This window comes from Bufo bufo, chromosome 2 (genome assembly GCF_905171765.1).
Source record: "Bufo bufo chromosome 2, aBufBuf1.1, whole genome shotgun sequence".
Taxonomy (NCBI): Eukaryota; Metazoa; Chordata; class Amphibia; order Anura; family Bufonidae; genus Bufo; species Bufo bufo.
In genome coordinates this window covers 723,822,324-723,894,412 of record NC_053390.1, presented here as the reverse complement: position 1 = coordinate 723,894,412, position 72,089 = coordinate 723,822,324, and the positions used below count along the sequence as shown (strand labels likewise).

The following is a 72,089-nucleotide window of genomic DNA, read 5'->3' as shown; positions in this document are numbered from 1 at the left end:
TAAATTAAGATATCATCTAGGTATATGACAACAAACCTGCCGATGAGATGACTAAAAATATCATTAACGAAATGTTGGAAGACAGCGGGGGCATTGGTCAGACCGAAAGGCATAACTAGATTTTCATAATGCCCCTCAGGGGTGTTAAAAGCTGTCTTCCACTCATCCCCTTCCCTGATACGAATCAGATTGTAGGCCCCCCTAAGATCAAGTTTGGAGAACCACCTAGCACCCGCAATCTGATTAAAAAGGTCAGGAATGAGAGGAAGAGGGTATGGGTCTCGGATGGTTATCTGGTTTAGCTCACGGAAATCTAGGCAAGGACGCAGGCCCCCATCTTTCTTTTTAACAAAGAAAAACCCTGCAGCCACGGGTGAAGAAGAGGGTCTGATGTGTCCCTTAGCCAGACTCTCGGAGATATAATCTTTCATGGCTTGTCTCTCGGGACCCGAAAGATTATACAACCTGGTCTTGGGAAATTTTGCACCGGGAATCAGGTTAACCGGGCAATCATAAGGACGATGAGGTGGTAGCTTCTGACAACCCTTTTCAGAAAAAACGTCCTCAAAGTCCGAAATAAATGTAGGTAGGGAAGCTATGGAGGCGATTAAGCAATTGTTATTTAAGCAATTCTCTCTGCAATGCTCACTCCACTCCAATATCTCCCTGGCCTGCCAATCCACCACTGGATTGTGCGCTAAAAACCAGGGAAGACCCAATACCACAGGAGAGGGAAGGCCCTCCAGAACGTAACATGAAAGACACTCATTATGGTGGTCCCCTACCCGAAGGTGTAAATTATGAACAATGTGGGTGAGGTTTCTCTGAGACAGAGGAGCAGAATCTATAGCGAATACGGGAATAGGTCTCTGCAGCGTACAGAGGGACAAACCCATAGTGCGGGCAAAATGGGCATCTATCAAATTTACCCCTGCTCCACTGTCTAGAAAAAAAGAAATAGACTCCGTCTTAACACCAAAAACAATAACCGCTGGCAACACAAATTGAGATGTTCGTATGGAGGAAACGTATACCCCCCGGCTGACATCCTCCGCACAGCCTGGGGTTAGTAGTTTTCCGACGGTCTTTTGTTTTTGAGAAAGGAGGGACAGACTTTAATGAAATGACCCTTCCCCCCACAGAAAAAACAAGCCCCCCCCCTACGGCGAACCTCAGGAGGACGGACCTGACGAGAAGTTCCGCCTAGCTGCATAGGCTCATCTAAGTCAGTACAGACTAATTGTTGCTTGGGAGAGGTAACCAATTGCTCAGGAATTTTCGATCTCTCCCTAAGACGCCTATCTATTCTGATAGAGAGGGACATAACAGCATCAAGGGAAAGGGGGGTCTCATACAGCGCCAGTGCATCCTTAACCCTTTCAGATAACCCAGAGCAGAACTGACTCCTGAGAGCCGGGTCGTTCCACTGAGTATCCGTAGCCCACGGAACTCTGAGCAATATTCCTCTGCTGACCGATCTCCCTGTAGGAGTCTCCGTAACTTCGACTCAGCCAGGGCGACTCGGTCAGGGTCATCATATATGAGACCCAAAGCCCCAAAAAGTCCCTCCACTGACCGGAGAGCCTGGGAACCAGGGGGTAACGAGAACGCCCAGGATTGTGGGTCCCCCTGAAGCAGGGAAATGACAATCCCTACCCGCTGTTCTTCATTACCTGAGGAGTAAGGGCGCAACTTAAAGTATAATTTGCAGGCCTCACGGAACGTTGCAAATTTGTCCCTTCCCCCAGAAAATCTGTCAGGAAGAACAACCTTGGGTTCTGTAACAACCTGGTTACCCATAGCAACCGCTGGGGGTGCGGTCTGCTGCATTTGCTGCTGTTGTTGGAGGACAGACGCCTTCAATCCTGCCACCTCCAAAGACAGGCCTTGAAGCTGTTTTGCCAAGGCAGCAATAGGATCCATATTGGATTCTAAGTAGAGAAAAAAAACAACAAAAAGAAAAAAAAAATTATTTTTATTTTTCTCAAAAAGTAAAGGCCAGTTATAATATCACGGTCGGCGTGACTATCACATACGTGACACAGAGGGAGGGAACAAGGAAGGCCCTGCCCAAGTGAGAGGGAAGGTGGTGACCCCTGACTCACCTAGCGGCTGGCACCTGGCTGCCCTGACGTCCCTAGACGGGTTCCTCACCCGTACGCCGATCACGTGCCTAAAGCCCTGGCTTTCCCTAAGCTGAGCCCTAGATAGTGAACAGGGCGGTGGGAACACTAGTCCACACCACTAGCTCTAAAGGAAAACACCAAGGGAAGGACAGACAATACAAACTCAACATATAATCCCAGGTGGGCGACGACAGGAGACAACAAGAAGCCCAACAGGGATCCGGAGGGTAGCACTCTGGAACGACAACCAGGATTCACAACTCCAGTGGGTCAGTATAGATGTCCAGGCAGGAAGCTCTATAACTGGCAACTAGAGAAGTGTGAGGGGAGAATATAAGGAGGTTGGGAGTGGCAGACAAGAAACAGCTGAGGAGGAGAAGCTACGGATCCCTGAGAGAGACAAAAAGGATAGCAAGGCAAACACAGAAAACAATCACTAAGAAACAACGTGATCTTTAGATATAGAGCGCGCAGCCACCCGCTGCGACCTCCTGACCCCGAGTATAACGGAGTCAGACGTGGCTCTTGATACCCTCGTGACAAAGTGTGAAAGAGCCCTAATACATTCCTGTGGGGTAAAATGCCGGATCCGGCATTCAGGCAAGTCTTCAGTTTTTTTTGCCGGAGATAAAACCGTAGCATGCTACGGTTTTATCTTTTGCCTGTTCAGTCAAAAAGACTGAACTGAAGACATCCTGATGCATCCTGATCGGATTGCTCTCCATTCAGAATGCATGGGGATAAAACTGATCAGTTCTTTTCCAGTATAGAGCCCCTGTGACGGAACTCTATGCCGGAAAAGAAAAACACAAGTGTGAAAGTAGCCTAACCCTGCTGGGCAGAATAGGCTTGTTCATCTTGGAAAAAAAGACACCTTAGAGGTGATCTCCTTTCCATGTATAAATATGTGTTTTCAGTACAAAAACGGGCACAGGATTTATTAATTCCCAGGACTTTACAAAGGACCAGGGGACATTCTTTGCATGTGAAGTAAATTCAGACATCAATCCAGGAAAGGCTTCTTTACAGTCAGAGTTGTCAAACCATGGAATGCCCTTCCCCACAGGTAGTAATGACTATTTGAGGATGTAAGAAAGGGCTAGATTCTTATCTACGGTAATAGAAAATAGCATTGCGGGCTATAAATAACAATTAATGTTGTACGATCGGTCTAGAAAAGGTTGAACTTGATGGACCTACCGGTATGTCTATTTTAACCTGTGTAACTATACTGATCGCTATAAACCTCATAACGGCTATGAATGTATCAGATAAGTAGGACATTTCTCCTTGTGTCGTGGTGGTTTACTTCCTTTCTTATGCAAGCAACAAATGTGGTAACTCGGACTAAGGCCTAGTTCACACGAACGTTTTTTTTGCGGGTGTACGGGCCTTTTTTTGTGTTCCGTATACGGTCCGTATACGGAACCATTCATTTCAATGGTTCCGCAAAAAAAACGGAATGTGTTCCGTATGCATTCCGTTTCCGTATTTCCGTTTTCCCGTTCCGTTGAAAGATAGAACATGTCCTATATTTGGCCGCAAATCACGTTCCGTGGCTCCATTAAAGTCAATGGGTCCGCAAAAAAAACGGAACACATACGGAAATGCATCCGTATGTCTTCCGTATCTGTTCCGTTTTTGCTAAACCATCTATTGAAAATGTTATGCCCAGCCCAATTTTTTCTATGTAATTACTGTATACTGTATATGCCATACGGAAAAACGGAACGGAAATACAACGGAACTCAAAAACGGAACAACGGATTCGTGAAAAACGGACCGCAAAAAACTATAAAAGCCATATGTTCATGTGAACTAGGCCTAAATGTGTATCTTAGTGACAGCAAGAATGGCCATACACGACATACCTCTCAGCCAAGGCAGCTATCTATCCTGATCCCTACATGCACGCTCTGCTGTGCATGCATGTGTTCTGCTTGGGGAGAGTAGTGGCAGCCGCTTATCTTTCTGAGTACAAAATGATCAAACATGTTGAAATAGAACTGCCTGATCCTTTTCTGCTCTGAAGGGAGTCTGTCACCACTATATGATGTTTTACAGCGCTTACATGGCTCTGTAGCACACCTATACAGGATTGTAACGGTATTTTGTTCTTTTCTTTAGACTTGCACAAGCAGGAAAAACGCTGTTTAATCCATATGCAAATGAGCACTCGCAAGTGCCCAGGGGCGGCGTTCCCTACGTGAAGTGATGCCGTGCCCACAAGGGGCATCACAGTGCGCATGCCCCGGGTCGGCGGAGCAGTGCACAAGGGCGGGATCTCGGCCGGACCTACCGATGACGCAGTGACTTGTAGGGCGGGCAAAGGAAGAGGCCGGGGAGGAGTAAAGTAAGAAGAAGGCAGAGCAGCCTGGGCACCTACACACTGAACGCCGCCCCTGGGCACTTGCGAGTGCTCATTTGCATATGGATTAAACAGCGTTTTTCCTGCTTGTGCAAGTCTAAAGAAAAGAACAAAGGTACCGTTACAATCCTGTATAGGTGTGCTACAGAGCCATGTAAGCGCTGTATATGGCCATATGGAGGTGACAGACTCCCTTTAACTTCTGGCCAATAGCGGAGAGTTGGGAGGTCCCCATCCACATTGGATGGTCAGGCTACTTTCACATCTGCGTTTTCCTTCCCACCTTTGAGATCTGTCAGAGGATCTCAAAACCGGAGGAAAATGCTTCAGTTTTGTCCCCATTCAAAACTGGAACGGAGTGCACCAGTATGCATTCTGTTCCATTTTGTTGCGTTCCCACGCCGGACACAAAACTGCTGCAGGCAGCGTTTTTGTTTGCGCCATGGCATACTGAGCAAGACGAACACGAAAAAAAAACCATGCAGGGTTTTGAGAAGGAGAGAGATGGACGGCACTGCAAGATGTCACATATGTAACAGTTACCAGGTCCCCAGCACCTGTCACTTAGACACTGTCGGTGGTGCACAACCTCAATAGTGTAAGTATACAAATGTGGAAGATGATAGAACAGGCGGCACTCACCAGCGTTGATAGACGGTTCTTTATTCTTACAAAAGTTAAAAGAAAGGCACTTCGGGCTGGAGCGTGTGGTGCGGTAAGACACAGCCGAGGTCAGCGGCGACGGCCGTTTCGCACTAACTTGCGCATCATCAGGCCAGTGACTGGGTAGCGCTCACAGGCGCCTCTTATATTCGTCACTGCGTCTAGTCGTCAGAGCAACCGCGACGCCTAGACTTCTCTGCTACCGCCCATACGGTCGAGCCCAGCTGGATACAATTAACACATTCCCAGCGGTAAGACTGGAGATTTCAATGAACACACTCAGGTCATTCCTGTCATTGAGTCCCAGGGGACCCACGGTGTTGGCCTTTATAATCCAGGCGGATTCTTTCTGCAGGAGTGCCCGGTGCCTGTCCCCACCTCGGGACCTAATTGGCACCTGCTCTATCCCCGCAAAAGAGAGGCACTGTGGATTGCCTCCATGTTCATTACATACATGCTCAATGAGCCTGGTGCAACCTTTTCCTGTTTTGAGAGAATTTAGGTGTTCCCTAAACCTCTTAAATAGAGGACGGATAGTTTTGCCTATATAGAAGGCTCCGCATTGGCAAGTGACCAAGTAGACCACATAATTACTCCTGCAAGTAATGAATTGAGTGACGGGGTGTGAGACCCTCCTCCCCCCAAAAGACAAATACTTTTTTTTGACTGTTATAATTGCAGAAGGAGCAATTCCCACACTTGGGTCTCCTTGATGACAGCCAATTACTGGTTGCCTTATTCTTGAACCTACTCCTTACAATCTGGTCTTTTATTGTGTGACATTTTTTGAAGGCTATGAGTGGTCTATTATTTGCCACTATCTCCAAACCCTCTTCATTTTTCAAAATGTCCCAATTGTTGCAGATGGCCTGTTTTATGAGATTTGCTGCGGAGCTATATTTGAAAGTAAAAACAAATCTCTCCATCTCTTTATGGGTATGTTTCTTTTTATTATCTAAAAACTCTTGTTGGGTATGGGAGCCTGCTTTTTTTCTGGCTATATCTACATCTCTTTCCTTGTATCCCCTGTCTAGTAATCTTCCCCTTAGTTCTTCCGACTGTCTACTATATCCCTCCTCAGTGTTGTTTATTCGTTTCAGCCGCATGAACTGACCGTAGGGTATAGATTTTTTAACGTTAGTAGGGTGGAAACTCCTGTGATGCAAGAGGGAATTCATGGCAGTAGGCTTGTGGTAGCCGCTAATGTGAATGCCGTACTCCCCGGCCTCTATGAGCACATCCAAGAATTTAAGTGAATGGCACCCAAAATTCAGGGTAAGGCCTCTTGCACACGACCGTATGGCTTTATCAGTGTTTTGCAGGCCGTTTTTTTCTGGATCCGTTTTCTGTTTCCGTTGCATTTCCGTTTTGGTTCCGTTTTTCCGTATGGCATATACAGTATACAGTAATTACATAGAAAATATTGGGCTGGGCATAACATTTTCAATAGATGGTTCCGCAAAAACGGAACGGATACAGAAGACATACGGATGCATTTCCGTATGTGTTCCGTTTTTTTGCGGACCCATTGACTTGAATGGAGCCACAGAACGTGATTTGTGGGCAATAATAGGACATGTTCTATCTTTCAACGGAACGGAAAAACGGAAACGGAATGCATACGGAGTACATTCCGTTTTTTTTGCGGAACCATTGAAATGAATGGTTCCGTATACGGACCGTATACAGAACGCAAAAAACGGCCAGTAAACGGGAAAAAAACGGTCGTGTGCAGGAGGCCTAAACCTCATATTCATATTGTTGCTGTTATTTAGATAGGACACGAATTCCCTACATTGCATCTCAGTGCCTGAACATATCATAAATACGTCATCGACGTATCTTAAAAATGACTGTATGTATTGCAAATATGGATTTGCCGTGGTGAAGACATATCTATCCTCAAACACGGCTAAAAATAAATTAGCATAAGTGCATGATACAGGCGTACCCATGGCAGTTCCTACCCTCTCTCTGTACCATTGGTCATCAAACGTAAATACATTATTAGAGAGGATGAAACTGAGCGCCTCAGCTATGAACTGGCAGTATATTAACGTTTTTTCCATTTTTCCCAAGACCTGGTTGATAGCTTGGATCCCCACGTCATGCAGTATCCTTGTGTAAAGGCTCTCCACGTCCAGTGACACCAAAGCGAGCCCATCGCGCCAAACAAGTTGATGGCCTGAAGGAAATCGCCTGTGTCACTAAGATACGTGGGGGCCCTCAACAAAAGGGGTCTGAGCAACCAGTCCACGTATTGGGAAAGGGGTTCAGTAAGCGACCCTATACCTGCCACAATGGGGAGACCCGGTGGGGCTGTGATAGACTTGTGTATTTTAGGAACAAAATACCAGGCCGGCTTGTTGGGATATTGTGATATCAATTTCTCAAACATGCTAGATGGCAAAAAATCAGCAGCTATATATTTGGAGACTAATTCCTTTAGCTGAGACAGCAGGCCTATTAAGGGGTCCTTCCCTAATTTCTCATAGGTAATTGTGTCATCAAGCTGTCTATGTACCTCACTCATGTAATACTGCTTAATTAGTAAAACCACATTGCCCCCCTTGTCCGCTGGCTTGACTATGACTTCCTCCAAACTACCCAGCCACTTCAAAGCGGCTTTTTCCTGAGGAGTGATATTTTCATGTTTGGCAAGATAGATGAGACCCTTTACATCCCTCATCACACGCTTCTGGAAGATGTCGATGCCACAGCCAGCCGGCATGGGGGGGATAAAAGTGGACCCAACGCCTCCTGTGAATACATCTTTACCAACAACCCTGTCCTCTGTCTCCTGTAGGTTGATGCTGGTAAGTAGTTCTAGATAGCTAACTTCCTTTAATTTAAAGGGATCGGTGATATCAAACCCTAAATGGTTAGTGCGGGCTGGGATCTCTCCCTGTTTAGGGGGCCGCTGATGGAGTGGTGGATCTTTAAACATTTTCTTTAGATGGAGTTTACGCACTGCCTTGTGCAGGTCCACCTCAAAGCCCACCGGATCGAATTGTTCTACCAGACTGTATCCCAGCCCCAGATTGAGGGCTGAGATACAGTCCGGGGACAACTCGTAATCCGTGAGGTTGACAACAAGGTTCTGTTTTGGTCGTATATGTCCTTATTATTAGTAGATGGCTGGGCTAGCGTTTCCAAGAGACTTGTCTCCTCCTTCTGGTCGCTTTCATTTGTTCTTTTATTTCTCCTTCTTCCCCCTCTTCCGATTTTCTTCCTAAAGGGTCTGCTCCAGAGTTGTTATTTGCTGGACCCCCTTCTGAGGCACTGGAGTCAGAGTCAGTAGTCCAGAAGTCGCTCTTAGTTCTGCGTATAGGGCGTCTCTTGCGCTGCTTCCGTTTGTTCCATTCGAATACCCTTCCATTGTCATAGTCCCATTTGTCTCTCAGAAACTTATCCTTCTTTCTCTCTTTTATCTCTACTTGTGTTAGGATTAGCTTTTTATTAATTTTTTTCTCAAAGTTGAGATATTGTGCATCAGAAAGTCTCCCTTTGATTTCTTCTTTCATTTTAGTCAGGTCTTCATTAACAGCCGCATACTCTGTTTTATCTCGTTGAAGGACCATCTGTAGAATTTGCATGGAGAAATTCATGTGCATTTCTTTCCATTTGGCAACAAATGTTTCATTGTCCTCATATTGCATGAGTTCCTTGTAGATCCTCAGTCCTCTAGGGACTCTCTGACTTTCCTGATAAGGCTACTTTCACACTAGCGTTCGGGTGTCCGCTCGTGCGCACCGTTTGAAGGGGCTCACGAGCGGCCCCGAACGCATCCGTCTGGCCCCAATGCATTCTCAGTGGAGGCGGATCCACTGAGAATGCATCCGCCTGCCAGCGTTCAGCCTCCGCTCCGCTCAGTGAGCGGACACCTGAACGCTGCTTGCAGCGTTCGGGTGTCCGCCTGGCCGTGCTGGGGCGAGCGGATCCGTCCAGACTTACAATGTAAGTCAATGGGGACGGATCCGCTTGAAGATGACACTATATGGCTCAATCTTCAAGCGGATCCGTTCCCCATTGACTTTCAATGGAAAGTCTGAACGGATCCGCTCAGACAACTTTCACACTTAGAAAATTTTCTAAGTTTTAATGCAGACGCATCCGTTCTGAACGGATGCGAACGTCTGCATTATCGGAGCGGATCCGTCTGATGAAACATCAGATGGATCCGCTCCGAACGCTAGTGTGAAAGTAGCCTAAGATGTAAGTGAGTTTACTGTCCAAAAAAGGAGTACTTCTTTGTCTGCCAATTGTGTTATTCTGGCGGTTGCAATCTGTGAAAAACGCACCAGCTCCTTCTCTGCCCATGTTCAGACTAGGTGCAGGCTCGTCGGACGCCATGGGTAACAATTGTGTGTGAGTCAAAGACTGGTTAGCGTGCTCTGCCCGTAAAAAGTCCATAAGACATGCAGGGTTTTGAGAAGGAGAGAGATGGACGGCACTGCAAGATGTCACATATGTAAACAGTTACCCGGTCCCCAGCACCTGTCACTTAGACACTGTCGGTGGTGCACAACCTCAATAGTGTAAGTATACAAATGTGGAAGATGATAGAACAGGCGGCACTCACCAGCGTTGATAGACGGTTCTTTATTCTTACAAAAGTTAAAAGAAAGGCACTTCGGGCTGGAGCATACGAAAAAAAAAAACATATCCGGCCCCCATTGACTCACAGTGGTTTTAGTGCCGATCCGTCTTGTTCATATTGGAGATAATACAACGGATCCATTCTGAATGGAAGCAGACAGTTGTATTATTGAGCAGATGCATTTATGCTGATCCCCTGCCGGATCCAGCAAAAATGCTGATGTGAAAGTAGCCTTAGCTGAAATCAGCAGGTTTGGCCAATATACATGTAATGTCCATGGTCTGGTAAGATTAATAGCTTCATGCATTCCCCATGTAATAACAATTCTGGAGCATCTATTCTTATGTCTGTATGTTGTGCCATTTCTTTATTATTTCTACTAGAAGTTATGAATGAATTGCTAGCAGTCTGCAGTAAGGGTACAGAGGGGAGGTAACCAGCTGGGGGGTGTACCTGCACAGTCTGAAAATGGTATCACTGATTGGATAGAGTGAGTCAGTGCAGGTACCCCCCCCCCCCAACTGGTTACCTCCCCTCTGTACCCTTACGGCAGACTGCTAGCAATTCATTCATAACTTCTAGTGCAAATAATAAAGGAATGGCACAACATAGAGACATAAGAATAGATGTTCCAGAACTGTTATAACATGAGGAATGTATTAAGCCAGTGGTGCCCAACCATTTTTCGTCTGAGGGCCGCACTAGACTTGGTATAAATTTCGCGGGCTGGAACCAGGTAGCTTTGCCAGAAAGAAATGCAAACGCTGTGAGGGGGCATGTGTGAGAATTACTACTGTGAAGAGGGCACATATCTGGCATAACTACTGTGAGGGGGGACATATCTGGGCATAACTACTGTAAAGGGGGCACATATCAGGGCATAACTACTGTGAGGAGGGCATATATCAGGGCATAACTACTGTGAAGAGGGCACATATCTGGGCATAACTACTGTGAGGGGGCACATATCTGGGCATAACTACTGTGAGGGAGCATGTGCGAGCATTAAATCTGTGAAGAGGGCACATATCTTGGCATTATTACTGTGAGGGGGCACATATCTGGGCATAACTACCGTGAGGGGGCACATATCAGGGTATAACTACTGTAAGGAGGGCACGTATCAGGGCATAACTACTGCGAAGAGGGCACATATCAGGGCATAACTACTGTGAGGGGGCATGAGTGAGCATTACTACTGTGAAGAGGGCACATATCTTGGCATTATTACTGTGAGGGGGCACATATCTGGGCATAACTACTGTGAGGGGGCATGTGTGAGCATTACGTCTGTGAAGAGGGCACATATCTTGGCATTATTACTGTGAGGGGGCACATATCTGGGCATAACTACTGTGAGGGGGCATGTGTGAGCATTACTACTGTGAAGAGGGCACATATCTTGGCATTATTACTGTGAGGGGCATGTGATGTATACATGTGTGTAATGTATGTAGTGCAGTATGTGATGATAACACACTGCACTACATACATTACACACATGTATACATCACATACTGCGCTGTCATCTTCTTCTGCAGGTCTACCTTGATGTCTGGTCTTTAGGCTTCAGTCAGATCCTCCACTGCCATGCTTGCGCCGTGTGCCCGACACCACCAGGAGCTGGCCCCTCCTCCTTTCATCTCCCGCCGGCTTCTCCTACAGCAGGGCGCTCTATCGCTCCAGTGCCCGCCCAATCTTAACAATCAGAGGCGTAGCTAGAAATGACTGGGCCCCATAGCAAAAAAAATTATGGGCCCCCCCTTCCCGGATCTCCCACCCCCACATACCTATCAGACCTCCCACCCCTACATCCCCACACCCCTCCCTAGATCCCCCTCAGTGTCATCCACAGATCCCCCCTCAGTGTCATCCACAGATCCCCCCTCAGTGTCATCCACAGATCCCCCCCCTCAGTGTCATCCACAGATCCCCCCCTCAGTGTCATCCACAGATCCCCCCCTCAGTGTCATCCACAGATCCCCCCCCCTCAGTGTCACCCACAAATCCCCCCCCTCGGTGTCATCCACAGATCCCTCCTCAGTGTCATCCACAGATCCCCCCCCTCAGTGTCACCCACAGATCCCCCCCCCTCGGTGTCATCCACAGATCCCCCCCTCGGTGTCATCCACAGATCCCCCCCTCAGTGTCATACACAGATTACCCCCCTCAGTGTCATCCACAGATATCCCCCCTCAGTGTCATCCACAGATATCCCCCCTCAGTGTCATCCACAGATACCCCCCCTCAGTGTCATCCACAGATATCCCCCCTCAGTGTCATCCACAGATACACCCCCCCTCAGTGTCATCCACAGATACACCCCCCCTCAGTGTCATCCACAGATATCCCCCTCAGTGTTATTCACAGATATCCCCCTTCTCAGTGTCATCCACAGATACACCCCCCTCAGTGTCATCCACAGATACACCCCCCCTCAGTATCATCCACAGATACACCCCCCCTCAGTATCATCCACAGATACATCCCCCCTCAGTGTCATCCACAGATACACCCCCCTCAGTGTCATCCACAGATACACCAGCCCTCAGTGTCATCCACAGATCCCCCCCCCTCAGTGTCATCCACAGATCCCCCCCTCAGTGTCATCCACAGATTACCCCCCTCAGTGTCATCCACAGATATCCCCCCTCAGTGTCATCCACAGATACCCCCCCTCAGTGTCATCCACAGATATCCCCCCTCAGTGTCATCCACAGATAACCTCCCCCCCTCAGTGTCATCCACAGATATCCCCCCTCAGTGTCGTCCACAGATATACCCCCCCTCAGTGTCATCCACAGATACACCCCCCCCTCAGTGTCATCCACAGATATCCCCCTTCAGTGTCATTCACAGATATCCCCCTTCTCAGTGTCATCCACAGATACACCCCCCCCTCAGTGTCATCCACAGATACACCCCCCCTCAGTGTCATCCACAGATATCCCCCCCTCAGTGTCATCCACAGATACCCCCCCTCAGTGTCATCTACAGATATCCCCCCCCTCAGTGTCATCCACAGATACCCCCCCTCAGTGTCATCCACAGATACCCCCCTCAGTGTCATCCACAGATATCCCCCCTCAGTGTCATCCACAGATATCCCCCCCTCAGTGTCATCCACAGATATCCCCCCCTCAGTATCATCCACAGATATCCCCCCCTCAGTGTCATCCACAGATATCCCCCCCACCCAGAGCCGCTTCCTAGCTAATTTATTCACTGCACTTGCCTCTGTGAAATTGAAGAGAAGCACCGTAATCTCGCACAGGCGCACTGGCAGAGGCCAGGAAGACGGTGCATGCGCACTTCAATGCCTCTGCCAGTGCGCCTGTGCGAGATTACGGCGCTTCTCTTCAATTTCACAGAGGCAAGTGCAGTGAATAAATTAGCTAGGAAGCGGCTCTGGTCGGGGAGATTGCAGGCACAGGCAGCATCGCTTTGCTGCCTGTGCCGTTCGCAGCGCTCCCTGCGCTGATAAAGTCCGGTCACTGTGCGGGCCGCATGACACGGCTTCGCGGGCCGCATTTGGCCTGCGGACCGTAGGTTGGGCATCACTGTATTAAGCTATTAAAACAGGCATGTCAGGAGTGGCGACAGGTCCTCTTTAAACATGAGTCTCCTTTTCACTTTTTTGGCATTCATAATAAAACCTGGTGCTGGCCGGAGCCACAAGAAAGGATTCTGAGATCCTGATATAGTTTCTGAGCTGCTAATATGGGCTGCCACCCTGCAACTAGTGATCATCAATTAAGAGGATCACTGTGAGGGGAAATCTGCTAGTCAGATATACAGACAGCCAGTCACTGCAAGCAGCGGACAATGTTCCTTTCAAATGTCCTTTTCAGTTGGATGCAAGGCACAGTATTCACCCCATCCCTAAATTGTGAATCAGGCAGATATGTAGTGACAGCCCTGAGCTGCCATCATCTACAGATGCCAATACAAAATGTAAGGGGCTGTCCCACGGAAAATATTCTACATTTTTCCAACCAGCACCTGGATCTGAATACTTTTGCAATTGCATGTAATTAAAAATTAATTACAGCCACTGTGTTAGTCAATAAAATATAAAATGGGTCTGTATAGCACCACCTGCTATCTGTTCTTTTGCTTATTTCTCTGTCCACCTCAGGAACATCGTGAGGTCGCAAACGTTCAGTTCCATCCTTCAACTGCCACCAGCTATAACTACTGTTAGGCCCCTTGCAGACGGGCGTGTCCGGATTAGGTCCGGATGCGTCCCGGTGCATTGCGGCAAACCTGCGCGAGTAGGAACGCAATTGCAGTCAGTTTTGACTGCGATTGCGTTCCTATGTTCAGTTTTTATCGCGCGGGTGCAATGTGTTTTACACGCGTGTGATAAAAAACTGACTGTGGTACCCAGACTCGAACTTCTTCACAGAAGTTCAGGTTTGGGTTAGTTGTAGTGTAGATTGTATTATTTTCCCTTATAACATGGTTATAAGGGAAAATAATAGCATTCTGAATACAGAATGCATAGTACAATAGGGCTGGAGGGGTTAAAAAAATAAAAATAATAATAATTTAACTCACCTTAATCCACTTGTTCGTGCAGCCGGCATCTCTTCTGTCTTGTTCTGTGATGAACAAGCTGTTAGTTTGGTTGGAAAGAGATAGTTACGTACTATGTGATCCCTGATTTTTATTTCTTACATCAGTCACAGCATAGCCTCCTTAGAGTAGAAAACTGTAAGAGTTAATTCCACAGAGCTATATAAGAATGTGTCAGTATATTATAAATGTTGATTTATCTCTTCAGGTTCCAAGTACTTTACTATGTCTCTTATTTCATAAATTTTAAATTATAATGCATTCTAAAAGTGCTAACAATCAACTATGCCATACATCTCCTGGCTCGCCAGCAACGGGAAACTGTCAGCAGTTCCTACATACAGTCCATGTGGGAACGTTTCCATACACAGGATGCAACATGTCCTGAAAGTAATGTCAAGGAAAAAGACAATCATGTTGTCACCTGTACATAGGGAGGATGTGGAGAGTAATACTGCCAGGGTGGGAGGGGTGTGAAGGGGGAGAGTGCAGGAGCGGTGGGACTGGGAGAAATGGAAGGGGGACAATGCTGCTGTCAGTTGTGGGGGGGAGTGAGACATTTCTGCAGTACAAGGTGGACTGACCACAGTATTAATAGTAGAGGGGGTGTTACTGTACATATACACAAGTCATAACATTATAAATATAGAATAGACAGTGGTGGAGACAAAGTAGCAATATTCCATGTCCTCCAGGGCCCTGATCAGACTGTACAAATGCAGAAACAGTGTAGAAATAATGTTGTGACATCTCAACAGCGGAGTTATATGGATAGTGCATGGCAGTTTTATGTGCACACCGGGTACATGCTAGTGGGGTACTTTTATATCAATGTTGTTTTGTTAAATATACATGTGTGTTAGTGTATGTAGTATGTGTGCATGCAGTATGTACTGCCTATGTATTGGTGTGTAGTGTGTTCTGCATATGTGTAGTGTGTACATAATCTGCATGTACTATGTAGTCTGTGAGAACTGCGTATATGGTGTGTATGTAATCTGCATGTACTGTGTATGTGATCTGTGTATGTAATCTGTGTGTACTGTGTATGTAATCTGTGTATACTGTGTATGTAATCTGTGTATACTGTGTATGTAATCTGTATATACTGTGTATGTAATATGTGTGTACTGTGTATGTAATATGTGTGTACTGTGTATGTAATCTGCATGTACTGTGTATGTAATCTGCGTGTACTGTGTATGTTATCTGTGTGTACTGTGTATGTGATCTGTGTATGTAATCTGTGTGTACTGTGTATGTAATCTGTGTATACTGTGTATGTAATCTGTATATACTGTGTATGTAATATGTGTGTACTGTGTATGTAATATGTGTGTACTGTGTATGTAATCTGTGTGTACTGTGTATGTAACCTGTGTATACTGTGTATGTAACCTGTGTATACTGTGTATGTAATCTGTGTGTACTGTGTATGTAATATGTGTGTACTGTGTATGTAATCTGTGTGTACTGTGTATGTAATATGTGTGTACTGTGTATGTAACCTGTGTATACTGTGTATGTAATCTGCGTGTACTGTGTATGTAATCTGCATGTACTGTGTCTGTAATCTGCATGAACTGTGTATGTAATCTGCATGTACTGTGTATGTAGTCTGTATGTAATCTGTGTATACCTTTAACAGGCATTCTGTTTTGCTTTCCGTCATATTTGAAGTCTATGGGAATCATAACGGATCCGTCTGGTTCCCGTTATGCAGAACGGAAAAAAAAGTCCTGTCGACCATGTTATAACGGAAAACAAAGATGGAATCCGTAACGCTGATGTGAACCTGCCCTAATCTGTGTATATATTGTGTATGTTATCTGTGTGTACTGTGTATATTATCTGTGTATACTGTGTATGTAATCTGTGTATGTTATCTGTGTATACTGTGTACGTAGTGTGTATGTAATCTGTGTATACTGTGTATATTATCTATGTATACTGTGTATGTAATCTGTGTATACTGTGTATGTTATCTGTGTATATTATCTGTGTATACTGTGTACGTAGTGTGTATACTGTGTATGTAATCTGTGTATATTATCTGTGTATACTGTGTATGTAATCTGTGTATACTGTGTATGTAATCTGTGTATACTGTGTATGTTATCTGTGTATACTGTGTATGTAATCTGTGTATACTGTGTATGTAATCTGTGTATATTGTGTATGTAGTGTGTATGTTATCTGTGTATATTGTGTATGTAGTGTGTATGTTATCTGTGTATGTAGTGTGAGCATTTTCTTTTCCTTCTGTCTCATAGAACTAGGACCCCTGGTCGTTATGATCCAATCTAACATGTATTGCCTGTCCTGTGGATGGATAAGTGATAAATGTTTGCAGGGCCGTCTTTAACGCGGGGCAAAAGGGGCAGCCGCCCTGGGCCCAGTTGCTCCTGGGGGGCCCAAGGCAACTGCCTCTTGAGCCCCGCTGGCCACTGGAGGACCTTTCATGGGCTCATACTTTATTAACTAAGTAGCAGGACATGTAGGGCATACATGGGGGATGTCCCTGCACTTTCTATTATTTCTGGGCGCCACTCCGTGGCGCCGCTGTGGCCCCCGTTATATTCTCCTGTGCTGTATGTTAAAAAGCTTACCTTCTCCCTGGCTATGACGTTCTGCGCTGCGAATGGACAGCGCTACAGCCAGGGAGAAGGAACGCCCACAGAGAAAAGCCGATGTCTCCTCCCTGGTGTTCTGATGCTGTTACTTAGCATACAGCACAGGAGAATGTAACTGGGGCCACAGCGGCGCAACGGAGCGTCGCCCAGAAATAATAGTAAGTGCAGGGACGTCCCCCGTGTGGGCCCTACATGTCCTGCTACTTAGTTAATACTAAGTATTGGTTACTATGCGCAACAAAGACCCTTTTACTGTTAGTGTTGATAAATGAAGCTAATTTTTTGAAAAACAAAACACAAAATTCCACCTAAAAAGCACAAAAATGCATTTAACAATTAAAAAACACTAGTGTCTTATGGACTAAAAAAAGGCAAAAAAAATAAAAAGAGGCAAAAAAATAAAATAAAAATAATATATATATGCACTCACGAAACATAAGTGAGTCTAAGCTATCCGGCACAATTTGAGTCATCGGGTTCCAGTATTTTAGTTCTACGCCCCATGGAGACTTCCCAGGTTTCTGGAAAAGCTGGAGCATCTTCTGCTCAGTGCATGAGCTCTAACCGTATGTGGCACCAGGATAATGCGCCAGTACACTCCGCCTGGTACCATACCAGATTTGTCACAGAAAGCAGCGGGGCTACAAGGGGAAGGGGCAGAGCATTATAACAAAGGTGTGACAACTGTCTAAAACATTTCGCCGCACACTTTGCACACTGCACTCTTCACAAAGCTGGCAACTATGGCGCAGATTTATCAAAACTGTCTTAAAGGAAAAACTCTGCTGCCTATAGCAACCAATCACAGCACAGCTTTCATTTTACCAGAGCAGTTTGAGAATAAAAACTGAGCACTGATTGGTTGCTGTAAGCAGCAGTTTTTTGTAGACAGTTTTCATAAATGAGGGAAGCCCTATTATTTTTACTGCCAAGATTAACCTAAACCATATGGCTGTTCATCATAGAAGGAGATTTATCAAAACGGGTGTAAAGTAGAAGTGGCTTAGTTGCCCAGCAAAGCCAATCAGATTCCTCCTTTCATTTCTTCACAGCTCCATTGGAAAATGAAAGGTGGAATCTGATTGGTTGCTATGGGCAACTAAGCCATTTTTCCTTTACACCGGTTTTGATAAATCTTGCCCGGACTGTTAACTGATGGATCCGGTTATAATCAGCCTTATGCACAGTATCCCCCCTCAGATGTCCCTGTAAAACATGCACTGTGGTTGTAAGTACCATGTGGTAACAACTATGAGGACTATACTGTACATCACTCCTCCGAGGCGCTGTCTGCCCACTGCCTGTATGAATAAAGTTTTATGGGTTTGACTGTTTTCTTCCTCTCGCAATGGCTTTCTGGGAGGTGTAGTCCAATGACTGTGTCCTCCCTTCCCCGGCCCTGGTGACTGGGAGCGGCAGGAAAGCAGCGAAGAGAGCGCGGTGGACGCTGGTGCTCTCCGGTGAGTGTCCGGGCGGCCTTGCTTTCTGCTTGTTTGTGGGAACATGGCGGGAGGCTGTGCTGTGTGGCCGGGCTTGTCCTGGTTATTCTCGTTGGGCCTTGTGTGCAGATCCCGGGGCTCATCGCCCCCCTACTGCTCAGTATATGGATGCCAGCCTGTAGTGACAGCACCCTGCCCCCACTGACAGGACCTGGCCCCTGTATATATATATATATACTGTACCCCATAAGTCCCCCCTGTGCAGTGTGATGGGGGACAAGCCGAAACCACACACAGGCTAAACCCTTGTTCACACGGCCACATTTACCAGTTTGTGTTAGGGTACTTTCACACTAGCGTTATTCTTTTACTGTATTCAAATCCGGTAAAGGGTCTCAATACCGGAAAAAAAACCGCTTCCGTTTTGTCCCAATGCATTCTGAATGGAAAGCACTCCGTTCAGTGTGCATCAGGACGTCTTCCATTCCGTCCCTTGTGCGGTATTTTTTCTGTCCAAAATTCCAGAACACTACCGCACTTACCTTGAAATGTATTAATGCCGGATCCGGTACCAAGCGTTCGCACAACTCTAGTGTGAAAGTACCCTTAGCGTGACAAGTCCTGGTCTAATGAGCCCAAGGCCTCCTGCACACGAACGTGTACTCCCCGTTGCCGTATTGCGGACCCGCAATACACGGGTGCTGTTCCGTGGGCATTCACTTGAATGGGTCCGCAAATGCGGAACGGAAGCACGGAATGGAACCACTACGGAGTGCTTCCGTGGGGTTTCGTTCCGTACTTCCATTTCGCAAAAAGATAGAACATGTCCTTTCTTTTTGCGGAATGGCCGGATCGCGGACCCATTAAATTTAATGGGTCCACTGCGGCTGCCCCACGGACGGTGTTCGTGCATTGTGGCCCACAGCACAACCACAGGGCGCAAGAGGCCTAAGACATGCATAAGTATTTCAGTCCGCAAGTCCGGAGAACATGTCCGCCTTCCATGTACAGTCCCCAATGACTATTCTTGGTCACAGGATTATGTTCTATAGTTTTATCATTTGCAGAACGGATGTGCATGGCCTTCCAGAGATGAGTGGGGGTCAGTGTGCAATCTGCAGACGGATGAACTGTGCATGAAGCCTAAATAGCTGCGTCCTAGATGCCTGTGATAGTGAGCGAGCTGGTCACCGGACGGCCGGACTTCATAATATGGCCACTAACTAGCAGCCGCATGACATCCAGCTGGTAATAGAAGGCTACTTTCACACTAGTGTTTATACTGGATCCGGCAGGGTTCAGCAAAAACGCTTCCCTTACTGATAATACAACCATCTGCATCCGATATTTACTGATCCGGTTGTATTATCTTTAACATAGCAAGGATGGGTCATGAAAGTCAATGGGGGACGGATCCATTTTATATTGTGTCAGAGAAAACGGATCCATCCCATTGACTTGCATTGTAGGTCATGCCGGATCCATTTTACTCCGCATCCCTTGACGGAATGGGAACGCACCCAAATGGAACGGAATGCATTTTGGAGCAATGACAATGAATGGGGACAAAACGGAAGCGTTTTTCTCCGGTATTGAGATCCTATGACGGATCTCAATACCGGAAAAAAAGAAACTCTAGTGTGAAAGTAGCCTTAATCCTCAGGCCTACTCTACGCACTTAGGCCTCGTTCAGATTTCCGTGTTATTTGACATCCCTGAAAAAAATCAGTGTTTCATCCGTGGAGAATCTGTGTTTGGTCCGTGTGTCCATTTCTGCCCTCTGTGTGTCATCTGTATTCCACGAACACTGCTAGGCTGAAAATGAATTTCCATCAGTGAAAAACGTACCAGGTTCGGACGCCGTCCAACAGATTCACAGATCTTACTAGACGTTAAGTCTACATCACGGACAGCGGCAATGTGCGTTCCGCATTTTGCGGACCGCACATTGCCGGCATTTAATAGAAAATGCCTATTTTTGTCTGTTATTGCGGAAAAGAATAGGACATGTTCTATTTTTTTTCGGGAACAGAATTGCGGACCCGGAAGTGCGGATCCGAAATTCCGTATCCGGGCAGCACATCGTGCGGCCGCATAAAAATTAATGGGTCCGCAATTCCGTTCCGCAAAACAGAATTGCGGTCGTGTGAATGGACCCTTACCCAGTGATTTATTTATTTTTTAATGTCTGTCCACACATCAGTATATTTTTACTGACCACAGGTCAGTGAAAAAGTCACGGAGATCTGCACTTCTTTGGTTCGTGACATTGAAGTCTATGATGGCATCCGTATTTGATCCGTTTTTCACTGACCACTGATAGAAGATACTCTGGAAATACATTTTCAGCTGAGCAGTGTCCATGGAAAATGGATGACACATGGAGGGCAAAAAACATAGACCAGGACCAAACACAGATTCTTCACGGACATATTCACGGATGAAACACAAACAGGTTTTTCACGGACGTCAAACGAAGACTAATCCTGGACAGCGCCTTTAATGGCCAGATGTATGCCAAAAGAGTGCCCTGGTTTTCTGGGACTTTCATAGTGATGGCCTATGCTCAGGATAGAAACAAGTGTTCGGTGGAGGTGCTGGGAGTCGGACCCCATCCTAAGCATAGGTCTTCGGTAGTGAAGTGTCGGGAAACCCCTTTAATAAATGGGACAATTCCCCAGGTGCTGCCACCCCTTGTCTGGTTCACCACGGCCCCGTTTCTCCTTTCTTCCTCTCCGTTCCCCTTCATCTCCAGAGGCATATTTATGGACTAACATTTTCATAGACTCATTCATTCATTTTGGGTTCTAATTTTGGCCATTAAGTAAATTACCTGCAGTGTATTCAGACCCTGCTCTCATTCTAGGGTGTGACGTAGATGTGAATTCTACTCCAGGAAGATGACCGCCATAAAGCACGCTCTGCAGAGGGACATATTTACTCCCAATGATGAGCGTCTTCTGAGTATTGTTAATGTCTGCAAGGCTGGGAAGAAGAAGAAAAACTGCTTCCTCTGTGCCACCGGTAAGTTATCTGCTTAACAACCTCAAGCTAAAGGAGTTAGGCCTCTTTCACATGGGCGTTGTGGGAAAAGGCGCGGGTGCGTTGCGGGAACATGCGCGATTTTTCCACACGAGTGCAAAACATTGTAATGCGTCTTGCACGCGCGTGAGAAAAATCGGCATGTTTGGTACCCAAACCCGAACTTCTTCACAGAAGTTCGGGCTTGGGATCAGTGTTCTGTAGATTGTATTATTTCCCCTTATAACATGGTTATAAGGGAAAATAATAGCATTCTGAATACAGAATGCATAGTACAATAGCGCTGGAGGGGTTAAAAAAAATATATATATTTAACTCGCCTTAATCCACTTGCTCGCGCAGCCCGGCTTCTCTTCTGTCTTCTTCTTTGCTGTGTGCAGGAAAAGGACCTGCGGTGACGTCACTCCGGTCATCACATGATCCATCACCATGGTAAAAGATCATGTGATGTATTATGTGATGACCGGAGTGACGTCACCACAGGTCCTGTTCCTGCACACAGCAAAAAAGAAGACAGAAGAGATGCCGGCTGCGTGAGCAAGTGGATTAAGGTGAGTTTAATTATAAATTTTTTATTTTTTAACCCCTCCAGCGCTATTTAGCATTCTGTATTCAGAATGCTATTATTTTCCCTTATAACCATGTTATAAGGGGAAATAATAATGATCGGGTCTCCATCCCGATCGTCTCCTAGCAACCATGCGTGAAAATCGCACCGCATCCGCACTTGCTTGCGGATGCTTGCGATTTTCACGCAACCCCATTAATTTCTATGGGGCCTGCGTTACGTGAAAAACGCACAAAGAGGAGCATGCTGCGATTTTCATGCAATGCACAAGTTATGCGTGAAAATTACCGCTCATGTGCACAGCACACCACGTATGACCGGCCACCGCTCCCATTCACTTCTATGGGACCGATAATAATAGCCAAACCAGCGCTCAGCTATTTTCGGCGGCCCCATAGAAATGAATAGGGGGCGGCTGTGCATGAGCAGTACGCTCTTCACTACTTTCGAGGCTCCGTTCTCGCTGGGACCCACACCTATCAGACAATGGGGGCATATACTAGCGATATGCACTCATTGTCTGAGATGAGACAACCCCTTTAGAGGCCTATCCTCGGGAAAAGTCATCAATATGGGATCGGGGGTGCTCTGACTCCTGGCACCCCCCCGATCCGCTGTTTGACGAAGCCACGTCACTCACAGGAGCTCTGGTGCGTGCTGGGGTCCCTTCACAGTTTACTATGCCTTTTAGTAATTATCATGGTTTAGTTTACATTTTGGGCACATGGTGATATTGTTTCACTTATCTCCATGTGGAGTAGTTCAGCCACAGCACTTGCCATGGGGCCCAGTCGGTTGCAAGAACATTCCGGCTTCTTTTTGCTATAATGTGAGCTTTCTGTTATGTGGTGCTATTACACATACATTTAATTATTGCTACATATGCTGTTTTGTGTTATTTTTTTACACTAGGTGGTGGGGGCCCCTATGGTTCAGGGTACTTCTGCTTTAGAACTAATGCACACATTTATCAGGCCTTCTTCACACACACTTTATTTATTTTTTGTTAATAATAGGGCCGCAAAAGATACAGACAGCGCACCCCTTTGTCTGTTCTGTTACATCCGCAAAAATAAAGAACATGTCCTATTCTTGTCTGCATTACGGACAAGGATAGGACTGTTCTGTTAAGGGCTGGATGTTCCGTTCCGCAAAATGTGGAACGCACACGGCTAGTATCTGTGTTTTTGCAGATCTGCAATTTGCGGACCGTAAAATGGCTACGGCCGCGTGCATGAGCCCTAAGGGAGTGCTCACATGAAGCCTTTGAGGTACGGTTAGAAACCATCTGAAAAAAATTGGCACCACGATGCGTTATATGGCTTCTTGGGTTTTACTGGTGAAACATGTCAAATAAATGTCATTTACATTTAAAAACGTTGTGGCCAGTTCTGCGGCAAAACCACGTGTTTTTCAGATTTGGTTTTAACTGCACATGAACTGCTATGTCTGAATTCACCCTTATGTGTCAGCTGAGTGATTGATCCGACAATACCGCAGGACAGCTGAAGGGATGTCAGGTTCCCTGCATTTGCTTACAATGTCAGCTTAGGGCTCATGCACACTACTCTACAGTATTAGGGTCCATTCACGCGTCCGTGTGTGTTTTGCGGACCGCACATCGCCGGCACTCTCATAGAAAATGCCTTTTCTTGTCTGCAGTTTTGGACAAGAATAGGACATGTTCTATTTTTTTGGCGGAACGGAAGTCCGGATCCGCAAATGCGGACAGCACATTCCGGCCCCATTGAAAATTAATGGGTCCGCACCTGTTCTGCCAAATTGCGGAATAGATGCGGACCCATTTTGCGGACGTGTGAATGGACCCTTATGGGTACATGCAATCTCCTAATTGTACAGAGCAGTGGCCCCACACTGACAGAGGACTATAGGGCCGTACTGTACCTCTGTAAGACTGCGGTTTCATACGGAAGATTGTCAGCTCTTTCTCTTGAACAGGTTGTAGTCATTTTTGCTGATACATGGCAAGTCAGTCTAAGGATAATCACTGCTGAGTTTTATTTTGGCATGGAGATGAGTCCATGCCCATCATCTCCATGTTCTGGTCAGTGAGTCTTCAGTAGAGATCATTTGAGAAGACCTGGTCTAAACAACAGGTTGTCCACAGCGTCTGACGCTTGCCTAGCGACCCTATGGTTTATAGACCATCCTACTTATAGCAGTGTGCCACTTGCTCACATTTTGCTAGGCTCTGTCCTCGTGGTATTTCTCTCCTTGAAGGGATACTTCCATCAGAAAGGGGTCATTTTTAAAACTCAATATTCCTAGAAAACATATTTTTTAGAATTTTTGGCTGTTTTTTTTTTTTTTTACTGTTCCATTTTGTTATACCATTGAAAATAAAATATAAGCTAATATCCTTCTGTATCAGTCGGCACAAACGATTAGACCTCCTATATAGATTGGTATTGTCAGTTTATTGCTGCTGTGACCCGTGTCCGCCGCTCTCCCGCTTCTCCAGGCATGCAAGCGCACTATGTCACTTAAAAAATAATCATAATACCCCATTTTCCATGCTGTGCTGGTGGCCTGGACCCACTTGCCCTCCACTGCCTGGCTGCTGGGGTTCTATGCAGCTTCCAGAGTCTGCGGCCTGCACTTCTAGGGCATGCATGCTCCCCAGCTCTTAGGGCTCATGCACACGACTGTAGCCTGTTTTGCTGATTTTGTGGAATGTCCAACCTATAATAGAACAGTCCTATCCTTGTCTGTAATGCGGACAAGAATAGGATATGTTCTATATTTTTGCAGGTGCCGTGGAACAGACATGCGGATGCGGACAGCACACGGTGTTTCACGGATTTGCACATATGCTGTCGGCCCTAACCACTGCCTATTTCATGACCCCTCGCTGCCCTGCACTGGTGTTTTGGACCCCAGTGGATCAGCTGCCAACTAATCAGGGACTGTTCCAAGAGATAGCAGCCTGGTTGCTCCCATGCAGTAAAGTCCAGATCCCTGTTTAGGGGGTTAAAGGGTGAGAAAAGGGACTGCCAGGAAAATTAGGATTTCCCCTAACTCAAATCGATTAGTTGCTGCAGTGGATTCACACCCACTGCCCATTACACTGTAAGAGGAGGATGATAATATCTGAAAGCTAATCCTTGTGATCATAGTAGGTGTAGAATAGGGATGACAATATGACAGCTCAATTGCCTTGATTAGTGTAATGTGTTTTGAACTAATCAAGGGCGGCTCTGTTGATCACCGTGAATGGTCTGAATGAGAGAGTTAAAGGGGTTTTCCAAGACTTTAAAGGGGTTATCCAACCCCTATAATGCCCCCCAAAATGCCTGGACACCTCCATACAGGATATACTTTCCCTGGCACCTGTGTCGCTTCTGATGCCTGGATCAAAACTGGGGGGGGCAGCTCATAGCAGTCTGCAATGGGAATGAGCCTCCCTAGTGACCGTGATGCTAGCGGGGATGCTGGGGAGCGGGGGTCCGACACCTGGGACCCCCGCCGATCAGCTCTTCCAGCCCTCTCTCAGATTTTCCGAGGCCAGTGATGACACGTTCATTGGTCACGTGGCCTAGGAGCAGCTCAGCCCCAAAAAAGTGAATGGGCCTGAGCTGCGATACCAAGGGCTGCCGCTATACAAAGTACGGCACTGTGCTTGGTAAGCATGGAGAAAGCCGCTGTGCCGGTGCCTTCTCAAACAGCTGATCGACGGGGGTCCCGGGTGTCGGACCCCCACCAATCATATACTGATGACCGATCTAGAGAATAGGTAGTCAGTAATAAAGTCTTGGAAACCCCTTTTAAGCAAGACAGTATTTGTGTTAAAAGTCCAAACGAAGGAGGAAGTTAAAGATCCAGGACAGGAAGTGGAATACATTAGTTGTTAATACGTGATTGACAAAATGTGGTGGCAGTGTCCCTTTAACTTCTTGCTCTAATGAAGCCGCTCTCCTCTTCCAGTGACGACAGAAAGGCCTGCACACGTCAGAGTGGTGAAGGTGAAGAAATCCGATAAGGGGGACTTCTACAAAACACAGACCTCTTGGTTACTCAAGGACCTGTCTACAGTGGACGCCAAAGATGCCCTTAAAGTAAGTTGTGTGTAATGATATTGACTCGATTCTCCCCTAAAACTATTCCCAGCCACTTTTCCTGTTACTGAGCTAATATTTGACATATAATAAATCTGTACGGCAGCAGCCCCATAGGGTTGTGTGGGCACACTTTTATTTCTCATTTTATGTAATGGAAGTACATCTCCGTAGCATCATGGCTTCCATTTCTAACTGAGCCAAGCTCTCTGTGACATAGCTGCCCAACAATTAGTCCAAACGGTCATTGACTTTACTGCTTGAGAAAGGCTCTAGTGTTGAGCCGAAACGTTGTGTATCCACGTGGGTGAATAAAAGCATATTCTTCATTTTTTACTGATGTCGGAGTGCTGCCTTTTTGCTACTTTGTGTACCTGGCAATAGTCTAGTCCCTTCGGGCCTGCACCCTTTTTTGTTCAAGTTGGGTGTAGTGCTGCCTGAGTTTTGCTTTACATTGACTTTAGGGTCCATCAGGGTTTCAGTATTTTTGATGGAAAGAATAGTGCTGACGTAACATTGTTGTGCCAGCCTTAGTAGTTTATTTTTTTTTCCGTATCATTGGGGGACACAGTCTTGACCTTGGGTATAGCTATTGCCACTAGGAGGCGACACTTAGCAAAAAAAAGTGTTAGCTCCTTCTCTCGGCTATATCCCTTCCTGCAGACACTGAACTAATCAGTTTTAGCTTAGTGTCTGTAGGAGGCAGACCTCCCTGCGTTGCAGGTCTGCTGTTTTTTTGTTTTTTCTTCTTTCCTTTTCTAGCAGGAGTTACAGGCAGTTCGTAAAACTGCCTGCACTCCCTCCCAGGAGATGGGAGACCAGGGGGTCACCCAAACCCCCTGCTCCTTCCCGTGCTCCAGAAGAAAGGGAGGTCCAGAGGTTCTGGGAAAAACCTCTGTCTCCCGCCAGCATTTGGGTCACCACAGCCGTCCATGCCGCAAGTCCCCTCTGTTCCGGTGTAGCATCCCTCACCAAGGGGCCGAACACCGAAGGTGGTGATCTGGCTGGAGCCAGGGGAACAGAAAACCTCTTTTGGCTTCCCTGTTCGGCAGGGGCGGTCGCATGCCTGTGGGCTTGTGCGTGCAGGGTATAATCAGCTTGGCTGGGCATGCTGCTCCTGCACTGCCACCCCTCCCTGATCACTAGGTGTGTGATCCATATGCACACTGCTGAGGTGTGGTTGCCTGTCTTTAGATGTGTATGTGGTTGCTGTTAGGGATCGACCGATTATCGGTTTTACAGATATTATCGGCCGATATTCAGGATTTTGAAAGTTATCGGTATCTGCATCTATTTTGTCGATATGCCGATAACGAACCGGGAACAAGGATCGCGCTGCTGTCAGCGCGATCCGTGTTCCCTCAGCACCACAGGGGAGAAGGAAGCAGTGTCTCCCTCCCCCCTGTGCCGCTGCTGCCTCCAATGAGAGGAGAGAGGAGGAGGGGCTGTGGTCACTGTGCCACCAATGATGTTGACTGACTCATTCATTCAAATTTAACAGGAGGCGGGAGCTGGCTGCAGAATCATATAGCCGCACCCAACCTCTATGACAAGTAGCTGCCATCTGCGCCAGTTAACCCTTCAGGTGCCGCACCTGAGAGGTTAACTGCCGCGGATCGCAGATACCACTCATAGAGGTCGGGTGCGGCTATATGATTCTGCAGCCAGCTCCCACCGCCTGTATATGAATAAATGGGCGAGTTATCTTCATTGGTGCCGCAGTGCACCACCCAAGCCCAGTATTAAAGACATTGTTCGCGCAGTGCGCCCCCCACACCCAAGCCCCCCAGTATTTATCATTGGTGGCAGTGGCCACAGGGTCCCCTCTCCCCTCCTGTCTGGTGGTGCAGTGGCAGCTTCTGATCGGAGACCCAGCAGTGTAATCCTGGGGCTCCGATCAGTTACCATGGCAGCCAGGACTCTATTGAAGCCCTGGCTGCCATAGTTGGCTCCATGCTGCTGTGTGCACAAAGCACAGGGCAGCAGGGACAGTGTGAGCTCCTATTTACCCTGATAGAGATCTGTCAGGATGAATAGGACAAGGGTTCTAGCCCCTAAGGGGGCTAAAAGTTAGTAAAAAAAACCAAAAAACACAAACACCTAAATTATAAGTATGAAAAAGAAAGATTTACAAAAAAAAGCTACACGTTAACAATAAACATGTTAATTTTCAGCAGATTTGTGTAGGGATTTTTAGTTTTTTCAAAAATGAAAATGCACAGAATATCGGTATAAATTATCGGCTATCGGCCTGAAAGTTCACAGATTAGGCTACTTTCACACTTGCGTTCGGGGTTCCGCTTCTGAGTTCCGTTTGAAGGCTCTCCCAAGCGGCCCCGAACGCATCCGTACAGCCCCAATGCATTCTGAGTGGATGCGGATCCGCTCAGAATGCATCAGGATGGCTCCGCTTGGCCTCTGTTCCGCTCAGCAGGCGGACACCCGAACGCAGCTTGCAGCGTTCGGGTGTCCGCCTGGCCGTGCGGAGACAAACTGATCCAAACTGCAAGTCAATGGGGACGGATCAGTTTGAAGTTGACACAATATGGTGCAATTTCAAACGGATCCGTCCCCCATTGACTTTCAATGTAAAGTCTGGACGGATCCGTCTGAATAACTTTCACACTTAGAATTTTTTCAGAAAGATAATGCAGACGGATCCGTTCTGAACGGATCCCAACGTCTGCATTATAGGAGCGGATCCGTCTGTGCAGACACCAGACGGATCCGCTCTGAACGCAAGTGTGAAAGTAGCCTTATCGGTATCGGCTCTAAAAAATCTATATTGGTCGATCCCTAGTTGCTGTGCGGCGAAAACATCTAGGGGGCTTCTCCATGCCCTTACTACAGCAGCTGGCAGGAGAAGAGACCCACCCTTAACCCTTTGCTGGGTTTGAAAGCTGGATGCCTGCAAGGCCTGAGCGCTGCATTGGATGTGTAGCAGTGTGTGGGGCATGGAGTAATCGCTCTCCCCCAGCCCATCGTCTTCCCCCAGGCCCTGTAAACAGTGGGTTCCGGGCAGGCGCTTACCTTCTTGGGCGCCAGCGGCCTTTCTCTGCCGGGCATCGTTTCACCGTCCTGCCGCCTCTGTTTGGCACTCCGCTCCCTGCATCGGCGTCCAGCCGGAAGCTCTTCTGGTCAGCCCCACCTGTACACGAGGCCCCTGCTCTGTGGCCTAGTAGGTCGCATTTTCTGGAGGGTCAAGGCCCCTTGCAGACGAGCGTTCCTCCCGCAGCAAGTCCGCATCGTAGCACCCGGCCTGACCTCCCAGCACTGACAGGATTCACATACTGTAGCATTATATTGAGTTATGATGCTATGTAACCCTTACAGTTCTGGAATGTATTGCATAACACTCCCATAATGCACTGGCACATCAACTCCTTTTAAAATGAATGGTGCTGGACGGTCATACTGGACACAACCCATGGGCAGGAAAGGCACTGTTTCTGGGTAAAAAAAGAACCGTTTTTCTAATCCTGAACTTTAAGCAGCTATTATTGCAAGCAGGTACTAGTAGAGGCCCACTGCATTGACGTCAGACTGACTTGAATAAATTGTGTTACAGGAAAGTCCAGATTTTGATCTCCATTTTGACAAAATCTACAAGTGGGTTGCCAGCAGCCCTGCCGAAAAGAACGCCTTTATTTCCTGCCTCTGGAAGCTGAACCAGCGATATTTGAGGAAAAAAATCGACTTTGCAAATGTCAGCTCCCAGCTTTTGGAAGGTATGTACTAAGGGCTAGTTCAGCTGTGTATGCAGAACTCTATGGGTGAGTCTTCTGTGATGTAAGGGGACGTTTACGTGGCAGCTTTTTAAGCAGAATTTTGGTGCAGACAGCCACGCCCAAATTTTGTTGAAAACCCGCCGACTGCTGCGTCCTGTCTGCCTCCCATACATCTCAATGGGAGGCAGCGCTGCTAAAGCTGCGGCCGTGGCTTTAATGCCGCCCCTCCGCGATCATCAGCGCTGCCTCCCATTGAGATGTATGGGAGGTAGAGAGGAAGCGGCCACCGGCGGGTTTTCTGTGAAACTACGGCGCGCCAAAATTCTGCTTAAAAAGCAGCTGTGTGAATGTCCCCTTAGAATCGCTGCTCTTCTGAGAGCTGGATGTGTGTAGGCATCGGCCTAGAATTTGGGACTCCCGCACTGAGCGCCCAGCTGCTGTAGCCCCAGGTCATGGATAATAGAAGTGTAGTATCCCAGTATTATGAGGCATGCCAGCGTGCACAGAGCTACCGCCATATGGCGTAAGCTGATGATATTGTGTAGTAAGAAGAATGAGTTTGCCTGTAAATAATTCAGTTTTTCTATGTTTTTAGTTGTTTCATAAATACCACTGTTTTCCAATGGATGTCATTTCAGTCTGCGGCTGTCTCGCTATAATACTCCTTTGCTTACTGTCCTCTGCTCTTCTTTTCCCTTCCTTATTACCCTGCAGAACTGCCTAAAGTTGCTGAAGGTGGGTGATCTGACTTTTCTCTACTTTTTTTATTTCTTTCTGTTTCTGGTATTTCCTGAACCTATACAGCAATTCTCTAAAACTAATATAATGAATGTATATCTAGCATACAGTATGTGGGAGATGCATCTTGTATAGGAGAGCAGGCGGAAGGAAATCACACGTATACAGGTGGTATTTCTGACAATAGGAAGAATAGAGGGTCTGTTTTGTTGGCTTTCTATACATTGACATATTATGGTAGCCGTTCGGGGGAAAGCAGCTTTTTTCATAAAGTCTGCGCTCTCCTTATAGCTTCTTCTTGTAAAGGAACACATAGGGCTACTTGTAGATAGAAGCATCTACTATGGCGCGGTGATTGCAAAACCTGGAGTGTTATTCTTAGAAACATGGAAAATATTTTTTGTGCATTGTCATCTTCTTTTTTTTTTATTATATTGAAAAAATACAGATAGGTGAATGTTGCACCAATTTCAGTGGTTGGAGAGATGTCTACATGTCCTCAAACCTACTGTTCAATGGGAGCTGTGCTGTAGTAACCAGCTGTGTCCGCTACGCAATGGACAGAGCTGCGCTAAAGCAGAACAGCCGATTGGCAGGGGTGCAGGCTGTCAGGGGGGCCTATCCTGAGGATATGATGTCAGTTTAAAAGGGGTTCTCCACTGCTTGTTAGAAGGGGCTTTGAACTAAGCATAACCCACAGTATCCTCCTGCTGGACCTCAACTGATCAGGTGTTATCGGTGTGGAAATCTAGAAGAAAGTGTTCAATATCCCTGCAGTGCCCCAACAGGGTAATATAAGCATTACACACACTTCCCATTCAAATCAAAGGGTTGTATGTGTGTAGCAGGACAGGACAGGTCCTCCAGAGCAAGAGATGCTCTTCATTCTGGCCAAGAGGTGAGGATTCTAAACAGAGCCTCCTCTGTTACCTCAGAATTCCCAAATAGGGTATATGGAAATGGGTTTTCTAAACTGGACAATCCCTTTAAGAGGGATTTCAGTGGCTTCTTTTACTCTGTCAATTCAGGCAAAAAGGCACACAGTTTATAGGAAATATTATTCTATTTCTGTATTTCTCTTTTTTTGGAGATTGACAAAAAAGAATGATTTTGGATACATTATGTAGATGTTCTGGACTATACAGTGTACGGAGCTAGCAGAAGCTCTGGGGTACGGCAGTCTTCTGCACATTGTAGAGTTTCCTGCACTGTAGCTGCCCAAAGCTGAATGGTGGAGGTGCTGATCCTGAGGATAGGCCATCAATATCTGAAGTCCTGGACAACCCCTCTGAGCACATTGTAGTGACCATCAAAAAGCCATTGCAGTCCTAACCCTATGGACTGCTGTGTGCTGTGTATACTTTCTTTAGTGTTTTCCTCATTATTATTTTTTTCTTTGGATATTTGAAGAATCTGTTCCCAGTGGAGAGAATCAGAGCGTGGCTGGGGGAGAAGAGGAAGCAGCCGAGTACCAGGAGCTGAATACACGCGAGAAGCAGGACATTGAATTCATGATGGAGGGCTGTGAATATGCCATTTCCAATGCAGAAGCCTTTGCAGAAAAGTTATCCAGGGAGCTCCAGGTTCTGGATGGGGTAGGACACATGATTAAGAAATACCAAAGATGGAAGTGGGCTGTATATGGAAATGACTGGCTCCTTTGGTCCATCCTATGAGGCGTAAATCTGTGCCTGTGGACTGGGGCAAAAAAACAAGACTTTATCATATACATACCTGGTGCCATTGGAGCTGGAGCAGTGTTTATGGATAGGATCTCCAGTTATGCTTTATTGGATGCCATACTGCACTATCATATGACTTTGTGTTCCTATCGAGGCTAACGGCTGTAAAAGTCCATGCAATTCTCTCTTTCCAGGCAAATATCCAGTCAATCATGGCCTCAGAGAAACAAGTGAACATCCTGATGAAGCTGCTGGATGAGGCTCTGAAGGAGGTGGACCAGATTGAAGGGAAGTTGAGCAGCTATGAGGAGATGCTTCAGAGTGTGAAGGAGCAGATGGATCACATTTCTGAAAGCAACCACCTCATTGAGCTCAGCAAAGCCAATAGCGAGACCCTCCTGGGGGAAATTGAGTTTCTTGTTGTAAGTAATGATGGAGAGTGCTTCTGTTTGTTGGGTATGTTACATGCGAGCCTTTGTTTGCCTAATTAATGGTTATGGACACCTTTCATATGATAATGTTTTATTGTTCTTACTTCCAAAATGCAAAATTAAGCAACTATCTAAATGTAACCTTCAATAAAGGGGTTGTCCCCATAGCAGACACTTATCCCCTAGCCATAGGATAGGCATCAGATTGGTGAGATCTGGCCCACATTCTTTTTTTCTACCTTTTTCCTTCACCTAGCTGTTGGTGCTTCTGTATCTGAGGGTCTCTCTTCTCTTCCTTCCTTCTTTCATTGTTAGAGATACAGGACAACAAACTTTACTGCTATGTGGCAGGTTTTCGTGGAGAGGATCTAAGAAGGTCAGCTCATGCAGGCTGTAGATAAGGAGGAAAGCACACGCAGGTCACTTTGCAGGGGAAGACATCAGCATCCTGGACACACAGATCCAGCATGTATTGCTGAGAGGAAGAGCCCCCCATTAGAAAACTTGGAGCACGTTGCAAACTGAAAATCATTCTGCAAACGAATGAAGATTGATGTTTTTTTTTTACTATATGTAACTACTTACATACAGTACGTAAAAATAATTTTTCCCATGTCAAACGTGACCATGGCTTTCAAATATTTATTTTTCCTTCTGATAGTCTCATGAAGCCATGTATTTTGCATAGGATTTGTTCTTCAGTATTGTACAGCAGTGACCAGGTGGACAATGTTGGGGGAATTTATGGAATCATTCACCCACAGACCAAGCTGAAACTGTAGCATACTCTGCCTTCCGCAGTTTCCTGTTCAGAAATGATAACTGCTGTGTGAGGGTCTTCCATGCAATTTTCTGTTGTGTTTCAGAACCATATGGACTTATCTAAGGGTCACATCAAAGCACTTCAGGAGGCCGATCTTTCTTCATCTCGTGGGATTGAGGCCTGCACAAATGCAGCAGAGGCCCTCCTACAGTGTATGAACGTCACTCTCCAACCAGGTACACATTGATGTTCTGTACGGTACGATTATTTCATCGGTATTGACTATGCAGAGACTAGCTGACATCTTGACTTTACATAGGACACTCCATGCTCCAGGCTGTGAAGCAGCAGCAGCAGATGTTCAGAGACCTCCGGGAGCAGTTCGCTCGTAGACTAGCCAGTCACTTGAACAATGTGTTCGTCCAGCAGGTACTTCTCTATAGGTCCACTCTTGACTGCTATCAGCTCACGTGTGTAGAAGGGCGGAATGGAAAGTTATATTCCTTGAAACTATATAGTCAAGATGGGTTCAGAGGTTGCTCACCATTAGTAGTGTTAATGTTTTGGTCACTTGTTTCTGCAAATCACTAAATAATGTTATGGGCCTGGACTATTATGCTAGGAAAGCCTCTGTGCATCTAGTGGTCGACAGATTTGTTCTCAGGGGTAGATTTTTACAGGGGTTCTCTCACTTTCTGGTCAGTGCAGGCTGATGATCATGTAACCCACCTTTCCCTGCGCTCACAGCCACTGGGACCTGTACGTTTTCATGCTTTATCACTTTACCCCCTCTCCTAACATGTCTGTTTTAGTTAGTAACTACTTGCATTCACCATGTAATAATAATTCTGGAGCATCCATTCTTATGACTCCGTGTTATGCCATTCCTGTATTATTCCTGCTGTAAGTTTTCAATTAAATTGCCAGCAGTCTGCAGTAAAGGTACTGCTGGGTGTTACCAGTAGTGGGTGTGTCTGACTTTGTCCAATTAGTGCTGCTGGTGTCAGACAGTACAGGGACACCACCAACTGGTAACACCCATCTGGACCTTTAGGCTCAGTTCACACCTGAGCGTTCTGAAAGGAGCGCTCTGTATGCGCGATTGTACGGACGTTTACAAGCGCGCATACAGAGACAAGTGTGCACACAGTGTCGCGCGTTCCCGAAAGTCTATGTACGGGAACGCGCGACAAGCGCCCAAAAAAACGCTCCTGTACTTGTGTGAGCGTCGGGCGTTTTACAGCACGATCGTACGCGCTGTAAAACGCCCAGGTGAGAACCATTCCCATAGGGAAGCATTGGTTTCTCCTTGTTGAGCGTTTTACAGCGCGTAGGAACGCGCTGTAAAACGCTCAGGTGTGAACTGAGCCTTACTGCAAGCTGCTGACCATTCATTCATAACTTCTAGTAGAGATAACAGAGGAATGGCACAACATACAGACATAAGAATAGATGCTCCAGAACTGTTATTACATGGGGAATGCAAGTAGTTACTAAAACTGACATGTCGGGGGGGGCGACAGATTCTCTTTATATGGGTTTTCTGGTGGAATCAATGTATTTAAAATAGTGGGCCACAACAGAAAATACACTCCTTCTTACCCGACGACTGCCGACTTTTCCAGTCCCTACTGGCGTTTACTTCCTAGTCCCAACTCAACAAGCCAGAAACGCCCAGGAAGGCACTCTTAGCCAATCACTAGCCATAATGGTGACCCACCTCACGTTGTGATTGGCTGAGTGGGCCTATCCTGGTGCTGCAAGTGTGACGAAATGGCACCAGAAAGTGAAGAGCAGCAGGGACCGGATCAAGATCAGAATGACAGCAGCAAGGGATCGAGCGGTCAAGTATGGTGAATTTTTAACCCTTCGTAGGTTATTTCAAATATATATTTTATCTGGCTCTAAAGAACTTTTTTTTTTATCCAGAAACAAATCAATACATTTGGTTGTGCAGCCTGTTTTTAAGTAGCAAGCACTCCAATGCAGTAATTGCTTCAAAGTTTAAAAATCGCAATGGTAAGTCCAGACGCAGCAGATATCTTCACCCCAAATCTGCATCAATTAACAGTATTGTCTGTGTTGTGGATGGCGTTTTCAAAACCCCATCCATTTGTAGCAAAACAAAATCAACAGCAGAAATATGGCATACTTATTCTGTGCTGGAAATGCTGCAGATTTTTACTGCGGATTTCACCCCTTCAGTTTATAGGGGTGAAATGCTCAGTAAAATCTCCTGCAAATCCTGCACTTAAAGAGGTTGTCCAACGAAAAATATTCTACAGTTTTCAAACCAGCACCTGGATCTGAATACTTTTGTAGTTGCATGTAATTAAAACTTTAGCATAGCCACTGAGTTATTCAATAAAATGTACCTGTATAGCGCCATCTGCAGTTTTATTTTTTTATTTCTTTGACCTGCTCACTGAGATGGCCGCACGTGCTCAGTTTCGTCCTTCAACTGCCTCCTGAGCTGTGATAGGCAGAGCATGGACACACCCCCTTAGCTGCAGCAGAAAAGACACTCCCATTGAGTTGTCAGTTGGATATAAATCTAGCAGAGCAATGAATGGTGAAAACTCCGGATCCATGTGAGGTACAGGGCTGGTTCTAGATTTGTTAGAAAGAGATTGTCATGTCACCGGGATTTTTGGTATAGAGCTGAGGACATGGGCTGCTAGATGGCCGCTAGCACATCCGCAATACCCAGTCCCCATAGCTCTGTGTGCTTTTATTGTGTCAAAAAAACTATATTGTAGATATGTAAATGAACCTTAGATAAGTCCTGTCTCTTCCATGCTTCAGAGACAAGTCCAGCGTTCTCTGACTCTGAGCCCAGCCACGCCCACTGTGAAGGAGCCCAGCACCGCCCGCATCCTCCGAATCTCCTCCTTGCTCCCCGACGTCACAAAGCTAGAGCGCCGAAATCTCGCGATGCGCGAGCTAGTGCAGGCTCAGTTCGTTCTCTGAGGCTGATGCCAGCACAGGGAAGGAACACTATACCAACACTGCGCATGCGCTAGCGGCGCTCTAGCTTTGTGACGTCTGGGAGCAAGGAGGAGATTCGGAGGATGCGGGGCGGTGCTGGGCTCCTTTACAGTGGGCGTGGCTGGGCTCCGGAAACGTTAGTAGCCTCATTTACATATATATATATATATATATATATATATATATATATAAAATCGTTTTTTTGACACCATAAAAACACACAGAGCTATGGGGACTGGGTATTGCAGATGTGCTAGCGGCGATCTAGCAGCCCATGTCCTCAGCTCTATACACAAAATCCAGGTGACAGGTTCCCTTTAATACATGCAGGTTTTGCAGTGTAATCACTGCAGATTTGGGGTGATGTCTGCAGCAAGCTACACATTGTACCTGAAACCTCCGATATTTAATGTGCATGAGGACCTCCTGACTTCCCAACAGTTGATGTTGGGGGAGAAAAGGATGGGGTTCAGCTGCTCATTCCTTTTGTTAGCAGGGCTGGCCTTCTCTCCCATTGACACGCCAAGCCGAGCATCTATATGTATGGGGAGATTGGGAGAGATGTCAAGCGTTCGTCTGACAGCTATCTCGCATGTATGACCAGCTTGAAAGACTAAACGAGATTAGCTCACACATTTCAAGCTAACCAGTTCTTAAAGAAACTCATCCTATATAAGGCCCAGCTACACCCCCAGGAACTACACTGCAGTCTTTCTGGTCAAGCTGCCAGTTCAATGCTGGCATCAATGGATACGGTTTTATACCGGGTACAACTTTATAAGATCATCATCACTTGTATGCAAGCCAGACAATAGTCTGATCCCAGTTGCATTAGTCATCCATGGTTTGCAGATCTTTTTTTTTTATCATGAAGTCAGTGTGAAATACAGTACAGACTAAAAGTTTGGACACACCTTCTTATTCAAAGAGTTTTCTTTATTTTCATGACTATGAAAATTGTAGATTCACACTGAAGGCATCAAATCTATGAATTAACACATGTGGAATTATATACATAACAAACAAGTGTGAAACAACTGAAAATATGTCATATTCTAGGTTCTTCAAAGTAGCCACCTTTTGCTTTGATTACTGCTTTGCACACTCTTGGCATTCTCTTGATGAGCTTCAAGAGGTAGTCCCCTGAAATGGTTTTCACTTCACAGGTGTGCCCTGTCAGGTTTAATAAGTGGGATTTCTTGCCTTATAAATGGGGTTGGGACCATCAGTTGCGTTGAGGAGAAGTCAGGTGGATACACAGCTGATAGTCCTACTGAATAGACTGTTAGCTGCTTTTTTCTTGCCATAATACAAATTCTAACAGTATATTCAGTAGGACTATCAGCTGTGTATCCACCTGACTTCTCCTCAACGCAACTGATGGTCCCAACCCCATTTATAAGGCAAGAAATCCCACTTATTAAACCTGACAGGGCACACCTGTGAAGTGAAAACCATTTCAGGGGACTACCTCTTGAAGCTCATCAAGAGAATGCCAAGAGTGTGCAAAGCAGTAATCAAAGCAAAAGGTGGCTACTTTGAAGAACCTAGAATATGACATATTTTCAGTTGTTTCACACTTGTTTGTTATGTATATAATTCCACATGTGTTAATTCATAGATTTGATGCCTTCAGTGTGAATCTACAATTTTCATAGTCATGAAAATAAAGAAAACTCTTTGAATGAGAAGGTGTGTCCAAACTTTTGGTCTGTACTGTATGTCAGTAACTTTCTCCCTCTAGATTCTAGTGAACTGTTCCCCCTGTTTCCCTCTTTCTGTGCCTCAGCTGGTTTTCTCTGTGTTTTATCTTCCACTAGTTCACTCAGATGTTCCCTCACTTGTATAGCAGGTCCTACTATCTCTCTATGGCAGTGAGTACGCGGAGTGCGGTTGTGAAAGCTATGCTCTTGTGTTTTGCCGATTGCTTCAGGAACAGAGATTGGGGAATGTTTGTCCTCTTTCTACTAACACAAAGTTTTTGTTGGATTGCAGTTTTCTAAAGTGTGATTATTGATTAATTTGGACTTTTTGTGCAGCTGCTCCCTACATGAAACTACCCACATATGGCCGCTCAGGTTTTCTAGGATCTGAAATTGTGTAACCGCTACAGAAGCCGGACCTGCTGGACACTACTACTCTGAGAGAGAGCTAGGATCAGGCAATGATAAGGCTCTGTTCACATGAGCCTTTCATCAGTGGTATTGCCTGGTGTGTTCCTCCAACAAGTCTCAGATATATGCCACTGGATAGGCACACAGGGGTGGACATTGCCAGCTGACCCTGATGCAGGATGCCTCTTCATAGAAAAGCATAGCTGACTGGGCCTTCTTTACAGTAAAGAAACGTTTGGTCTTTGCCTGTTGTATGGAACACTGTACGTTTGCCATCCACACCAGGAGCTTTTTCCCAGCATCTATGCCAAGTGTAGGGCTCAAATGTGAACAGAACCTTAATTCCAGGGGGGAACTGTGGAAAACTGCAGTTCAGACAACTTTCAGCCAACAATTTTCCAATAAAAATGTCAAAATTTGGCACATAGGGTGAGCTTTATCAAGACTGACATGTGGCATGCCTGTCTTCATATCCCCTGTGCTTAAAGGGAGTCTGTCACCTCCATATGGCCATACACAGCGCATACATGGCTCTGTAGCACACCTATACAGGATTGTAACGGTACCTTTGTCTTTGTCTTTAGACTTGCACCAGCAGGAAAAACAAAGTTTAATTCATATGCAAATGAGCACTCGCAAGTGCCCAGGGGCGGCGTTCAGTGTGTAGGTGCCCAGGGGCGGCGTTCTGTGTGTAGGTGCCCAGGGGCGGCGTTCAGTGTGTAGGTGCCCAGGGGCGGCGTTCTGTGTGTAGGTGCCCAGGGGCGGCGTTCAGTGTGTAGGAGCCCAGGGGCGGCGTTCAGTGTGTAGGAGCCCAGGGGCGGTGTTCAGTGTGTAAGTGCCCAGGGGCGGCGTTCAGTGTGTAGGAGCCCAGGGGCGGCGTTCAGTGTGTAGGTGCCCAGGGGCGGGGTTCAGTGTGTAAGTGCCCAGGGGCGGCGTTCAGTGTGTAGGTGCCCAGGGGCGGCGTTCAGTGTGTAGGTGCCCAGGGGCGGCGTTCTGTGTGTAGGTGCCCAGGGGTGGCGTTCAGTGTGTAGGTGCCCAGGGGCGGCGTTCTGTGTGTAGGTGCCCAGGGGCGGCGTTCAGTGTGTAGGAGCCCAGGGGCGGCGTTCAGTGTGTAGGTGCCCAGGGGCGGCGTTCAGTGTGTAAGTGCCCAGGGGCGGCGTTCAGTGTGTAGGAGCCCAGGGGCGGCGTTCAGTGTGTAGGTGCCCAGGGGCGGTGTTCTGTGTGTAAGTGCCCAGGGGCGGCGTTCAGTGTGTAGGTGCCCAGGGGCGGCGTTCAGTGTGTAGGTGCCCAGGGGCGGCGTTCAGTGTGTAGGTGCCCAGGGGCGGCGTTCAGTGTGTAGGTGCCCAGGGGCGGCGTTCAGTGTGTAGGTGCCCAGGGGCGGCGTTCAGTGTGTAAGTGCCCAGGGGCGGCGTTCAGTGTGTAGGTGCCCAGGGGCGGCGTTCAGTGTGTAGGTGCCCAGGGGCGGCGTTCAGTGTGTAGGTGCCCAGGGGCGGCGTTCAGTGTGTAGGTGCCCAGGGGCGGCGTTCAGTGTGTAGGAGCCCAGGCTGCTCTGCCTTCTTTTTACTTTACTCCTCCGCAGTCTCTGCCTTTGCCCGCCCTCCAAGTCCGGACCTATCGATGAGGCAAGAGACTTAAAATGTGACAGTGTGTCCCAAAATTTTAGCGCAGAATAAGCCAGTTAGGTGTCTAGCCATGCCCTAAGTTTACCTTATGACATGAGCCACCCCGATAAATTTGGTGGATCTTAAAATGATGGCCTACCCTTAGATTGGCGGGGGTCCGACACCTTACACCCCTGCTGATCAGTTGTTTTGAAGTAGCTCCAGTGCTCCATCCATTTTGTAGTGGATGTAACTGCGTACTGCAGCACTGAATGGGAGCAGAACCGGAACTGCTGCAAAACAGCTGAATGTTAGACCTCCACCAATCTGATATTAAAGGGGTTGTCCGGGTTCAGAGCTGAACCCGGACATACCCTTATTTTCATCAGGCAGCCCCCCTGAAGCTAGCATTGGAGCATCTCATGCTCCGATGCACTCCCTTGCCCTGCGCTAAATCGCGCAGGGCACGGGTTCTTTTGTTTTCAGTAAAACACTGCCGGGCGGAAACTTCCGCCCGGCAGTGTGTTCGGTGACGTCACCGGCTCTGATGGGCGGGCTTTAGCTCTGCCTCAGGCCGTTTTACTGCTTAGGGCAGCGCTAAATCCCGCCCGTCAGTGGCGGTGACGTCACCGGGATTCCTGGCAGCCCCATGGAGAGCCCCGGTACGTCACCAGATATCCAAAAAATGCCTTTGCCAGATTTAGCTCTGTGCGGAAATTTACCTGCCGTGTGGATTTCCAAATCTGCAGCATGTGAATTATGTTAGCGGTTTTAGCTGCGGATTTAACCCTTTTCACCCTTTTTGCCTCATCTATTCCGCACCAAAATCCGCAATTCGAAATTTCGCATTTTGGTGCAGATATGGTGAACAAACGCGCAGATCTTATGTGCATTCATCCGCACTTGTTTGCAGGTGCGTAAAGGGGTTTTTCAGCCACCCTAATTAAAACAAATAACACGTTTAGGCCTCTGAGCGTGGCGGATTGGCTCCGGGTGCGTTCAGGGAAACTCGCACTTTTTTGCAAGCAAGTTCAGTCCGTTTTGTCTGCGATTGCGTTCAGTTGTTCAGTTTTTTTCCGCCCGGGTGCAATGCGTTTTGATGCGTTTTTCACGCACGTGATAAAAGACTGAAGTTTTACAAACAACATCTCTTAGCAACTTGCTTGTGGATGCAATGCATTTTTCACTGAAGCAGAATATAGAACATGCTGCGTTTTTCACGCAACGCAGATCTTATGCGTGAAAAAAAAACGCTCATGTGCACAGACCTATTAAAATGAATGGGTCAGGATTCAGTGCGGGTGCTGTGCGTTCACGTCACGCATCGCACCCGTGTGGAAAACCCGCTCGTGTGAAAGAGGCCTTAGATTGCAAATTGCCGCAGCATTGATGTTGAGATGGATTTCATGTTGTGTCCACATCGCTGGAGCAGGAAGACCGGCAGGGGATCTGGCTTTAAGGGCATTTTAACTTCGCAAGGTCCCTGCTTTAAATCCATGCCCAACGCCACAGTTCAGCATCAGTTCTGCCTTAGGAGCCATAGTCCTATCAGTAGTGGGGAGGATTCCAAGTGAGAGATCCCATGTGAAGGCCAGTCCTGTATCAGCTCTAATCCTACATTATGCCTGTTTTATGATATTGGTTTGAATAATGTTCCTATTATTAGGATATTAACCACTTGTCTGCACTGTTTCCGAACAAGAAGCATAAGGAGGAAAGTAACCTTTTTTCTCTGTTCATTCTGCATGATTGTTTTTATGATTGCGATGAATAATAGAAACGAGCCTGTGACCTCCTGACTTGTCTTCTGGGAATTACTTTGTGTTTAATGAACTAATGGCAGGATATATTGTTTTTAATGGTTTTGTGCAATTTCAGGAGCTGCTGATATCTTCTGTAAGAAAGTAAGAGTCCTTATACAGGGGGCAATTTCATCCCTGAACGAGCAACCAATTTACGATAGACAAGGCTATCAGTGCTTGGTTTTACACGGCCAGAATGGGGGACAAATGATCCCCCCCGTACAGTTCGCATATTGTCGGCAGCGCGTCCCCTCGTTACTGATGGAGATGTGCTGCCAACAAAGGGTTATTTTTATGCTGGCATAAAATATTTGATCAGTGGACAAACTAGTGATTGGGAGGCTTTTTACACTGGACGCTGATCAAGATAAACTATACTGTCACATTTTGTGAAAATCTATATACCACACTCCTCTCCAGCTCTTTAATTTGCAGTGCACAAGACAACAAATGCTTGGATGGATGTAATCAGCGGGGGGAAGCTGCACAGCACGGCTTAGGTTACACAGCTCCACATAACCGCATACTACATTGTGGCTCCAAAGCTTTCAAAGGGAGCCACAGTTTTGTATTTGCTCTCTGCCCTGGCTGAAGTTCCCCTGTTTTGATAGCCCCATGACCTAATACAACATATGGATACGAATATAAGGGCTGAGCTGTAATACCAGGCACAACCCATGAACTGTTTTTTTGTAATCTCATGTGTCCCTTCTTACAAGGGCTGGTCACTTTATCCTACCTTTTGCAAATCTCCTGAAAACAGCACTTTTATCATCTTGATAATCACTGAGCCACGCCACCTGCTTGTGTATTGTACAGACGGTTGGCATCCCCATTTACACAACCCTCCAGCCCTGTTATAGCAGTAGGAATGGAACACTGCGCATGCTCTAGATACCCATGTTGGATCAAGAAGCAATATAGCCAAAGTTCTGAGAAGCTGAAAAACCATTTTGGACTATGGCCCAGGCCCAGGACAGAGCTAAAGTCCAACTACTGGGACCTCCACTGATCACAAGAGCAGGGGTCCATGAGTGCCCCTAGTGAATGGAGTGATGGTCATTAACAGTTGCTGCTGCCTTATTGATCGTGGACCTGCACCAATCAAATACTTATCACCCCGTGTACAACTATCAGTGACTGACAGTGCACACTTGCACATAGAATGCTATCAATCACTAAAAACGCCTCCCCGTGTACAGCTATCAGTGATTGACAGCTATGTCTGTATACACACTTACAGAGAGAATGATGTCAATCATTAATAACACCTCCCCGTGTACAGCTATCAGTGATTGACAGCGATGTCTGTATACACACTTACAGAGAGAATGATGTCAATCATTAATAACACCTCCCCGTGTACAGCTATCAGTGATTGACAGCTATGTCTGTATACACACTTACACAGAAAATGATATCAATAACTGATAACACCTCTACCATGTACAACTATCAGTGACTGACAGCTACCTCTGTATACATACTTACAGAGAGAATGATATCAATCACTGATAACACCTCCCCCATGTACAACTATCAGTGACTGACAGCTATGTCTGTATACACACTTACACAGAGAATGATATCAATTACTGGTAACACCCCTTCCCTGTGTACAGCTATTAGTGACTGACCGCTATCTCTGTATACACACTTACACAGGGAATGCTATAAGTCCCTGATAACACCTCCCCTGTGTACAACTATCAGTGACTGACAGTCATCTCTGTATACACACTTACACAGAGAATGCTATCAATCACTGATAACACCTCCCCATGTACAACTATCCGTGACTGACAGCGTTCTATGTATACATACTTACACAGAGAATATCAATAACTGATAACACCTCCACCATGTACAACTATCAGTGACTGACAGCTATCTCTGTATACACATTTACACAGAGAAAGCTATCAATCACCGGTAACACCTCCTCGTGTACAGTTATCAGTGACTGACAGCTATATTTGTATACACACTATAAAGCATTTCATCGGGTGATTGGCGGCAGATTGTCAGGAACTACTGTTCCCGATCACCTGGACGATTAATGGCTCGTGTAAATGCAGCTTTCCACAGAGAATGCTATCAATAGCTTATAACACTTCCCCCGTGTACAACTGAGTAAAACAGAGATTTAAACGTATAAATTGCAAGTTTTCCTATAAAACCATATACCGGTATCAATCTGCTCAGCTCCTCCTGCTCTATAACATGCTGGCTGCAGATTCTACTGCATTTTGTATTGACAGGGCCTCTTTAAGGGGTTAAAAAAGCTTGTTCAGAGCATGACAAGAACCTGTACATCTGATGGTTATAGGCTGTATCTAGCTGTTCTACAGTAATGCATAATTAATGGAGAAAGCATAATTCCTATGACGAGTATTTCATATTTAATCCCACCTTATGGATGTAAATGTAAGTCCACTTATTGTACCAAGCACTGACTAATTTATAAGGCACGAGGCATGAGCTTTATGGAGGTTAAGTATGCTTTGTATCAGGCGATGCAGTCTTTACTCTTTGCTTTACTTTATAGCTTTCTATAAAGCAATGTCCTTGGGGATAATACTTGTTTATGGGCAAATGTTTGTGCTGGAATAAAGCTTTTGTGGTGCGCTAGTTTTTTATATATTTCATATGTCCTATGTCTAAAAGGGGAATTGATAACATTGATGATGAAAAATCATATTCTCTTTTTGTTGTTTTAAAAAAGGGCCACGATCAGACCTCCACATTATCCGTAGAGCTGACACTACCCAACCACCATCCTTTTCACCGTGACCTTCTGCGATATGCCAAGTTAATGGAGTGGCTGAAGACCACTGAGTATACCAGATACGAGGGACTTACTAAGGTATGTTGGGGTTGGTGTCTTCATCTCTGAAATGTGGTGCAGATTTATCAATCTCCTATAAAAGCATAGAAAATAAAAAAGCTTAAAGGGATATTCGAGTCAGAAGCGTTTATCATCTTTTCAATGGGTAGGTGATAAATGTGAAATCAGTGCGACCTCACCTGCCAGAACTGTTTCCTCCGTTGTTGTGACTGTAGATCCACGGGGACTTGTACCGATGACACTGGCTGACCTGTTACATGTGCACTTGTCAGCTGAAAGCATCTGTGTTGGTCCCATGTTCATATGTGCCCGCATGAGAAAAATTAAGTTTTTTATATATGCAAATGAGCCTCTAGGAGCAACAGAGGTGTTGCCATTGCACTTAAAGGCTCTGCTCTCTCTGCAACTGTGCATCCTCTCCACTTTGACCGTTCCAGGCGTGATGAAGTTTTCACTGCCTGGCCCTGTCAGTCAGTGTCCTTTAACCCAGGCATGATCAACCTGCGGCCCTCCAGCTGTTGTAAAACTACAGCTCCCACAATGCCCTGCTGTAGGCTGTTCGGGCATGCTGGGAGCTGTCGTTTTGGAACAGCTGGAGGGCTTCAGGTTGAGCATGCCTGCTTTAACCCATTACATACTGCAATCAATATGACCAGTACATTAAAATTAAAGAGTAAAAATAAGTATTTATTTGTGGGATCTTGAGATTAATTTATTAATAAATTATCCACATTATTAATGTGTAAAAGAAAATTCTCTGCAATGTAAATTAAACACTGATATATGTGTAAGCAAACAGCAGGATCTCATAGCAATAATGTTGTTATAGCAAATAAAGAAAAAACTAAATCTTATGGTCCTTATAACTGACTGTATATAAGTGAAATGGGTTAACTAACTGACTTTGTATTCTGGTTTTCAGAACTACATTGATTATATTGTCCGCTTATATGACCGGGAGATCAGAGACTTTTTCGAGGTGGCTAAAAACAAGATGACTGGTATTACTAAGGAAGGAAAGAAGTTTGGTAAGCTTTTCAGGCCAGGTCAATCTCATGGGTTTATATGATTGACCACGTTTACTTAGAAAGTCTGTAATCACTTATGTGTTAATTTTCCTAAAAATTAAACGGGTTTTCCAATTTTTTTTTATACAGATGATATATCTGATCAGACGGGTCCGACACCCGGGACCCCTGCCAAACGGCTTTTTGAGAAGGCCATGCAGCTCCTGTGAGCGCCGTGGCTTTCTCCCAGCTTACCCTAGGACAGTGACATCACGTTCATCTATCACATGTCCTAGGTGTGAATGGGGCTGAGCACAGCCGCTATACAGTGTATGGCACTGTCCTTGCTAAGCTGTGAGGGGGCACAACATCATCTCGGTCTCCTTAAATAGCTGATCGACGGGGGTCCCAGGTGTCAGACTCCCACCGATCAGATACTGATGACCCATCCTAAAGATAGGCCACCAGTATAAAAAAAAGTTATAAACCCCTTTTAATGAGAGTACTAGAAACGTCTAAAAGTTTCTGGTGGTTTACTTTTTTCATGGACATTGGCTGTGCACCCACTGCCAAATCCCAGGCCTAGAATGGGGACTTGAATCCTTTTGTTCTCGGTAAAGATTGGGGTCTCAGAGGTTCTACTCCCACCTATCCTATTTTATGACCTTTTTGATTGACAGGTCATAAAGGTAACAAAAAGGGATGTTGTGGAATAATCCCTTTAAAACTATTACTCTTCGGGCATTGGGGCTGCAGGTTACTGTGAATGTACTTGCCTGGTTGCCATTGCGCTTGTGTGCAGTTACCGCTATCACGTTAGGACGCGATAGTCTTTTTTACGCCTGCTCTTTGGTGACTTGCTTGCTGATGCGTGGAGCTTGGAGTTGCGTTGCTAGAGTGTGGCTTAACACGACCAGGTTTGGTTTTTAAGGTGGTCTTTGTGGCTGCGTGTTACATGGTCCGAGTTTTCTTCACACAACACATTTTTCTCCTTTCAATACAGATAATGTTGGTTCCACAAGAATAATCAATAAGCACGGTAAAGGCGCAAGTTAATACATTATTGTGCACTAAGCGTAATGGAAACGCCCTATGTTCACCTGGAGTCGGAACCTTCTGTCTTACATTCATAATGTTGTCCTGTTTCTTACCTAACTACCCACTGACTGCATTGTATCTAGAACACAAAGCAAAGTCCTTATTTATATCTTCATATGTGTCTTGAATCTAAAAAAAAACAGCGACTGCCACAGAGGCGCAGGCTCCTTAGGAGGACTTCCTACTTTAAAGGTTATCTCCCAAATAAATTTGCATTGGTTCTTTAAACAGGCATTTAAAGATATATCCAGTCACATCCTTATCTCTTCTGATATCTTGGCCATGCCTGAAGTAGATCTAACCCCCATCACATCCTACATGAATGACTGGGTCCCTCTACTAGAACGTGTGCCTCCGTGTGTCTCCTTACGACAGTTCTACGTTGAAGTGTCCATGTAACTGTTTAACCGTAACTGCTTAACCTAGTCTTCTGCATGTCTCTTTCCAACTAGTGCCTAACTTGCCTCTTGTGCATGGTCTTCGCTAAATGCCTGTTTTCTAATGCATCTTTGTCTTTGGTGCTTGCAACCTTATCCAAACCAGCTACGCTCCCTCGAAAAGAGAGTGCCGTGAAACAGGAGACAGAAAGTGAGTATAATATGCCTGCCTTCTATTGGCAACTGTTTCATGAACCGATATTACCAAATTACTGCATCATTAGACCTATTTCTTGATTCTTTCTTGCATGGTATTCATTGAAGACCTGTGTGCTCATACATTCATAATGGACACCAGTACATATCCATCGTGATCAATGTTTAGAGAAGGATCACTTCGTCAGGGGTGGGGGTTGATACTCCTAAGTGTCTTCTTTAGGAGGACCTGTGACCTCTCTTGACTCCATCTGTTTTTGTAGCCATTTGCAATAACAATTCTTGAGAATCGTTTCTAATGACTCTATGTTGTGCCATTCTTCTCTTATTCCTGCTAGAAGTTTATGGATGAAGGTACAGATGGGTGTTACCAGTTGGGGGGTGTCCCTGCACAGTTTGCCATAGACATCTAGCAAGAATAGAAGAATAGAAGAAGAATGGCAAAACGGTCATAAAACGGAAATATCCAGAATTGTCATTTCACGTGAAATAAAATTATTTACTAAAACAGATATGTCAGGAGTGGTGACCATTCCTCTTTAATTTGTACAGCACAGAATTTTAGACGATCCGCTTCTTTTGACATCAAACCAAAATATTTAAGGTGTATTCCATTGTCAAAAAGTGTTTCCACAGGTAAATAAAAAATAACAGAGCTTACACTCACCTCTCCAATCACCACTGCTGGGGTTTCGATGGTGTTGGTGTTCCCCACTGCACTCCACTTCCTGCTCCTGTCTTGACACGGCAGGAAATGACTAAGATTGTCACTCGGCCAATCAGTGGCTTTGCATGGGTATTGCTGGAGCCAGTGATTGGCTGAGCAGCGGTAACAGCCATTTCCTGCCGTGTCAAGACAGGAGCAGGAAGTGGAATGGAGCTGGGTTCCCGGTTCTGTCGGACAGCAGTGTTGGGTGATCGGTCAGGTGAGTATAATTTTTGTTATTTTTCTGGACGCCAGAAGAAATACATAAAAAATTACAACTTAACTAATTCTAGTTAAGTCTTGTTCTGTGAAGTGATATGAAACTCCCATCATTTGTAATTCATTCCAAATGGGGTTGAATCACAAAAGGCATGGAAACATCAGATTCAGTGTCTGTCTGATCACGGGGCTATTGCAGTGTACTCTCATCATCATGTCCATACACTTCAATAAGCCCGTGATCAGATAGTGACTAACTATATCATAAATTACTGTGATTCCTGGTGCGATTACAGCCCTAATTCCTCATTTAGACGGGGACAAAATGGCACATTTATAGCCATATTGATCCATAAGGTAAACTTAATGCCTGCTTAACAAGGGCAAAAAGAAGGGCTTCAAGTGCCGCTGCTCTGATTCTCCCTGCGCGGGCTTCGGTTGCAGTGATGACGTCCCTATATACTCCATGTGACCGCTGTACCCAATTACTGGCTTTAGTGGTTATGTACCGTATACCACTGAGGCCAGTGACTCCTGCACACCTCTGCAGCCATATACATCATGGCTGCAGCAATGGGGAGGATCGGAGCCATGGCGCTGGTAGTAGCGGGGGCTGAAAGAGGTGAGTATATGTTATTTTATGACTGTTCCTGACTAGGAGGACCATTTTTATTACAACTCAGACAACCCTTATAAATTTAACACTTGCTTTTTTAGAGTCAGAATGGAGAAAAAAACCTAGAAAATCACAATTTACAGTTCTTAGCATTGTTGACTGGTTTTGTAATACATGAGGAGGTACAAGCAAATGAAAACTAAAATATGAAGTGGAAAGGAGGAGGTAAAGGTACATTCACAATGTAGTATTCCTCTCTTCTCCTCCTGTAAGATCTCTTCCCTACTTCTGGCTTTCAGGTCTTCATGGCAGCTCTGGGAAGCTGACAGGATCCACATCCAGTCTGAATAAACTGTCGGTGCAGAGTTCAGGGAGCCGCAGGTCTCAGTCTTCTTCATTGTTAGATATGGGCAACATGTCTGCCTCTGACTTGGATGTAGCTGACCGCACCAAATTTGACAAGGTACTTTTCTTCTGCTGTGATCTTAGATATTCAACAGCCTTTTATTTTTAAAGGACATCTGTCAGCAGATTCATACTTAAAAAACGGTCTGACCTGTTACATGTGGTCTTTGCAGCTGAATGCATCTGTGTTGGTCCCATGTTCATATGTGCCCGCATTGCTGAGAAATATGATGTTTTAATATATGCAAATTAGCCTCTAGGAGCAACGGGGGCTTTGCTGTTGCACCAAGAGGCGGAGCTTTCTCCACTGCCGTGCCCTTTGCACTCTAATTGACGGGGCCAGACGTGATGACATTTTCACTGCCCGGCCCTGTCAGTCAAAGTGCAGAGGGTGCGGCAGTCGCAGAGAGAGAAGAGCCTTTAGGTGCAACGGCAACGCCCCCATTGCTCCTAGAGAGAAAGTAGTTTGTTCTCTGTAATAGAATTCAAAATCAAATCACCCCCTTCCTTTCCCCATAATTAAAGTAAACAATAAAAAGTAACATAGGCATCACTATGTCCTAAAACGTCCATACTATTAAAATATAAACCTATTTATCCTATGTAGTGAATGGAAAAAAAATAATCTAAGTGGCTGATTCAACTCGCTACAACTCCCAAATAAAATTGAATAAAAAGTGGCCAAAAAGTAATACATACTACAGATCGATCCGCAAATAATGAGCCCTCACTCGGCTCCGTAGAAGTAAATATAAAAAGTTATGGTGATCCAGAGAAAAATATATATTTTTTCAAAAGTAAAAAAAAAATGAAAATTATGATACAATTGTTATCAATAGGCCACCAGTCTTGCTCAAAGTATACTGAAAAAGTGATCTGCAATTAATTAGTCCTAAAATGTAACTTTTTAATAATTATTTCTTATAAAATAGATGGTCCTCAAAATAATTGATAATGGTGCGTACAAAAAAAACACAAGATACAGTAAATGGAGCCTCTAACGAAGTCGGTCCTCACTATATAGTGAAGTCCATGGGGACGGAATAACTTCATAAAGTAGGAATGAAAGTGCACGGCGGCTCCTTAGATAAAGACCATTTGTCCTACCGCTCCGTTGATTGGTTCCTGTTGTACGGCAGTTCCTCTCGACGACTTGATGTGAATAATCCTTGGAGGAGTGGAATTGCTGCTGCAAGAGATAGGGGACCTTTCCCGGAATAGACTGACCCTGGTTAGCCCTCTCCTGCTAAATCCCTACACGCATGTTTCGCTTTCAGGCGAGTACAAAGCTCATCAGGGGAAACACGAGGGAGCGCAGCAAATCACCAAAGAAAAATTAATGAACAGAGGGGCAGGTGATAAGGTACTCACTCCGCACCTTTACATTCAAAATAGTAAGAACCAAGTCCAGATGTGGCTTGGGTTCGCAAATCTAAGATGGGGAAAGGACAGTAGATGGATGCCCTCTTCCTCCTGACAGGGAACTAAGGTCGTCTGCGGGCTTGATGTAGCCTGAGTATGACTCAAAAGCCGCCACTATTTAAATGAGATACAGCCCCAAAGCGAGGCTTGGCTGCTGGCAAACTTCCTGTGTGATGCGCCGCGCGACAAGCTGGCGCATGCGCAATGAAATACACCAGGGTTGCCAGAAAGCTGAAACAGCAAAGAGGCGTGGGTGAGGTATGATGACGTCACCACGTCGGATCTCAGTGGAGCATGCGTGATCCATACTGACATGGCTGCTGGGCAACCAGGATGCGTTCCCGGCTCCTGTCAGATGTGCGGCCCCCAGTGCAGAGCCGCGCTTTTTTATTATGGCATTTACGGCGTACATATTATAGAGGTGACCTGGATATCGTAACACAAGTATACAGTCCGTGGCAAACTTGGCTGATGAAACATGATATAGAGAAGCAATACAGGGGAAATAACCCATAAATTAAGGATAAATATTAACAGGAAGGGGGAGGGGGGGAAACAAGTTCCTGAAACTTGAAAGACCCCAATGTCAAAGAGCAAGTACTTGGTATGTAGGCACGATCCATAGATCTAAATAAAACAGCTAAAGTTGAGCTGCTCATTCAGACCCATGGGTGAGACTATACGTAATGTAAAGGGCCAATGGGCTTCGCATTGTAACAGAGTACGGTACCAATCACCTCTGCGGGTGGGGGGTCCCACTCAGGGGCGGGCTGGGCCGGGGGCAGGGAGGCAATTGCCCCCCAGGCCGCCCTAAATAAACGGCCGCTGGGCCGCCCGTCTTTAAAAAAAATGTATTTGTATTTTTTATTCTTCAGGGCCGCACCGCCGATCACCACAGGCGGCGCGGCCCTGGATGTAAATGCGGCCGTGCTGGATGTAAATGCCTGCAGCCTATCAGAGGCCGGCTCAGGCAGTGCGATGACGTCATTATCATCGCGACTCCTGAGCCGGGCAGCACACAGCAGGGACACAGGCCGGAAGAGGCTTGCATCGCTGCTGATGGAGGTAAGTATTAGTGTTTTTTTTTTTTTCTTCTTTGCGGGGGGCTGGCACTATGGGGGGGGGGGGGGATCTGGCACTATGGGGGGGGATCTGGCACTATGGGGGGGGGATCTGGCACTATGGGGGGGGGATCTGGCACTATGGGGGGGGGATCTGGCACTATAGTGGGAGCTGGCACTATGGGGGGGATCTGGCTCTATAGGGGGAGCTGGCTCTATAGGGGGAGCTTGCACTATAGGGGGAGCTGGCACTATGGGGGGGCTGGCACTATGGGGGGGCTGGCACTATGGGGGAGCTGGCACTATAGGGGGAGCTGGCACTATGGGGGGGCTGGCACTATGGGGGAACTGGCATAGGGGGGGCTGGCACTATGGGGGGGGCTGGCACTATGGGGGGGCTGGCACTATGGGGGGGCTGGCACTATGGGGGGGGGAGCTGGCACTATTGGAGGAGCTGGCACTATTGGAGGAGCTGACACTATGGGGGAATTTCTTATTGGCACATTATGGGGGGGCACCATGGGGAGAGGAGCACTATGGGGGTATCTGGGGGCTCTAAAGGGGCTTTTTTATTATTATTGGCACATTCTGGGGTGCACTATAGGGGAGAGCAGCACTATGGGGCATCTGGTGTTACTATAGGGGCATTATTTGGGGGCACTATGGGGAAGTGTGTGCTCTAAATGGGCCTTTTGTATTGGAACATTATGGGGGGCACTATGGCATTTGGTGGCACTAAGGGGGCATTTTTTACTGGCACATTATGGGAGGCACTATAGGGGAGAGCGGCACTATGGGGCATTATTTGGGGGCACTGTGGGGGAGTGGAGCACTATTGGGGCATATGGTGGCACTAAGAAGGGGCATTTTTTTACTGGCACATTGTGGGGGAGAGGAGCACAATAGGGGCATCTGCTGGGGGCACTAAGGGGCATTTTTTTACTGGCATATTATGGGGGACACTATGGGGAGGGGGAGAGGAGCAGTATGAGGGCTTTTACTGGGGCACTATATAGGGGTATTTTATACTGGCATACATTATGGGGACATTAGCTCAACTGCGGGCACTAAGCGGGGGTATTTCATGTACTGTCATATTATAGGGAAAATTATTACTACTAGGGGGTATTATGGGGAGCTTTACTACTACTGGGGGGCTATGAGGAACATGATTACTAGGGCACTATAGGGGCATTATTACTACTAAGTGTGCTCTGCCAGAGAATTATTTCTATTGGTGGTATTTTGGGGAGCACTGTTACTTTGGGGGCACCCTGGCATAGTATCAGCTTAGCACAATTATTTTTGGGGGACATTATCTTTATACTATTAGTGTCTGGGCGCAGTTATTTTTTAGAGCACTGTGTGCCAATAATTGTTTAAGGGGGCGCTATCTGTGTGGTAGTAGTATTCACAGAGGTACTGTTTCTGCAGTATAGTATTGGGGGCATAGCGGGTACAGTATTGGGGGCACTATCTGTGTGGTAGTAGTATTTCCAGGGGGACTGTTTCTGCAGTATAGTATTGGGGGTGGCAGGAAACTAATGTCTGTTTCTCAATCTCTGCAGAGACGGGAGATGGCAGAAAAATCATCATGGCGGTCTGGTCTGAATGGAGAAGATGAGGAAACAGAACGTCTACATCAAAGGTGACATCACTGGATGTAAAAGGTATGGGGCGCTATGTAGGAGAGCAGATGCTCCGGCTCCTCCTCCTGCCATTTGCAGAAGGAGGATTCAGAGCTGGGTGAGGACGACGAAAGGGGGCAGCAGGCCACGGGCGGGTGGCAGATGGTGGGGGGAACCACAGGCCTTGAGCAGGATCAGGGGAGGGAGGAGAGCGGAGGAGCTTCCTGGCTGTAGCTTGTTATATAAGCAGGCAGTGCAGCCAGGACAGGCCCCCCCTCTCCGTATGATTTGTAGACAGGCCTCAACTATAGAATGTCAGCTGTACAGTGTGTGTTGGGAGTGGCCTATTATATGTAGGAGGGGCTTTTAATAATGGGCGGGGCTAATAAATGGGCCACTCGACTGGATTTGCCCCCCAGGACTAAGGCTGCCAGCCCTCCCCTGGTCCCACTGTTTCTATGCCCATAACTTTGATACATCTTGGGTTGCCTTGGTGATAGTCATGGATATGTCTGGAGACAGCCGTTTCCCTCCTGTTCTCGATGTCCCCCAAGTGTTCGCCTATACATCTACGTAGTTCACATCTGGTCTTGCCTATGTATTCTTTTTTACAGTCTCAAGTGATCTTATAAATTTACACCCCGAGTACAACAGTTAATAAAGTCTTTAATCGGGAATGTCGGTTGTAGTTTTGTGCTGTAAAATGACATGTCAGTTTGTATGGTGCTGCAAGCTATACAGCAACCACATCTAAAACAACCACGTTCCAGGGGTGTAATGGCTCTGAACAAGGAGGTCCCTCAAACTACTGCCGCACTGAATGTAATCTGCGGGTGCTCTTGTATTATCTCGCTGATATCGGGATCCATGAGAAGAATGAGCCAGTGTTTATGAAGGATCTTCCTTGTCCGATCTGCGGCACCATCACTAGTAGCAATCAGGCAAATTTTTTGATCGGCCACTGTTTTTCTTTTTTGGTATCAACAGTTCTGTACGAGCTGTGGAGATGGCCCTATGATATGCGGTCTTCAATACATTATCCGGGTACCCCCTGTTTAGAAACCTGGCCCTTAAATCGTCAGCCTGCTTAACGAACTCTGTCTTTTCAGAACAATTTCAGCAGAGGCGTAGATACTGACCACCTGGGATAGGATGACTACTACTCCAGTGAAGGACAGAGTTGGTTGGGGTCGGTTTTCTGTAGATAGTGGTGGATAATTCATCAGATTCCTTCCTGGAGATAGTGGTATCCAGGAAGGGGAAGGTATCTGTACTGGATTCATATGTAAATCTTATCCCGATGTCATTGAGATTGTTTACAAAGTCTGAGAAAGCAGGTTTCCAGATAAAAATGTCATCGATGTACCGGGCCCATAACAAAATGGACCGGTACTGGGCGACATGGTTTCTCCAAAGACTATGTTGGATTCCCACCAGCCCAGGAGCAAATTTGCATAAGTTGGTGGGCAAGAACAGCCCATTGCTGTGCCCCTCAAGGAGTCTCAAGATAAAATTGTTATGTTCTGTGAACTGGCATCCTCTCATACTCGGTACCGTACTGCCCTCAGTCCATGAGGCGCTTTACTTGTCCATTCATCATTGATCACTTTTTCAGTATACTTCAAAAGTTTTAACTTTTTTACAGTATTAAAACACCTGAAAAACTATACAAATGTGGTATCGCTGTAATCGTATTGACCCAGAGAATGAAGTGCACAGGTCAGTTTTACAGCTTAGTTAAAGTCGTAAAAACGAAACAAAAATATGGCGGAATTGCACTTTTTCGCAATTCCATTCTACTTGGACTTTTTTTCTAGCTTCCCAGTACATCGTATACAATATTAAATGGTGCCATAATTATAGCACAACTTGCGGCTATGTTAACAGAAAAGTAAAAAAAAAAATTGGGGAATCTGGGAAGGCAAAGAGTAAAAAACTGAAATGCAAAAACAAAAAAATGACCCGATCCTGAGAGGGTTAAGGATAGTACAGTAGTTCTATGCTGTTTCTGTAAAGGTGGCTGAGCTCTGTCCGAACTAGCGGCACCTTGACTCTGCTGCCTATTGTAGGTCCCTTGGGCAGGAGCCCCATGAACTGTCTATTATGGAAAACCTTTAAAGGGAAACGCTATCTAAAATACTTGTATTCAAGCCCATCAGGTGGATATTCCATAATACTCTGTCTTGGATACATTTACTTTTTTCAGCACTGCTGTTCTACTCACTTAATGCACTTTGTGACTTGTATAATTGCTTAACAGGGTTTTAAATGTGGTTAATAAGATGTGGACGCTCAAAATAATCTGATTTTATATTTTTATTTTTTTTCAGATCTTTGAACAGGTCTTAAGTGAACTGGAGCCGCTGTGTCTCGCAGAACAAGACTTCATCAGTAAATTCTTTAATCTATCCCAACATCAGAGCATGCCTCGGACACCCATGGTACAGAACGCTAGTTATTTATTAATGTTACTGTATGAAAGCCAAATTCTGGGCAAATGTAATGTAGCAGGACCTGTTAGGGGTCTTCACACACATGAATTTAGTGCTGGCTTTTAATGCCTGTAAAAAGTCTCAAATTTTGTTACTTTCCGTTTTGGGACAGGCTTTGCCACTTTTTAGCATTTTTTAACACCACCACCACTTTTCTTAAAATTGAGGAGAAGATGAGCCACTGGAGGCGATATCTTAACATATGTGCAAAAAAAAACTGCCGCACATAGCACTAGAAGTCTACTCCAGCTCTGGTTGGAGTAGATTTCTGTTTTAGGCACACAGACAGCAGAACGACCTGCGCCTCGTAAAAAAATTGGTTGGATCTTCGGCCAGCTGGGTGTTTACTAGGACCAGTGTGTGAAACGTTGGTCTTTAGTATATGACCCAGAGAAGGAGATTACAGGACGCCTAAAAACATGCCAAAAGTTTCAGCATGCTGCATTTCTGAAAGGAAGCAAAAGAGACACAAAAACGCTCTTCATATTTCTGATAGACCTTCAGCGAACATCTAGAGCTAGCATTTGTAAAGGGAACCCGTCATCATTGTTAAGCTGATCTCACCGAGGACAACCTAAAGCAGTGACAATGTTGAGCTGAAAGTACGTGGTTGCTAAGAACCAGCACCCAGTCTACCTGAGAAGAGTTTTTCATAAGTTCTGGAGTGACACACTGTTGAAATGAGTGTGTCTGTCATTACTTTATGCTGTTCTGAGTGAGGGCAGGATAAAAGTGATGACCGGTTCCTTTTAACAGAGAAAAGGCTGGTGCAAAAGAAATGCAAAAAAAGGCACCAGAAAAGGACATGTAAAACGAGCCTCTTTCTTTCTGCCCCTCTAAATGCAATGCTTCGTGTTACTGGTCTGTACAGAAGTGGCCGAAAGGAGAGACGGCCTCTGACATCACTTCCTGCTCTGCAGCTATTGGGTGAAGGTGCGCCTCGCAGACTTCCTGCCCTGCCGTCCCCTGGTTACATTTGGGTTTGAGCAAAGGCTGCAGTTTGTATTATGTAACCATGGAGACACAAAGCTCTGCATAGAAGCTGTACATGCAAAAATGAACAAGATTTTTATTCACAATTGTTTAAAAATAAATGCTTTATTTTTTATTTTAGATGAAAATAAAAGAAAATAGTTGTAAAGGTGGATTGAAATGAAATGAATACGTATCTACCTGAATTTTAAAGGAGTATTCCCATCTGGGACATTGATGGAATATCATTAATATCAGATAGGTGCAGGTTCCAACTGTGGGACCTGCTCCTATATCCAGAATGGGGCCACCAAAATGAAGGACATGCACCGCTCACTCTCCATGGCTATGGACTTTAGAAGTCCCCTAGCGGTGAATGGAGAGCAAGCTACGCAAGCATGACCACCTCTACGTTCAGGGTGGCCATGCATGCGCGGCTCTTCACTTAGACAGCCCCGTTCTGGAGATAGGTGAGGGTCCAACCACCAGGACCAGGGTGGATTTGATTTAAATCGCTAGTCAGTAAGGCTTGATTTAAATCATAGTTTTCTACATAAAGACAAATTCTTGCTCGTATAACTTATAATATGCAAGTAGATGAAGATTTTGAGAATAACAACGTCTCATATTAGTTTGATTAGGTTGATTCTGTATTCATAGGTTTGTAGAAGTTAGGATTAAGGTCTTTTTCTCAACTCTGTTCATGTTATAACATTTTTGCTGTGAAGGAGAGGCATGTGATCTCTGCTGAGTCAAATTCAGGTTTGAGAACTGCAAAAGTAAACCAAGCATCTGTGATAATATCTTGTAGGCAGAGAAACTGCCCAATAATCTTACAAAAACCTCTGGAAGAGCATGACATTGTGAATGGATTAATGGAATTTATTTACCAAAAAAAATTAAACATATACAGCCTTATTCTACATAATTAGAAAACGAATCTTTATTTCATGGTAATATATTTTCCTCCAAAATAATTTTATATAAAAAAAAATCAGATTTTTTAGATTTTTTTTTTAGATTTTTTTTCTTAAATCATAGATTTTTATCCACCCTGACCATGACCCACTCCTATCTGACATTCCCAGGTGGGAATACCCCTTTAAGTGTATATAAAAAATGTAGTAAGATATAAAATATCAGACAGTTCGCTCTCGATCACCAATGCTGGGAAATTACGCTCTAAAAAGTCAGTAATGTTCTGGGGGAATGGCTATAATTGGCTTCTGGTGGAATTGCATCCAAATAACAATCAAATCATTTTATTTATTGTCCTTAAGAAAAAAATAAGCTATTGTGTCTCTGTTAACCGGCATCTCGGAAAGTAAGCCAGGCTTTTATGTCAAGCTGAACAGATGAATTAGCCACAAAATCACAAGTGATTGTTTTTTAGGGGAACGAGGAGGACTGATAAGTAAAAATAAATGATGACAGCATGAATAATTAAATGCACTCATCCGTTGTGGCTTGGTAAATGTCTAGGTGATGTGGATGCGGTGCTTCATAAGGTTAATGGATTAGAGGAGGATGAGGAACTCCCGTCTTATTATTTTGGTGGGGAAGGAAGCAATTTATTATTAAATAAATTATTATAAATGATTATTATAAATTTATTAAATAAAGCCTTATCAAGATATTAAAGGGGGTTTCTGGGATTATCATATTGATGACCTATCCTTCAGTCAGACCCCCGCCGATCAGCCGCAGCGCTTAGGCCTCTTCCTACGTCAGTGATGACATGTTCATAGGTCATGGGCTGAGCTGCAATACCAAGCACAGCCGCTATCAAGTGGTGCTCTGATGAGTGCCGTGGTCTCCTCTAACAGCTGAGCGGTGGGGATCCTGGGACTCGGTCAGTGCTCAGGTCTCTTCCTAGGCCATGGGAGATCATCATGATCCAGTGCAGTTACAGGCATGTATAAATCATTATGGCGACCAGACGTTTCGGCCGATCAGGGCCTTCTTCAGCTTAATCTGTAGCTGGCTCCCTGTCGTACGTGGCGCTGGATGCATTACCCATGATGTTGTTTTTTAAAGCTTAGTTTTAGAACGGTCATTGCCTTATGCTTGCAATGGCTGCAAGATGTAAGTAAAATTGTGGAAGGTCAGTAAGAAATAGGGGACAGATGGAGGGGAGTATGACAGGGCACTCAGACCACCAAGAATCTGTATGATGTTAGCACGGAGACGCTTTACCACTGAAGAGAATGACCACAGCATGGCATATCCATAGGCCTCATAGATCACAACTGTCCTTAGGCTTTATATGGGCAGTGCTTGTATAAGCCCCACCCATAAATGGGCAGTCCCTGGTGGGTTGGCGGCATTCTCATGCCCTTAATTTACCAACTGCTATGTTGGTATGTCTTTGTTGCCCATAGCTACCAATCACAGCTCAGCTTCCATTTTTCTAGTGCACTTAGCTGAGCTCCTGCTTGCTGTGTGCAGTAGTGCTCTTAGGGCTCATTCAGGTGGCCATAGTGGTTTCCGGTCCGCAAATTGCAGATCCGCAAAACACGGATACCAGCCATGTGCGTTCCACATTTTTCAGACCGCACATGGCCAACCCTATGATAGAAATGACTATTCTTGATTGCGGAAAAGACCTGCTCGATCTTTCTTGCGGGGCCACGGAACATTACTCCTGTATGAAAGCGACCGTTGGTATGTTGAATCCACATAAACCTGTGCGGATTCGCCAAGGTCACAGACTCGTCTGTTAGTTATGAACATGCCATTTTTAATAATCTACAAGAGGTATTAAACCATAGCCTAGTGTCCCAGAAAGACAACTTGTTACCTGTCCACAGGATAGTGTTAGGAGGTCTGACCACTGGGATCCCCACTGACCACGAGAGTGGGGGTTTTGTGTCCCCTATATGAATATAGCGAGAGTGCTGGTCTAGCATGCACACTGCCGCGCCGTTCAATTTCCTCGGCACTACGTAGAGCAGATTACACTGTTCAGCGGTCTCCATCGGTCCCATAGAGATTGCATGGAGCAGAAGTGTGTATACTTAGACGCCACACCATTCAAATGGGGGACAACCAGCTGCTGTTCTTGTGGACCTCAACTATCAGACACTTATTGTGAGCTATATTGTGGATTGGTGAAGTGTACAAGCTCTTTAAGGAAGACCTACACATAGTTTGCTGCCTTTTTCCCATATTCTTTTTTGTTTTTGTTTTTTAGGTTGAAGGAGATGATGCAGATGGTGGCGGATTTTCTCGGTCACAGAACACAGTGATAACCACATCCTCAGAGTACATCTCTTCATTATATTATCACTAATGAACATGCAATAACTTGCTAAACATACTAAAGTGTTTGGTAATATTAGGGCTGTATAAAACACCGCAAATACGATGTATGTACGGAAACTAGTAAACATAACTCACGTACTGAATGATCACATGGCAAATTATAAATGTTGAAAGTGAATCTCCACCTTTTTTCGTTCATCGGGTAATTGGCTAGTTCGTGCCTACACCTCGATCATCGTTTGCTGGCAGCAGATTGTGCCATCTAATAAGCGACATTAGTGATCCCTCCTCTTACTCCACTGACGAGCAGGCGATTGTAGGGAGAGAACCCTTCCTTCCTGACAGTCGTCTGCTCTGTTGGGCAGTATCAAGGGGCCTCAAGAGCACCATTTGTTTAGGAATGGGGGAAAGATAGAAAAAATACCAAAGACATACAGATGACACTCTAACTGCTATAAAAGTATATTGCTATAGTTAGTGCTAAGTTAGGCTACTTTCACACCTGCGTTCAGGTGTCCGCTCGTGCGCTCCGTTTGAAGGGGCTCACGAGCGGTCCTGAACGCAGCCATCTGGCCCCAATGCATTCTCAGTGGAGGCGGATCCACTGAGAATGCATCCGCCTGCCAGCGCTCAGCCTCCGCTCCGCTCAGTGAGCGGACACCTGAACGCTGCTTGCAGCGTTCGGGTGTCCGCCTGGCCGTGCGGAGGCGAGCGGATCCGTCCAGACTTACAATGGAAGTCAATGGGGACGGATCCGTTTGAAGATGGCACTATATGGCTCAATCTTCAAGCGGATCCGTCCCCCATTGACTTTCAATGTAAAGTCTGAACGGATCTGCTCAGGCTACTTTCAGACTTAGAAAATTTTCTAAGTTATAATGCAGACGGATCCGTTCTGAACGGATGCAAACGTCTGCATTATAGGAGCGGATCCGTCTGATGAAACATCAGACGGATCCACTCCGAACGCTAGTGTGAAAGTAGCCTTAGTTGATCAGTACATTTCACCTTATTTGTCTCCGATAAATGTTATTTCCGTGGAGGTGTGAGTGACTGACACCCCTTGTACTGGTCGGTTCTTAACAAAACAGGATATTTTTCCCTCTATGGTGGTCTATTTGCACCTATACATATTAGATGTGTGCTTATCCAGATTACTACCATATGGAAAGTTCATAAGCAGCTGTGGGGAATCTAACATGCCCAATCCTTGACAGTAGGGATCGACCGATATTGATTTTTTTAGGGCCGATACCGATAATTTGTCAACTTTCAGGCCGATAGCCGATAATTTATACCGATATTCTGGGTATTTTTATTTTTGAGAAAAAAAAAATTTCCTACACAAATCTGCTGAAAATTAATATGTTTATTGTTAACGTGTATTATTATTTTATTTTTTTGTAAATCTTTTTCATTTATACTTAATATTTTTGTGTTTTTTTTTTTTTTACTAACTTTTAGCCCCCTTAGGGACTAGAACCCTTGTCCTATTCACCCTGATAGAGATCTATCAGGGTGAATAGGACCTCACACTGTCCCTGCTGCCCTGTGCTTTGTGCACACAGCAGCAAGGTTACTGACTATGGCAGCCAGGGCTTCAATAGCGTCCTGGCTGCCATGGTAACCGATCGGAGCCCCAGGCTTACACAGCTGGGGCTCCGATCGGAGGAGCAGGGGAGAGGGGATCCTGTGGCCACTGCCACCAATGATTATTACTGGGTGGGGGGGGCGCACTGCGCCACCAATGAAGATACCTCTCTCATTCACATACAGGAGGCGGGAGCTGGCTGCAGAATCACATAGCCGGCTCCCGACCTCTATGAACGGCAGCTGCGGTCCGCGGTAGTTAACCCCTTAGGTGCTGCGGATCGAACTACCGCGGACCGCAGCTGCCGTTCATAGAGGTCGGGAGCCGGCTATGTGATTCTGCAGCCAGCTCCCGCCTCCTGTATATGAATTAATGAAAGACTCATCTTCATTGGTGGCGCAGCGGCCACAATCCCTCCCCTCCTCTTGTCTTCTCACCTCTCATTGGCGGCAGCAGCAGCAGCAGCACAGGGGGAGGGACACACTGCTTCCTTCTCCCCTGTGCTGCGGAGGGAACACAGAGAGCGCTGAGAGCAGCGCGTTCTGTGTTCCCATTACGTTATCGGTATATCGGCAAAATAGATGCCGATACCGATAGCTGTCAAAATCCTCAATATCGGCCGATAATATCGGTAAAACCGATAATCAGTCGATCCCTACTTGACAGTAGAGCTGTGACAATACCAAAAAGTTTGATTCGGTTTCGATACCAAGAAAAAGTATTGCGATACTCGATACCACACAAAACATGCAAAACAAAAAAATACCCACACAGTAACGTCTTGTTGCTGTCTAAATTTGATTGTGGCAATACCAAACTTGTGTAGTTTTTATTTTGTTTTATCAATTTAAAAAAAACTTTAAAAAAAAAAAATCTAATTTTTTTTTTCCATTGCCATTTTCAGACCGCCATAGCTTTTATTTTCAGTCTACAGAGCTGTATGAGGGCATATTTTATGTGGGACAAACTGTAGTTTTTATTGGTACCATTTTTGGGGTGCATACAACTTTTTGATCACTGTTGCTCAACTTTTTTAGGGGGACAAAGTGAATAAAAAATGGCAGATTGCAAGTTCTTATTGTTTTTGCCATTATGGCCTTCACCACACAGGAACATCTTTTTAATATTTTAATAGTTCAGACATTTTCAGATGTGACGATACCTGATATGTTTATTGCTTTATTGTTTATATTTTTAATATGTAAAATTGGGAAAGGTGATTTAAACTTTAAACTTTAACTTTTTTTATTTATTTTTTTTACTTTTTTTTTTTTTTTGTACTTTTAGCTCCCTTAGGGGGCTGGAACCTGGGATCTTTTGATCCCTTATCCTGTTCACCATTATAGAGATCTATTATAGTGAATGCCATTCTGACTCACTCCCTGCTGAGCTGTGCCTCGTGCACAGCTTAGCAGGTAGCTTACCGTGGCAGCCCTGGTAAGCTTCAGAAGCATTCAGGTTGCATTGGTTGCTGCAAAACCGCCGGTGGCTCCGATTGTAAGGCAGAGGGAGCCGTCGCCCTCTGCCTTACCTCACAGACGCCAAAATCGCTGTTGATCACAGCATCTGAGGGGTTAATTGAGCAGTTTTGACATGATCACCGTTCTACATCATTGCAGTATTATACTGCTGGCACTCGCCGTTTGTATGGAGCAGGCTCACTGCAGCAGCCCGCTCCATATAATTCCCTGTGCATAATTCTGTACATGTACAACATTATGCGTTAATGGGAGGCTCATGGTGTTATTAATTTTCAACCTCCATGTGCATCATATTAATAGTATGTTACACCATCATTAACCCCATGTTACCCATTATATGAGTTAGAACATGATGGGGGTTACTTACTATTAATATTATTACAAATGTAATAAGACCATGTGCCTCACATTAATACATGCACACAACATAAAGCACATACAGTCAGGTCCATAAATATTGGGACATCGACACAATGCTAACATTTTTGGCTCTATACACCACCACAATGGATTTGAAAAGAAACGAACAAGATGTGCTTCAACTGCAGACTGTCAGCTTTAATTTGAGGGTATTTACATCCAAATCAGGTGAACGGTGTAGGAATTACAACAGTTTGCATATGTGCCTCCCACTTGTTAAGTGACCAAAAGTAATGGGACATAATAATAATAATAATAATTATAAATCAAACTTTCACTTTTTAATACTTGGTTGCAAATCCTTTGCAGTCAATTACAGCCTGAAGTCTGGAACGCATAGACATCACCAGACGCTGGGTTTCATCCGTGGTGATGCTCTGCCAGGCCTCTACTGCAACTGTCTTCAGTTCCTGCTTGTTCTTGGGGCATTTTCCCTTCAGTTTTGTCTTCAGCAAGTGAAATGCATGCTCAATCGGATTCAGGTCAGGTGATTGATTTGGCCATTGCTTAACATTCCACTTCTTTCCCTTAAAAAACTCTTTGGTTGCTTTTGCAGTATGCTTTGGTTCATTGTCCATCTGCCCTGTGAAGCGCCGTCCAATGAGTTCTGAAGCATTTGGCTGAATATGAGCAGATAATTTTGCCTGAAACACTTCAGAATTCATCCTGCTGCTTTTGTCAGCAGTCACATCATCAATAAATACAAGAGAACCAGTTCCATTGGCAGCCATACATGCCCACGCCATGACACTACCACCATGCTTCACTGGTGAGGTGGTATGCTTAGGATCATGAGCAGTTCCTTTCTTTCTCCATACTCTTCTCTTCCCATCACTCTGGTACAAGTTGATCTTGATCTCATCTGTCCATAGGATGTTGTTCCAGAACTGTGAAGGCTTTTTTAGATGTCGTTTGGCAAACTCTAATCTGGCCTTCCTGTTTTTGAGGCTCACCAATGGTTTACATCTTGTGGTGAACCCTCTGTATTCACTCTGGTGAAGTCTTCTCTTTATTGTTGACTTTGACACACATACACCTACCTCTTGGAGAGTGTTCTTGATCTGGCCAATTCTTCAGTCATCCACCACAGTTGTTTTCCGTGGTCTTCCGGGTCTTTTGGTGTTACTGAGCTCACCGGTGCGTTCCTTCTTTTTAAGAATGTTCCAAACAGTTGTTTTGGCCACGCCTAATGTTTTTTGCTACCTCTCTGATGGGTTTGTTGTGTTTTTTCAGCCTAATGATGGCTTGCTTCACTGATAGTGACAGCTCTTAGGATCTCATCTTGAGAGTTGACAGCAACGGATTCCAAATGCAAATAGCACACTTGAAATTAACTCTGGACCTTTTATCTGCTCATTGTAATTGGGATAATAAGGGAATAACACACACCTGGCCATGGAACAGCTGAGAAGCCAATTGTCCCATTACTTTTGGTCCCTTAGCAAGTGGGAGGCACATATGCAAACTGTTGTAATTCCTACACCTTTCACCTGATTTGGATGTAAATACCCTCAAATTAAAGCTGACAGTCTGCAGTTAAAGCACATCTTGTTTGTTTCATTTCAAATCCATTGTGGTGGTGTATAGAGCCAAAAAATTTAGAATTGTGTCAATGTCCCAATATTTATGGACCTGACTGTACCTCCTGCAACAAGATCTTCCAGGATGCGGATAAGTTAAAGGAGCTTTGATGATGTCATCATCATGTAACCAGTAACATGTGGATGTTACTGGTCACATGGCGATGACTTCATCAAAGGTCCTTTAACTTATCAGCTTCCAGCACCACGAGGATGCTGTGAGTTTCTCTCTCCCCTACCCTCCTATTCTTTCCCCTCCTTCCCTCCATGACACTCCCCCCATCGGGCCACTAAGTGTTTTCATTGGTGGTCGGCCGCATCACAGTGAGGAGGGAGGGACGCTCTCCCTCCTTCTCCACTGTGTGGCCGCTTATGAGAGCACAGTCTGCGTGCACCATGTTCTCTGATAGTGACTGATACTAAGCTGTGCAATAGTATGCGCAGCATAGTTTCGAAAAAACGCCAATCACGATATCGTATCAAACCGGGTATCAAAGTATTGAAAAATTATCGAATTCACCACCCGGTGTAACTCTACTTGACAGTAGTGCTATTTATACGGTATACATTAGATTAGACCCTATTAAAATTTGCTGGTAATTATCTCATGTGTATGGCCTGCTTTAGTAACCATAATTAGGACTTGAATTGAATGTTGGTAGACGGTGTTTAGTTGAGCTTTGTTCATGATAATTCTTTTCATACTTCTTACTTTACAGGAAGGAAATGATCCGACAGATGATGACTCACATCTTTCGCTGCATAGAACCAGAACTCAACAACCTTATTGCCTTGGGAGACAAGATTGACAGTTTTAACTCTCTGTATATGCTGGTGAAGATGAGCTACCATGTGTGGACTGCAGAGAACGTGGACTCTGCTTCCTTCCTCAGTACTACTCTTGGCAATGTCCTGGTTACAGTGAAGAGGAATTTTGATAAGTGCATAGTAAGTGGGAATTTGCAGTGCCTTACATAAGGTGTCTTACATAAACCTAACATAAATTGATCATACAGCAATATATGTCTCTAGGATTATGGTCCTTAAAGGGGTATCGCTAGTATATGCCCCCATTGTCTGATAGGTGTGGGTCCCATCTCTGGGACCCATACCTACACTGAGAACAGAGTGGGTAAAAAGTGGTGGAGGGCACACTGCGCATGTGCAGCCGCCCTCCATTCATTTATATGGAGCCGCTGATAATAGCCGAGCACCGACTCGGCTATTTCAGTCAGCCCCAGAGAAATGAATGGGAGCGGTGGCCGCCCAAGCGCGGTACACTCCCATTATCTTGTATGGGGAGAGTGCTTGGTGGTGGCCGGAACCTTGGAAACCCGGGGTCCTCTAGCAATCGTCCTCACCGCTCCGTTCTCGACGTAGGTGCTGGTCTCAAAGGTGGCACGCGTACCTAGCAGACAATGGGAGCATATGCTAGTGAAATGCTCCCATTGTCTATGATGGGCCAACCCCTTTAAGGCTCCTTTCCGGGGGCCAACACAGCAGGAAGTTATGAGGAACAAACAGATCGTTCCTGACAATTGCCTGCTCATCAGCGGTGAGAGCTACATTTGCATACAGCATTCATCTCCTCTGTACGGGTGACGAGTGATCGCTACTGTCAGTGTGCCTAATTTTTTTGGATTCTTTTCTTTGGAATTCTGGCTCTTAAGTCTACGATACTTTGTTATCCTTCTGCTGGTGATTGGCATCTCTGAGATATCTCCTTCATGTTCCCAAATATGTATGTGTGTGTATCTATATGCACATGTGTGTGTGTGTGTGTGTGTATATATATATATATATATATACAGTGTATACTCAGTGTGTTACATAATCCCCGTTTGAAGGATTGCCGCTTCTAAGGGACAGGTCATAACTAGAGATGAGCGAATTTCAGGTTATGAAATTCGTTCACGCTTAGTTTACTAGTAAAAGGTGAATTGCGTTTTGGATTCCGTTACCACGGACCATAATGCAATTCTATGACGGAATGCATAACGGACTCCACTGCATAACGGAAATGGAACGGATCTGTTTTGCAGCCCATAGACTTTTATTAGGACTGAAGGAATAACGGAATGCCTCTAAAGGCATTCCGTTATGCTTTCCATCATAGAATAACCCCTTTGATTATCTTTTTTTCATTTGTCTTGATCACAAAACTTTGACCTCAGCCTTGTGTCTTTTCACTTTGCTGTGTGATGATTTAATGCCACCTCTCTCCTGGTATAGACTAACCAGATCAAGCAGATGGAAGATGTCAAAATATCAAAGAAGAGCAAAGTCGGCATTCTTCCCTTTGTGTCGGGGTTTGAAGAGTTTGCTGAGCTGGCAGAGTCCATCTTTCGATCGGCTGAAAGACGAGGAGACTTGGATAAAGCTTATACCAAACTGATCAGAGCGGTTTTCCTAAATGGTAAATGTCGGCACAAAGCGTAGATGTGTGCAAAGGAAGATGTATCATGATGTGCGTAGTGTCTTTATGTCTGTAGTTATTGCCGTAGACACCAGTTATGTGAATTGTTTTTAATGAAAGTAAACGCACTATATTCACCAGCACACTTCCATGCGCAAAGACACATGAAAACACTGGAAACATGGATGAATCCGAATCGCATTAATGCTATACTTACTATATGAAAATTAGAAGCTCTTTGTGCACATTTTTGATCACAATTGTGTCGGGCCCATCTACCAGCGACAAAGTGGCTGAACAGACAGGATCTACGCTATCAAATTTCCTCTCCTGGGCCTAAACCTACAAAATGAAGAATCCAGCTATATTATACGCCCTGGGCAGATGGGTGGAATTGCAAGGTCCAAATGGAGGCAGCCGTTCCCCCAAATGTATAAAGCAAAAAACAAAGAACAGCAAATGGGTGCACGGACTGCACGCTATCAGGCCTGCAATGCAAAAGCAAACCTCCTGTATGCTGCTGCAAATGGTGTTTATTTGCTTTTGCATTACAGCTGTGGTAGTGTGCACCTGTACGCCATTTCACTTTGTTAGGAGGTGCTGGTCTTAATTTTTTTGCATAGTTTTTAGTGAAGTTATAAGCTACATTCTCTTGAATGTTCGTTCTGTCCACAATATCACTGCCCCTATACAACTGTGCTTGAAGCAGATCTGTTGTTGTTTAGTAATTCGAAATATTAAAGGGGTTGTGCCCGCTCTTGAGCAGACCATGCTTCACTGCTTCCTGGCACTGGCTCCCCGCTCCTTCTTTCCCCGGCCTTGGCTGCTCCGCTCTACTCCCTGGATACCAACTTCCATTTTAACGTCATTGCAGCAAATCGCTGGCTGCAGTGGTGACCTGCTCCCCTTGCGTCATATTAAATGTTCTCGTGACACAAGGGGAGCAGGTCACCACTGCGGCATGTGATTGGATGAGGTGGCGTCAAAATGGAAGCTGACATCCTGGGAGCACAGATGAGCAGGCTTCCCTTCACCGGTCTGCCCAAAAGGGGGGGTTTGCCAACTCCCCTCCCCGCCCCCCAAATGTGAACAAGCCTTTTATGTTATGCTTAGAGTACTGTGTTAGATAGCACCAACTGAAACACCATTGTGAGTGGTCTCATGATTTTGATGGCAATACCACAGTACTGCCATTAACGTGAGTGAGCGGTATTACTAGTAAAACTTCCATTGACTTCTATGGGAGTTACAGAGTAGCACGGTCCACTAGCCGCTGCATATTAGGGGTATTCCAATGTCAGCCATGAATGGCCGGGATGGAAATACCCCATTAACTATTAATGAATCCATATGTGTGCGTAGTTCTGCGGCCAACATGTAAATGGGACCATGCCCTCACTAATGACATGCGGTATTGCCTTCATTCTGTACCCAGTGCATATCTCTCCAGCTTTTGACAGATTATTTCAAGCAAATAGTGGATCTCATTCTCTGCTGGCAAAAACCATATGAAGCAATGCGGTGAACTGAAATGTCATCTCGTTGTTTTTATTTCAGTTGAAAAAGTTGCAAATGAAAGCCAGAAGACTCCTCGAGATGTCGTCATGATGGAAAACTTCCACCACATTTTTGCTACTCTTTCTCGATTAAAGATCTCCTGTCTGGAAGCAGAAAAGAGAGAGGCCAAGCAGAAGTACAACGACCATCTGCAGTCATACGTGATCTACTCACTGGGACATCCTCTGGAGAAACTAAATGTAATGTCTTCTCTGAGGGTCGTTGGTTGGAGGTGGGAAGTGGAGCTCTTATTATACTTGTTGGGATACTGGCATGTCACAAGTAGTAGGCTTGTTATAAGGACACTGGTAAGGGCCTGTGAACATGGTGTCAACGATATACTCCCCTAGAATCAATGCTGCTTTGCACATGTCGGACAGAAAAGGCCTACAGGAATCCTACAATGGTACATTAAGGCCCATTCTCCTCTCTATGTAATATTTCACTGTGCTGATGCCTTAGACCCCCCAAATTACTAAAAGAACAGGGCCCATAGCACACTGCAGATGGCCCTAACATATTCATTGGTGGACAGCTCTAATGCCTTCAATGTAATGTTTGAGGCAGGGCACCTTTGAAGCCACCACTGCTGTATACCAAGCAATGTCTCTGAGATTTCCAGTTCTTTTTTTTTAATCTTTACCTGGACAAATACAATTTTTTGAAGCTGAAAAAAATTCTGCCTGTGTTGTATATGGATGATGATTCTTGTCGGGTTGAACTAATTATTGTATTACTTTGCTTCTGCCAAGACTTTCTTCGAAGGTGTCAAAGCACGTGTCGCCCAAGGAATTGGCTACGATGAAGTAAGCTACCAATTGGCATTCAGCAAGCAAGAGCTGCGGAAAGTCATAAAAGACTATCCTGGTAAAGAAGTGAAGAAGGGACTAGACAACCTCTACAAAAAGGTGGACAAACATCTGTGTGAGGAGGAGAACCTACTGCAGGTGAGTCAATTGCTTTAGGAGATCTTTATGTGATGTTTATGAAGCCATACTCGAAGATATTTAGATTGGATCATGTGACAGTGGTGTTTTTTTTTGGCTCCCTTAATGTCCTAACATATGTATGCAAAGTGGTAGGTGTAGAAACATGACCTGCAAAGAGAAATAAGAAAGTTCTGGAATGGAATCCCAAAAATGTGTGGTCTGATCCTGAAGGGGCTAAAGTTATGGAACTGTTGTTAGGGATAATTTCACACTAGTGCTTACATCCTCTTCCGGAAGCCCGCCAGAGAGCATCACATCCGGCATAGCTGGAAACTGCCGGAGACTGCAATGGAACCCGGCGTGGATCCGGCCTGTTTCTGGCACTAGTGGCCACGTTCGCCTGGACAAATAACGCTGCAAGCAGCAGTTTTTGTCTGGCCGAATCCCGCCACTATTGCTGGATCCCCGTCTGGTCCCATTATAGTCATTAGGCTCCTGTGGAGAAAGGTAGCATCTGACTATACCAAACATGATAATCTCCGGCAGACTGTTCCTCTGCCGGACGATGTAAGCACTCGTGTGAAACTAGCCTTATCCCATTCACTTCTGTGGTGTACTCCAAATGACTTTTTCTCCTGCAGTGAAGTATAATGAAATCAGTTTGCCTTTGTGACGTGGTGTCTGCTCTGTTCCCCAGGTGGTATGGCACACCATGCAAGATGAATTTATCCGCCAGTACAAGCACTTTGAAGGTTTGATTGAGAAATGTTACACCGGAGCTGGTATCACCATGGAATTCACCATTCAAGACATCCTGGAGTATTTCTCTAGTATTGCACAATCTCACTAGTAAAGCTAAATGAAATCCAAGGAAAAACGAATTCACTGTGTTGTGCCTAGTGTAGGGGTAGAACATGTACCATGCACTCAGGCCCTGCACTAGGCGTAACACAGTGTATCAGGGTTTTTTCTGGAGCATTCCTTTAAAGGGGCTTTCTGGGATGTAGATATTGATGATCTATACTCGGGATAGGTCATCAGTATACAACTGGTGGGGACCCGACACCCAGTACCCCAGTTAATCAGCTGGAAACTATACAGTGGATGGAGCTGTAAGCAGAGGTGAGCTGCAGTACCCTAGCACAGCCACTACACTGTGGACAGAGCCTTCTACTTCTCTTGTCCACTGAGTAGTCTCTGGTATTGGCGGGTGCCACGGGTGTCAGATCCCCAGCAATGCGATATTAATGACCTATCAGTATATAAGTTCTGGAAAACCCCTTTAAGGAATGAAAAGCACTTTAAGTGTCTCATACATGAAAGGGAAGAGGATGAATGAACTTAGCTGGAAACGTCTACTCTTAGCCCAAACACTGCACGTCCAGGAACAGGACTCTGTATCTAACTTTATGGTAATGTGTGAACGGGTCAACAAAGAACATTCAGAGCACGTCTCCGATACCATCTTACAGTAAACTCATGGCATCATCTTCTGTCATCTTACCGTGCTGTCCTATGAAGGGCAGCATATTACATCTATAGGTCAGTACTACTAATAGCCAAAATGGCATCGGGGGGGGGACACTTAGTAAGCTAAATGTGGCAGAATTCTTAGAAAAACTGGAGTACATGTTTCTACCATATCTATTATCTGTTTCAGACACTTTCTGCCGCTTTTCCATTTAGGGGATATGGCCTATCTGGAAAGGGAAGTGGGTTCATTTGAAAGGGGCAAAATGGTACAAAAGTTTGATGCAGATTTTTGGGGCAAAGTAAGCCAACCAATAAGTGGTGGGAAGTTAGACAAAACTGTCTAAAGATGCACCAAATGTATCATCTAGCAT

General features: G+C 45.5%; 1 protein-coding gene across 10 annotated transcripts; it reads left to right on the top strand.

The window, feature by feature from the left end:
• Positions 1-18,316: 18,316 nt before the first annotated feature.
• Positions 18,317-71,815, top strand: EXOC1 (exocyst complex component 1). 10 transcript variants are annotated; one of them, XM_040418830.1, is made up of 22 exons: positions 18,317-18,428; positions 21,274-21,431; positions 25,963-26,093; positions 29,662-29,821; positions 30,536-30,556; positions 31,970-32,154; positions 32,436-32,663; positions 33,539-33,671; positions 33,755-33,864; positions 38,244-38,297; positions 44,666-44,806; positions 45,711-45,816; positions 46,799-46,834; positions 47,437-47,481; positions 49,327-49,490; positions 55,874-55,984; positions 60,201-60,271; positions 66,063-66,291; positions 67,576-67,759; positions 69,317-69,516; positions 70,069-70,263; positions 70,943-71,815. In XM_040418830.1, the coding sequence occupies exons 2-22, from the start codon at positions 21,308-21,310 to the stop codon at positions 71,093-71,095; spliced, it is 2,781 nt and encodes a 926-aa protein (XP_040274764.1). In that variant the 5' UTR covers positions 18,317-18,428; positions 21,274-21,307; the 3' UTR covers positions 71,096-71,815. The 10 variants fall into 10 exon arrangements, with proteins under 10 accessions (XP_040274764.1, XP_040274765.1, XP_040274768.1 ...); XM_040418831.1 differs by lacking the exon at positions 30,536-30,556; XM_040418834.1 differs by lacking the exon at positions 38,244-38,297.
• Positions 71,816-72,089: the final 274 nt, after the last annotated feature.

Excerpts from the sequence above, each read along its gene's own strand:
- EXOC1 (XM_040418830.1), top strand. The coding sequence starts at position 21,308 with ATGACCGCCATAAAGCACGCTCTGCAGAGGGACATATTTACTCCCAAT. Across the intron at positions 21,432-25,962 it reads CTGCTTCCTCTGTGCCACCG|TGACGACAGAAAGGCCTGCA; the intron begins GTAAGTTATCTG and ends CTCCTCTTCCAG. Across the intron at positions 44,807-45,710 it reads GATACGAGGGACTTACTAAG|AACTACATTGATTATATTGT; the intron begins GTATGTTGGGGT and ends TCTGGTTTTCAG.